Raw genomic sequence first — 72,089 nt, 5'->3', positions numbered from 1 at the left:
AGCGATTAAACATCAAAAACCATAATTTAGCTTTTCAATGCGACCATTTAACGTAAATGAAAATATCAATATTTTTCCAACCGAGCACTGAGGTACCTAATTACCGTGAAAAATTACTAATTTCTACCAAAAAAAAAAAGTTCGAAAATTGATACCTTTTTCTCTCTCTGGTGGGTAACTACCGACTATACATATATTAATCCGCGTGTAGTATACGCAACAGTAGCTATACAAGTGAACCCTTTGGAGAAAAAAAAAACAACAACAACCAAGCCTACCCATATTAAGTGAACATATGTCACATAATTTACTGATTCAACCAAACCAGGTGTTTTTTTCTTTCGAACTGTATAATTTTCCTTTATTAACCATTTGGGTTTCTGCCTAATATTACGCGCATATGCGTACGTCATCTTCAAGATTTCTCCTCTTCTGTCCTTCTTGCTCTCGCATAAACGCGTGTATTTTTTTTTTCTCCAAACGTGCTCTTATGTACTTATTATCGGGACGCTGTTGTTGACTTATCAACTTTCTTGACAGTGTTTTTAAATCGTTTTCACACTTGGGAGTCATGTAACCCTAGATTCGGAGCGAGATATTAGGATCAAGTTCAGGTACAGAGGACGGTGTGGGGTGCTAATAGAAAGCACAATGATGATGATGAGTACAGCGATTACCAATTAGCATTAATTTCTGAATGCGACCGAGGACGAAGTGAGGAAGAGGAAGGAATATTGAATGTTGGATTTTTATGCCTTGATAAAATAATACGACCCATCAAAATGTGTTGAAATTTCGCGAAAATTTCAAATATTTCGATTAGAATTTTTTTGGAGAATTTTAAGTCAAACACAGCATTACGATTTTTGAAATTTTTTTTTGATGCATTTTTAAAGAATTTTGAGTCCATAACTGGGCCATGATTTCGGGGAGTTTTGAAAAAATGTCTCGTTGACCCATCAAAATAGGTTAAAATTTCGCAAAAATTTTCTAATGTTTTAATTGCAAGGTTTTTGAAACATTTTTTGAGAATTTTGAGCTCTCAACACGCGACATCATTATTTTGGAAATTTTTGAAGGAACTACATGTAATCTATCAAAATGAGTTGAAATACTAATTTCAGATAATCGAAAACTTCCATCACAACTTCTTTTGTATATTTTTGAAGAATTTTGAACCCGTAATTGAGAGTCATGATATTCGAGATTTTTGAAAAAATTAGTACTTGATCTATCAAAATGTTGTCAGAACATCAAAAACGTTCATCAGAACTGTTCAAAGGAAATTTGAATAGAAATTAATTTATGGTTTTCTTCTGTTTAAATCCATTTTGACAGGTCGCATGACACTTTTTCAAAAATTGCAAAAATCGTGACCCGATTTTGAGCTCAAAATTCTCTCCATAAATGCTCGAAAAACATTTTCATTGAAATATTATCTGAAAAATTATGACTTTACGAGTTGAACATTTTTCAGACGAAATACGATTGGAAATTTTCGCGAAATTTTAACCCACTTTGATAGGTTGCAAGACGTTTTTTTTTTCGAAGTTTTGAAAATCATGACTCTGTTTTAAGCTCAAAAATTCTTCCAAACGCACAAACAGCATTTTTATCGTAATACATATGTATTAGAAACTCTCGTCACTCGCAGGTAGAAGAAGGGGAGAATTTTGACAGGATATCGAACAAATTAACGGAAAAAATTCGTAAATATTAATCGTTTTTCATTTATTCAATAACAAAGAAAAACGTAAATAAAAATTTTACAAAAAAAAAAAATTCATTGAACTCGGAATTAGCAAACGTACGTATCTAAGACGCAACGTATAAGTCGAAGTATGAAATCAATATGATCGCGTCGAGATATGAAACTAAGGTTTAAAGAACAAAAATCCCTTAAAAATACAGAACCGCAATTTTTCTTTCAATTTAAAATTGCTGAGTTTTAGATTGACGCAGCCAGAAGTAAATCGAACTTTATTCGCGATAAATTTTGAAAAAAAAATCTTAACAAATTTTCCATAATGAAATTTTTTCAAATTTTTTCTCACCTGAAGTGTAATTTTTTCTCAAAATAGGTGTTTTCAGCTTTTTATTCACGAAAAAAAATTTAAAAAGGTGAATGAAATCAGAAACTGGAAACCAAAAAACAAAAACCACAATGAAAACTAAAAATTATGAAATCAAAGCGAGAACGAAAACTGATAACAAAAAAAAAAAAAAAATGAAAAACCAAAACAAACCAAAAAAAGCATTTCAAAAACAAAAATGTTTGTTTCTTTTTTTCTTTTCTTTAAAAAATAATAATAATAATAATCAAACTCAGTGAATACTAAGTATGTACATACTATCAACCCTTGCAGTCAGAATTGTGCCTTAAATTTTCAAGTTTGGTAATATTTTTGAATAACCTTTTCTAATGTGTACCCAGTTGCATCCAATTCTGAAGTTTGTCATTCGTGCCAAATATCATAATGGGTACCGTCAATAACCGGAACTCTAGGCCGGAACTCATCGCGCTGAACATTACCATTCTCCTGTCAATTATGATTACCATTTCCATTACTACCATTACGACCATTTTACGATTAAAATGCAAAAACGCAAATTCATTTATTGCGGTTCGCAGCCAGCTAGGTACGAATAAAAAAAAAGGTCATGTAAAAATGTTATAACTATAATATTATAAGTGTTTTTTTTTATTACAAAACGAATGATTCTTGCTCATAAGTGAATGACTTGTTCTATCAAAAATAATAGAATTCATATTGCCTATCATTTTGCCTTAACGTTATGAATTTTATGGGCAGTATCAAAATTACATATTTTGAGCAATTCTTACAAGGTGTTTTCAAAATTTATAGATTTTATTCAGTTTTTTCCTTAATTGTAAACACAGTTAAAAAGATCCTGTCTTCGTCAAGGTTCAAAGTATAAGTTAGCAAAACGTTTTCAAACCTCAACAAAGAGCCAATCTATTACCTTCACGAGGTTCAACTGTGTTTACAATCGAAGAAAAAACTAAATAAAATGTATAAATTTTAAAAACTCCTTGTAAGAATTACTCAAAATATGAAATTTTGAAAATCATTGATAAGAATGCCCAACAAATTGATAACATTCAGGCTAAGTACTCGTACATCACACATTACTATAGAACACGTTTATTATTAACGTACCTACAAGCAAATTCTATCTTTTAATTCATTTCATTTTTACAAACTACAGATTTTTTTTAAGTATGAGCATTGGGTATTCACTTGTTTCATAATACATAGGATGTATTTTGTACTTCTTCCATTTGTATGAAGAGGTTCTCGACGCAATGTTCTGTTTTAAAACTGTTTCTATTTCAAATAAAAAATAATTTACTTATTACATGATATTAGTTTTATAATAGAAAAATATTAAAAAACCTCATTTTTCTGACACCTGATATATACCTACTGAAGTAAAATTATTGATCTAAATTTATTATTTCAAACATTAACAATTATGCATTTATAAACCGGCGTTTTGAACAAAATTTTGATAAGATTAAGCCGAAATTTTTTCTTAAACATAATAATTTTAATTAAACGAATGTACTCGAAAATAAATAAATTAACCAACACCAAACATACATCCCTCCCCTCCATGAAGGAGTTTGCATTTCAATCGATTACGGTAAGTTATTAGTATAACGAATCTGGAGAATAACTATGTACTAAAAACCCTAGAGAAATCTACGAAATCGTGACGTACATTGATCCTGAAATTAATGGAGAATAAACCGCTCGGATGTTCAAGTATATATAAAAAAACGTCACCGCTACTATTTAGAATTCGCGGATTTTGATCAAAAATAATTGAGAACCCGATTTTTCTTAATTGTGAAATACTTAGTAAATTACAAGCGATTTCCGGAATGTTTAGAACGTTTTCTAATACGAACAGATTTCCAAATTGATTTCGAAGACATAAACTACCGATTCCTTTTTTGTCTAAAAATCCCTGTTTTATTTTTTGATTTACCAACGGTTTTTCGTAACCTTCTTTATGGTTTCCTTCCTAGTAAAATTATGAGATGAGCGATTGCATGTACCTAGAAGTTGCTAATATGGTAACGTTTCCATAAAATCCAAAACACGAAATGAAAACTTTTATAAGTCATGTAATTATAGAGATACAATATCAATTAAATAATCTTAAATTTCGTTTAAAAATAAATTCATATATTTTAATACTGTCCTACTAATAGATAAACTGTTTCAATTCGGATCATCACCTTCATTTTTCTTTTTGGACAGAATATCATCTTGGAGGAAATCCTCACTTCCAGAAAATAGGTCGTCTTTAACAGATTCGGCGTCACCGAATCCATCTCCGCTCATCATTTTAATAAAATTGATTTTTATTCATTTATTAACAAGTAATGACTTATGGACTTTTCACCACGAATGCGCTTTTCCCCCTATTTTTTCGATTTTTTTTTGGTCAGATGCGCTTTTTAATAGAAGCATTAATTCTTACCCTGCACTTGCGCTTTTCGGTTGTTTAAAATTCCGAATGTGTTCCCAAAATTGAAAGAATTGAAAGATACAAACTGATGAACGAACGAACGAATTATTTTTATTACGTATACCTAACATACCTAAACAATCGAAACAAGTTGAATATTTTTTTTCATGCGATTCAACATCGCTATTTTTTCTACGTATTGCAATCGCGTTATTACATCTTCCTGGTATTCGGCCCAAATTTTCTCCATTTTTTCCCATTTTTCTGCGTCTTTCATCTTCACCTGTTCTACGTTTCCTTGGCATATTTTTGCGATTTTCAGCTCTGATTCGACCTGCATATCTTTCAGGCTTTCAATGTGGCTCTTGTTTTTTCCTCATTCCTGAACGTTCATTCGTTCATGCGTTTTTTTTTTTTTTTTTATATATATACTCTCGTAGGTACTGTCTACATACACGGTAATGGTAATCCTCCGTCTAAACTCACCAAGGGAAAATAGAAATCAAAAAAAAATTGAAAAAATTTTCTGCAGGAGGTCTCAATCGATCTGCATACTTTCCGCGCAGTAATCCAATATCAACGCCATAAAAGAACGACTTTGCACAAACATACTCGTACTAGCAAAATTTCCAAACTTTGAGAACCCCTGAAATTGGTTTTTAAGAAGCGCAAGTGGTATTTAAAAAAGCAGGCTTGGAAAAGCGCATCTGGTCAAAAAAAAATTGAAGGAAAAGCGCAAGTGGAAATCACCGAATGCGTTTTAGCAAATGAGCTCAGATCGATGAACTCAAAAGAGTTCATTGATTCGAGATTTCAAAACAAAATTTCAAAGTAGTCTGTAAATATTCTCAAAGAAATTTTCGAAATCAGAAATATTCGCGGTTAATAAAAGGGTCATTCCACGTCAATTGGACCAAGAAGTGATAGGAGGGTTCGGCGATTTTTTTGAAATTTTTCCTGTGGAAAGACCTACCGAAGGGATGACCAATGGCGCAAATCGCAGCCCTCTTGCCCATTTTTGAAGGCAGCCAGGGGGTGTCAAAGTTTTCAGCGAACCTAAAATATCATTCATTTCAGCAGTGGATTTTTTTCGTGCAAAAAATTAGCTCAAAAAATTTCGAAACGTAGTTTTTACATCGTTTCGACTCAAAAATTCTGAATAAAATATATTGTGGACAACTTTTCATGCTGAACAACACATTGAAAAATTAGGATGGTAACATGTTGCAAAGTTGATTTTTAAAAATTAAAAATTTGTTTTAAAAAAATGCAATTTTTTGATTTAAAACATGAAAAAAAGTTTTGATAGGTGAAGTTGACCCATTTGACTCCTATTTTAACGTATCTGTTGAAAAAGTTGAAAAAACCCTTTCACTCGATGAAATAAACTCCTCACAAAAAAATCAAAATTCGAAAAAATTCAATTTCCAATTTCAAGCATCAAAAAAAGTTTAAATGTATTCAGTTGTCTTATTTTGACCTCTTTTTGACGTATTTCATGAAAAAGTTGATGAAAAATTACACTCATAACAAAAAAAATAAAAATTCGTTCATTTTTTGAATTTTTTCGAATTTCGATTTTTTCGTGAAGAGTTCATTTCATCGAGTGAAAGGGGTTTTTCAACTTTTTCAACAAATACGTTAAAATAGGGGTCAAATGGGTCAACTTCACCTATCAAAACTTTTTTTCATGTTTTAAATCAAAAAATCGCATTTTTTGGCAAATTTTAAATTTTTTAAAATCAACTTTGCAACATGTTACCATCCCAATTTTTGAATGTATTGTTCAGCATGAAAAGTTGTCTATAATATATTTTTTTCAGAATTTTTGAGAGTCGGAACGATGTAAAAACTACGTTTCGAAACTTTTTGAGCTAATTTTTTGCTCGAAAAAAGTGGCAACTCTGATTTTTATGATATCACCAAAAAGCCTTTCAAAACCTCTAACTATAGGGAAAAGTTTCATTTTGGTAGGTATTGCGGTTATCAAGTAATCCACTGCTGAAATGAATGATATTTTAGGTTCACTGAAAACTTTGACACCCCCTGGCTGCCTTTAAAAATGGGCTAGAGGGCTGCGATTTGAGCCATTGGTCACCCCTTCGGTAGGTCTTCACAAAAGTTTCAAAAAAATCGCGAACCCCCTTACCACTTCTTGGTCCAATTGACGTGGAATGACCCATAAGTGAAATCTATTTCAGAACTCCGTAACGTTGCGGTTACGGTTATAACGCTATAGCGGTGTTCAACTGAAGATTGACCCTTTGATACACTCACTTCTTTTCAATTCTTGTATTTTGAAAGGGCACTGTTTAATATACACATTTCCAGCATTAAATAATGATACCCAATCTTTTATACGACGAATGGCGAAGGCTTCTGTCTTGCATTTCGTATCCGACCTTGTCGAGTCTGATAAATTTGTACCGGATAACCCAAAAGTCAGATAATCGGGGAGCCTACTGTACAACGTCCTCCAAAATCGCATTCATCTCAAAAAAAAAAAAACATCCACGAAACATTTCTTCCCTTCTCTATCCTCTGCTTTCGCACTTATAATTGATTATACATAACGAATCTGGCCCTGCGAGGCCTGATCCAAACCCCTAAATAATGTCCACAAATCGAACACCACTCGACTAGGTAATCGATTAAAGCGAAAGAGAAAAAAAAAGACCACATCGTGATGCCACTTCCATTCTATGTCTACGTACTTCTACACATGCCCCTGGTTTTTTTCCAGCCACTCGCGTACTTCATCATCATCATCGTCCAGTACCACCGATACAATACGACGCTGTTTTTTATCACGTGCCGCCCGCCTCGAAACATTTAACAAAAATACGAAAATTAACTTATGTCCGGTAACAGTGACCAAATGCTGGTGTATTGATAGATATGCTGGTCTGTACGTTCCATTCATCGCTACAATGGAAATAATTTCGACGTGTTGTTTGCATTAAAGTCTGAAAAACTTACGTGCGCCGGTCGCTCTTCTTTTATTAAATTATCTGACAGCACGTGTCTATAATACGTGGTCATTCTGTACACGGTAACGGTGTTCTGCATATTGTCAAATTTACGTGATCGACGATAAAAAGATAAAAAAAATACCATTTTTATAATTTCTTTTCAAAAGTGGACAGGAGAAAAAAAAACCTAGGGTCATTTATTTTTGTACGCTCGATCGATTGATTTTTTTTCTGTGTACGTTGAAGGCGAAATAACGTTTTGGGTTTTTTAATCAACATTTATGTGTTCCTATCCCCAGCCCCGGTGCAAAGCTTCTTGCATAGAGAAGTAAACTTTAATAGCTGTATACGCAATCACCACCGCAAAGGTCTTTAATTCTTTAGCAATATATGTGTATGTATTTTGGCTCAGCTCAAACGCCCAACTACCTTTAATTTCGACCAATGGTATTTACAAAAAAGGAACATAATCGTTCGAGTGTTTGCTTATCAGGCGAAAGCGACTTCCAGTGTAATCAAAAGGTTAAAAGTTACGATTGCCTTTTGGCAGATGGAATTTTCATTACAACCTTTGGGCTCGCTAAACATGTAACTTTAAAGCTTTCTAACTTGGTTAGTAAATGTTACGATCGGTGCAAAAACAACTAAACGGTTAGCTACACCGAGCAGTTGGCTTGCGGAAAGTCGTAAAACCAAGACAGTGATTCGACAACTGTTTGTTTCTCAGACACGACCTTTCGATTGTTAAATTTCGAAAGAAAAAGGGATCTCTATATGTTTTTAGTGGGGCTGATTTCGAATTTAAATTTATTTTTTGGTATCGCACGAGTTCTCCAAGTCTCACAACAAGCCTCTAATTAAAAAAAAAATATACAGTTTATTGAATTTTTGGAGGTTTTGATGTTCAATTTTGATTCACCTTTTTGACACGAGTCTCGTGAGACCCACGATAAGCCCCAAAATTGAAAATAATTGGAAAATTCGTATGACCTATGGGTTGTTAGGTTTTTTTAAATGCTGATTTCGAATCAATTTTTAAAAAAATAATAATCACTTAAATTTTACCATACTCTCTAATTTTGTTTTCAATTTCATCAGGGACCTGAGATACAAGATACTCTGCAATTTGCATCCCTGGAATTCGAAAAATTCTCCAAAACATCCGATTCGATTTACTTTTTCAACCGAAACAAATTCTCGTAATTAACACACCCCACTCCCTTTACTCCTCGAGCTTCTCGAAAATTCCCCTCACAATCACCAGCTGCGATCCTGCGGCCAGTTCAAAACCACACATACACATATACGAGTATGAAGTGGAGTACCGTCAAGTGACACGAAATCTGCCCAGTATGGTCAACTACTCGAGCGATAATTCTAATTACACGGTAAATTAAACTTTTTAATTCAACTTACCCACACGGTTAGCACTGAAGATCACGTCTTTCCGGGCAGTGTTTGAGTAGCACTGGGAAAGCTTCTCTCGCAGATAGCATGCTGTACTTTTCGCGAAAGAATTTCGGTCTCTGTTATTGACATTTAGTGAGTGCTCGACGTTTCACTGGGCTGTTTTATTTGCGATGCGGTATCTAAATTTACTACATTTAATAGGCTACGTCTGGTGATAATTCTTTTACGAGCTATACCGTGTCTTTTGATTGCGCAAGTGTAAATTTTATTCTCGTTTCCGGCTTTTGCCAAATTTATACGTTGGTACGGAATTGTTTTTTTTTTGGCGAAGATTAGGACTTTTTAACCTGAATACAACATCTTCTGAATGGAATGTGACAAAACCAAATCCTGCACAGAAAAACAAAACATAACTTAAAATAATCTGTTGACTATAATATTATTAGGTTTTATAAGCTAACGTAGTATAGAGTGGTAGCGACCATTTTTGTCTAACCCGTACTACGAATTTGGAATTTGACTAATCTACTGAATTTAGATGCCATAAATTTTGAAAATTAAAAATTAAGAAACTATAAATTTTGAAGACAAAAAATTTTCTGCGGGCTGATTTTAAATCATTTTGGAGTCTCCAGCGACTTTTTGTGAAATTCTTGGAGCCTCCAGCAGTTTTTTGAAACTTGAAATTACCTCAAAATGACGGTTATCTTACAATTTAGTTGAATTACCAGCGAGTTTGTTAACCTGGCCCTAGTGGTAATTTTTAGTAAATTTGAAGCAATTTTCAGTAGGTCATGGATTACTACTCGCAGAAGTCGTTGATACTCTCTAAATTCGAAACAGTGAAAATTTCACTGCTTAGCAGTCACGACATTTTGGCTTCTTAAAAGCGATTTTTACTGACCAATTCAGTAGATTTTTCACTGTTTTGCAGTAAAAAACTACTGCTTTTAAGAAGCCAAAATGTCGTGACTGCTAAGCAGTGAAATTTCACTGTTTCAAATTTAGAGAGTATCTATAGTATAAAGCTACAAGCAAAAAAAATTCAGCAGGCTCTCATTCAGCCCCAATTACACCTAGGAAGCTAATTTTTTTTAATAGAAAGCTCTCGACGAATACTTGATGCGAAAACTATAGCGAGGTCTAAATTTAGATTTTTAGGGCCCCAAATTTAGGGAAAGAGGCCCTAAAATCAATTTAAAAATTTTTTGGAAATATGTTTTCTTCCAAATTGCATTTTGAACCGAATTCCAAAATTTGAACCGATTTGATCCCATACAGGGGGAGCTATGGCCCAAAAACCAATTTTTGGACCCCCTCCTCTAAATTTATGAAAACTGGACCGATTTTGCTCATTTTTGTTTTAAAATCTTCCTTATGACGTGTAGATATGTTATAAAACATCTTGAATTCAATTCAGTAGATTTTTCACTGTTTCGCAGTAAAAAACTACTGCTTTTAAAAAACCAAAATGTCTTGACTGCTAAGCAGTGAAATTTCACTATTTCAAATTTAGAGAGTAGTGTTTGTGACAGACACTGTTTAAAACCGGTGTTTGTGACAGACACTGTTAAAACCAGTGTTTGTGACAGACACTGTTTAAAACCAGTGTTTGAAACAGACACTGTTCAACAAGATTTTAAAAAAAAAATGAGCAAAATCGGTCCATTTTTCGAAAATTTAGAGGAGGGGGCCCAAAAGTTGGTTTTTGGAGCATATCTCCCTCTCTATGGGACCAAATTGGTTTAAATTTTGGAATTCAGTTCAAAATACAATTTGAAAGTAAACGTATTTCCAAAATTTTTTTATGTTGATTTTAGCCCTTTTTTCCCAAATTTGGGGCCCTTAAATTCAAAATGTGGGCTTCGCTATATTTTTCGCATCAAGTATTCGTCGAGGGCTTTCTATTGAAAAAAAAAATGAGCTTCCTAGGTATAATTGGGGCTAAATGAGAGCCTGGTGAACTTTTTTTGCTTGTAGCTGGTAATTCCAAATTATTTCAGTATTCAAATAAGTTTTTAAACAAACAAAATTATGTAACATCATTGAATAAGTATTGCTATAATAGGTATTTACATATTCGAATAATAAAGAAAATCGATAAACAAACTACGGATACTTGAAGTATAACTTTTTCGTGTTAATTTTGTTGTACCGGATTTTGGAAATTATTCTGAAAAAAAAATACTTTCATTGAAAACTATTTTTTTCATTATCAGGAATCGAAGTATGTTATACTAACCTCTAGTGCGAGCGCTTTTTCATTGATAAACATCATGATCGAGTGTAACATTTGGGAATAGGCGTCTCCTACCCCAGGCATATTCAAGTAACCATTTTACTTTGAGCATAAGTTCGATTAAATTGTTGAGTTGCCCATAAAAGGGGTTCCCTCTCGGTACCTGGTTCTCCCTGAACAGTATGTGGTTATCTATCTCCTGCGGAGTAGGGTTCCTAACCCTAGGAGCTGGATCGTAAGGAGCTGGTCTTGCGTTCTGCGTAGCAATAAAAAATTATATCAGTAAAAATTCAATTTTTCTTTAACCAATTACGTGTAAATTTACTTACTCCTCTTCTTCTTCGCATTTCTGAACGTAAATAAAAAATAACTTAATATCGTAGAAGATAATTCATTTTTTTTCAAAAGTAAATAATTTATTTCAAACCGTAACCTTTAAAATTTAGGTGATGATTCAATTAATTAACTACCATGCTGTTGCCACCAATTCAGATCATTCATTTGCTGCAGATTTTGTTTTATCGTTTAAGATATGAACAAATGTCGCAGTAAATGAATGATTTAACTCCAAGAGGATCTTGGAAAATAAGGAAAATCGTTGAAGTCTTCAAAAGTGCAGATATAATCTAATAAGATCTGCTAAGGTCGAATTTGAAAATAATGTTAAAGTTGTTAGACCAAGTGAAATACGCAAATTGTCGGCCATTTGGCCATCTTTGTTTTGGTTTTACATATATTCGCGTTTGTATTTGTTGTTATCTTCTTCAGTTGATAAATATAAAACTTGTAACAAACATTTCAATAATAGTAACCCAAACTCGTTACTTATTACTTATTAAAGGTGATCGCAATGTTTTGAACATAATCATCTTCAAACTTTTCAATGAATTCATCAAGGTTTGTTTCTACTTCATCAAAATCGTCAATTAAATTACTTATTATAATTTTTGTAATAGTCTTCAGTAAGGCCTAATTTTACCTTGAGTTCAGATTCGTCAATATTATTTTCGTTTAAATTAGTGACATAATTCAACATCCGAGTTAACGAGCCACGAAGTCTATAGCTTTACAAGATGTTGGTACTTTTAGGTACCTTTTCTTCCGTCATAATTACAAAATTCAAAAAAATGAGTAACTTATTAATAAGTAACATTGAAATGTTCGTTGCAAGTTTCATTTATCAACTGAAGAAGATAACAACAAATACAAACGCGAATATAAAACCAAAACAAAGATCGCCAAATGGCCAACAAATTGCGTATTTCGCGACAGGGTGGTGGGGGGGGGAGTAAATAAAGCTGTGTCCAGTAACTGGAAAAATGAGCATAACCTTATCTTCTTCGATATTGTCGTCATAATTTTTTTTTAAAACCATTTATTTTTGTTCCTAACCTAAAAAGGTTATTTACAAGTTTTCTGATTTAAAAAAATTATCTATTACGATTGATAATTGGTTCTAATAAAGCATTTTTGCAAGTGTTTTAAAGAACTTCTTGAAACAAATAATAAATTAATCGTTAAGATGAACTTTTTGCGATAAAAATCATGAGATTATTTTACGCGGAGATAAATGCATTAACCATAGGAAGAGAAATAATAAATATTAAACGACAAGTACATAATGGTGGCGCTTTGGCTGCCATTGTATTGATTTTTTCTTCGAAAGAAATCGTGGTTACTTCTTTGAGACATTCCGTCCATTTTATTATTTCCTTTGCGAGTTCTTTCTCGTTTCGACACGGTTCAAAATTTTTTCTACAATGTTCATACGCGTTTATTTGTACCGCGCGATTCCAGTAAAAATCGTAAAATTCATCTAATAGTTTTTTGTAGGTAAGTATCGATGTTGCGAAGACCTCTCAAGAATTTATTCTGCCCACCGCATCCATCAGCTACAAGTCGAACTTTTTTATGCCTCGAGAGGTCTGCTGTTTTCAAAAATTGCGAAAAACCGTATTTTTGACCTTGGGAATGGATAGTACATACAAACAAAGAAATCTTGGCACTATAAATTTTTGCCCAAATTTAAAATTGAAGGGGTTAGAAATATTTAAAAAAAAAAAAATGAGAAAAACGTGTTTGACCTTGAGAATGTGTATTGAGTAGTACTTTGGAAAATCTACAAAATTTGTCATTATGAATTTTTGCCTAACTTTAAAATTGAAGGGGGCCAGAAATATATTTTTTTAATACCTAGGTATTTAAAAAAAAAACACAAATATTTCTGGCCCCTTCAATTTTGAAGATGAGCAAAAATTCATAATGACAAAATTTGTACATTTTCCATAGTACTACCCATTCTTGAGATCAAACGCACGTGTTACGTTTACGAACTAACGTATTCATCAAAGACGAACAACAAATCGTGAAACTAAATTACAGCTAAAAAAACGAAATTTTATTTTATAAAAAATTTTTAAATCTTACTCGAATTATCGTCGTACTCGATTAATTAAAATCGCGGTGAAATTTCATGAAGAAATACATCGAAAAAACATTTAAAATAAAAATAGATTTTTATTTTTACATAGTTTTGCGTAAACGCAAACAATTTTGACATTCTTTTGTACCAAATCTTGTACATGGTGAACCGAAATGTCTATATGTCTGGTACGTTGACTCTCAGATGTATTCCCTATCACGATTGCAGACGAACTATCAGAGAATATCGGTATAGTGTCAATTTTAATTTTAATTTCAGACAAAAAGTTCCTCCAAGATAAACCTTGCTTTGCCGAGTACGATAACGCGATATATTCGGATTCTGCGGAGGAAGTGCTCACGCAATTTTGCTTCTTAACGGACCAATCAATTAAATTACCAAAATGGTAAATCATCACACCACTGGTGGATTTTTTATCTATCAAGTCTCCTGCGAAGTCAGCATCTACGAAGATCCTAAAGTTGTATCGATCTTTTTTATTATACAAATTTGTTACGATTACGAATTAACGTATTCATCAAAGACGAACAACAAATCGTGAAACTGAATTACAGCTAAAAAAACGAAATTTTATTTTATAAAAAATTGCATAAAAAAAATATTATAACTGGAAAGTAGACATTTAACCGTAAATAAAAATAACAATAACGTTGTAATCGCTTCGAGCGTATTCGGAGTAATAATAAGAAAAATCAAAAACGAGAAACGGAACAATTTAAACGATAGCCGAATATTTATGAAAATCATTTTTCTTAACAGCACGTTTTTCTCAATTTTAAAAAAAATATTTTTTGCCTCTTCAATTTTAAAGTTGAGCGAAAATTTATGATTACAAAATTTGTTAATTTTCCAAAGTACTGTCCATTCCCGAGGTCAAAAATACGTTTTAGCTATTTTTTTCAAAGCTTAGTTGCCCCTTAAATTTTAAAGATAGACAACTTGTCCATGCAATGTTTTTTTCAAGTCATTCCCGGTTACATCCAAAGACACCCTGTAAATATCACCAGCCAAAATTCCAGGTGCTACACCCTGTAAATATCACCAGCCAAAATTCCAGGTGCTAAACTGCATTTTTCAATTTTTGGTAAAGGGTACCCCCGGATAAGATAGACAAAATGCCCTTAACCTCAGATTTCGATGAAACTCACAGGGTATATTTAGTACCCCCAAAAAATAATTTTGGGCCCGTAACCCGCTCCTCACCCCACCCCCCTCAGACAGGGGGGCCAAAAAACGCGTTTTTCAGGGGAAAAATTCTGCATCAGCGAGTAATTTAGATAAATTTATTCTGTAAACGAATATAGTTAGAGGATACATGGGGGTACCTCCCTGAATTTTTTCAGAATTTTTCATCGCATTGGGGGAGAAGGAGGGACAAAAGAAAACTTTAAATCGACATTACTCCGGAACGAAAAAACATACCAAAACGATTTTTTCGTCAAATATGTATTTTTAGGTTTACTTTCTATAGAAATCATCACCCGGCCATTTGGAGTGGTGGGTCAAGCTCAAAAGTTCAAAAAACTCTCAAAAAACCACGTTTTTTACGTTTTTCTCCAAAAATATGGACAAGTGGCCGAAATTGAAGGGAACCAAGTTGTTCAGCGTGAAATTTTACCTCAGAATCTGTAATTGAAAATTCATTTATACCGCGCGATCGTACAGTAAAACTACACGCGCACAAGTATTTTTGCTTATTATGTACGTACATATGTATCAAGATAGCTGAAAGGGTATTTCTGAGTAAAATAGGTGAAATGCCCCTGTCCTCAGATTTCTGAAACTTTGATGAAACATCGTTGGGTACCTTTCAAAAAAATGTTGGAGTCAAAAAAAATTCCCCCACCCCACTTCCTTTGCTCACAATAGCGAAAAAACGTTTCTTTGGGGGAGGGGGAGGGATCATGCTTCAACGAGTTTTTAAAAAAAAAAAGATGTTTTAAATTCACTCAAAATATATAGAGGAGACAGTATGATGAAAGTACATACATATTTGAGATTCTGCGTCGATCTATGCTATTACCGTCTAAATCCAAGTGCACTTTTAGAGTTCTAGTGAGCGATTGAAAATTTGCAAGTCGGTTTTTTTTTTGGGGGGGGGGTATTAATAGTTGGTTTTGAAAATATTTTCTTCGCAAATGTTTCGCTATAATAAAGAAAAAACATTGAAAGATATATTTCTGAAACTGAGGAAATCTTTTGGGACGCAGTGACGCCAATATTTTAGGTTTCAAAAAAATCGAGAAAAATTGCAAAAAATTCCTAAATTGTGGGTAATTTTTCGAAATTGGCAATAACAAATTAAAAACAATAGCATAGAATGGACGCAGAATCTCAAATAATTTCATTTGGGACTGGGTCGTCATTTTTCTCAAAACAAATTGGGTACAGGGGCTTCAGTGAAAAAACACGTTTTTTTTTAAAATACCCCCAACTTTGAGGGCCCATGTTTTCCTTTTAGGGGCACTTCTAGAGCTAGAATTTTTCTGTGCAACTTTCAACTCAAAATGACGGTTTTTGCTGTAATTGATAAAAATTCACAGTATTTTCCCCTTTGTTTCGCGATCCACCCATCTACTAGGTAGGTATACCTACTTATTGTGTTTTCAATGTACTTGGTAGGTAACTCACATAAAAATTTAATGGTCGACACCAAAAAGAAACCTTTCTGATAGTTTTGAGTTGGATACTATGTACTTGAAAAATACTTGTAAGTTGTAATTCAAGAAAATCTTGATTAAGAACTTGCATGGCGTTAATTGCGCTATAATGAAGCATTTTTCACAAAAAATCTAATTTTTGGGCAACCCCTTTCCACAATGTGACCGTTAGGAGGATCCAAATTTGTGAGAGGGGGTGCCTATGGCCCCAAAATTGGAGTTTCAAGAAGTTGGTTGGTTTTCTATTGTTTTTGGAGGCCAGAAGGCAAAATTACAGATCGTTTTTTTTTGTGGTGCCGTGGCCCAAAAAACACAATTTTGAGTATTTTTTGAGTTTTTGAAGATGGCCCACGTGGAGGGAAAATTTGAAAAAAAATACGAATTATAGTACTCATGCTGATATGTTCCTGAAAAAAAATTCATGTGCTTGAATTACTTAGGTTTGAAGATACGGCAGCTTCAAATTTTCTTTTGTCAATATCTTCTCCCTGGGAAGCCAACAATTTTTGAAAAAATTTACGTTGCTAGAATCATATCTTCTTCAAGTACATACTTTGAGTGAATACAGATTTTTTTCAAAACTCGTTGAAGCATGATCCCTCCCCCTCCCCCAAAGAAACGTTTTTTCGCTATTGTGAGCAAAGGAAGTGGGGTGGGGGAATTTTTTTTGACTCCAACATTTTTTTGAAAGGTACCCAACGATGTTTCATCAAAGTTTCAGAAATCTGAGGACAGGGGCATTTCACCTATTTTACTCAGAAATACCCTTTCAGCTATCTTGATACATATGTACGTACATAATAAGCAAAAATACTTGTGCGCGTGTAGTTTTACTGTACGATCGCGCGGTATAAATGAATTTTCAATTACAGATTCTGAGGTAAAATTTCACGCTGAACAACTTGGTTCCCTTCAATTTCGGCCACTTGTCCATATTTTTGGAGAAAAACGTAAAAAACGTGGTTTTTTGAGAGTTTTTTGAACTTTTGAGCTTGACCCACCACTCCAAATGGCCGGGTGATGATTTCTATAGAAAGTAGACCTAAAAATACATATTTGACGAAAAAATCGTTTTGGTATGTTTTTTCGTTCCGGAGTAATGTCGATTTAAAGTTTTCTTTTGTCCCTCCTTCTCCCCCAATGCGATGAAAAATTCTGAAAAAATTCAGGGAGGTACCCCCATGTATCCTCTAACTATATTCGTTTACAGAATAAATTTATCTAAATTATTCGCTGATGCAGAATTTTTCCCCTGAAAAACGCGTTTTTTGGCCCCCCTGTCTGAGGGGGGTGGGGTGAGGAGCGGGTTACGGGCCCAAAATTATTTTTTGGGGGTACTAAATATACCCTGTGAGTTTCATCGAAATCTGAGGTTAAGGGCATTTTGCCTATCTTATCCGGGGGTACGCTTTTTAAAAATAAATAAGTAAGTTATAAGCCAAGATGAAAAGAAATCAAAACTTACCAAATTAGGTGGTTTCAAGTGAATTTGGAACTTTGGGTGACTTTTTAAAAATTCCTGGAGCCCTCAGCTTGGATTTTTGAAACTTGAAATTTCCACAAAATTTTACCAAATGATGTTGGAAGGTCGAATTCAATCTGTACTCTAATTTCAACACGATATTAAGTCCACCGCAGGCGGTTTTCGATTGCTATGAAGTCTCAGGTAACTTTTTGGAAATTCCAGTTTTCCAGAAAAAAAAACCGTAAAATATTGTTACTTATTGGTGACTCATTTGACCGATTCGGTGGCAGATTCAAGCATTAGTGGTAGGTGTTTTGTATACTTATTTTTTAATAATACAGATACCTACCTATGTACTCGCAGTTGAAGATGTTCATCAGTCGTCACCATGATAAATTAGGTAATGAATTACGAATTACACAACGCAATATTTTCTTTGCTCCAGCCGGTCAAGTAGGTGAATTTTTCAGTTTTTCTCAACTCAAAACTAGAATTTCTAATAAGTCTTCTATGATTCAAGTTGACTTGAAACCATCTGCAGTCGACTTAATAGCGTGTTGAAATTAGATTGCATTGCTGTGTCAATTTCGGCTTTCCAACTTCATATTTTGCTAAAGTTGCCGAAATCTACAGGAGGCTCCAGAACTGCTTGCAATAGATTTGGCAAGTCGAAAATGGGACATATCTTAAATATCACCTTTCTTGGTCTGTTTGGTGAAATTTTGATTTTTTAAATGATTTTTACCCCAAAGATTTTCAAAAATTCACCAAAAATTGAAGAATGCTCTTTTAGGCGTACAATTTTTTCTGATGATATATTATTTTTTTCATGCTTTTTTAATTTTTCGTTTCTGTTTTTTTTGGCTCGTCAGATTGCGATGAGTCATCTTTTTCGCAGCATCTTTCTTATGTGATGATTTGGTTTGATCGTTTGTATCTTCAGATGACGACGTTCCTGTGTCAAAGTCACTATTTTTTTTTTACTTTTTATTGTTTTTTGGGACATCTTTCTTGTCTGAGGATTCGTTTCTTGCATTTTTAGATGATGACATTCCTGTCTCAGTTGAAGTGTACGTCGACTTGTTTTTAAAATAGGTAAATAAAAAAAATTATTTATAAAATAATTAAATTTATTTTTAATTTTACAAATTAATTTTTTCCTTAAAATATATAAATATAAAAAAAAATTGAATAAGTCCATTTTAAAAATTAAAAAAAAATTATAATGATACTGGTATTTCTTCCTTCTTCAGAATAATGTAGGTAGACTACTTGTAATATGAAATTGAACGAATTCGATGTCTTGTAATTTGTCCAATTCTTCAAGCTGATTTTTTATCTCAGATAAACTTTGAGTATCTGGTAATAGTGGTTATACATGAAAAATACTCGTACATACTTATACTTAATACATAGGTATAAAATGAGATGATAAAATGTTGACCACTTTTTCAATGCGGCAGTAGCATCTGTGTTTTTATCAATTGTCGAATTTGATATCACAATAATTCATGTGCTTTTAAATATTGATCAACTTTGGAATCTTGTGTAATGAATTGATTGTATCATCAAGTTGAATTTCGAAGTGATTTTTCCGAGTTTTAACGTTGATTGAAAAATGTTGTAATATTTTAAAAAAGTTTGAATTTCATGCCTTTTTTCAAAGAATTTGGACTCCTAAAAATATCGATATTTGACTCGAAACGTCAAACTTGAGCTTCAAATTGTGATTGTTGTTGAAATACGACTACAAACCAGGTCTCATCAGATAAGAACTTGGCAGTTTGAATTTTTTCATCTTGTACCACTTTTTGGGCTACTTTTGAAAATTTAAAATCCTGCATTCTATTCTTTTTCGCTTGAGGAGCTGAAACTTTTTGAACTTTCTCATAATCATGTATTTTTTGTATAGGTACCTACTTCAAGTTCCCAAAACTTAGAATTTTCTCAGTCTTGTTACTTCCTCTCATCATGTGAATTCAATTCGATTTACTTTATACCTCGTCGTATCGTTCGCAATTCGATGTGCCTAATGCGTATACTGTTTGTGGCATTACCCGAATGACGTCGTCAACGTTGTACTATATGACGAAAAAAAGTCGTAGGTGACAAATGCATCGTACACGTATACGTACGACGTAGGTATCCCAATTTATAAGGTTATCATTAATCTCGAACTTTACCATTAGAGAAAGATACAAGAAGAAGGTTAAAATGAAAAGCGACTTAGCCAGCTGCAAAACGTCTCAATTGTAACTTTTATCGTAAACTATCTGTCAAGCCAATTGTCCACGCCTTTTCGCGAGTATTTATACTTTACTCGTATAATAATAAGAGATGTTGCATTGCGACATACGTCATATAATAGCTTCTTACGACTTTACCGGTTAACGTTGTTTATTTTTAATCTTTATATGAAAATGTGTATAAGGCTAATGAATAGCGTATGGCTTAATCGTTTCAACTACTCTCGACTCTCTCGCGAAGCCACACCATGCTATGCCATGCCATGGCACAGCAGCGAAGAATATTCACTTGATGTGCTGACGTTTCTTTAAACGTACCTAGAAGACTCACACAATAGAAAAAAAATATCGCTGAAAAGGTTTCATAATTGCTCTTTGTCAATGTGCAAAGCAATCATTTTGATAAATGGTACTTATTGCGCGGTATAGTGGTGGTTTTTTTTCTTTTTCGATCCGCGGTGATTGGCGAGTAAATGCGAGAGAAATTTCATGTGGAATTGATGTTATAAATGGACGAGAGTATTACCAAATAGTGCGAAGATGGGAGTTTTTTTACTGCTAAATTGTTTTAATGACGGATACTTAACGTACGTTTGTTGTACTGGTATAGAAGAAAAGGATTGTTTGTTTGGAGGGGTTTTTGCCTCGTTGTGAGCTGTAGAAAGGGTATACTGGAGAGTTTTTATCGTTGAAATAAGCAGGGCTGTAAAAGCTGTGAAAACGAAGCCAAAAACGAAATCAAACGATATTTTTTGGCGAAAAAACGAAATTGAAACAGAAAACGAAACCGATAAAATTGAAAACTGAAAACGAAACCAAAAATAAAACCGTAGCATTTCGTTTCAGTTTTTTTGGCTACTTTTATCATTTCAACCAATTTTGACAATTTTTCCAACCCTTCAACTGTGAATTGATTATTATTTTTTTTTGTGTGAAATATGAATAAAATCATCTCTGAAATGTGAAAATGAATTTCTGTTTTTGTTTTCATCAAGTATCATTTCCAATTTTGTGATTGTGAATTTTGATTAAAAGGCAAACTTGACGACGACGCCAAAATTGTCAAAAGGCCAAAAAAAATGTAAAAAATTGAAATTTTTAATTTTTAAATTATTTTTTGACAACGAAAAACAAAACGAAATCGAAACCAATATTTTTGTTATCGAAAAATGAATTCAAAAACGAAAACCAATACCGATTTAAAATTCAGAAAACCGAAACCAAAACAAAAACGATACTCGTATATTTGAGAGAATTTTAAGATTACTTCCTCACCTCCCTTCGAGGCCTAATTTTTGATTCGGGAGCAAAATCAGGAACTAGAAAAATGCATTCATGTGACTCGGAAAATTTTTTCATACCTATCAATTTTGAGAATTTTGGTAAACTTCATTTCCTCACCATGTACTGTGTTTGCATCTTTTCCTATAAATCAGAAATCCATACTTTTTAAAAAATAATATTTTATTCAATGCGAAGTATCGATTTTATACCAATACAAATTTACAAACCTATAAAGTAACTTAGATTCAGCTTCAATATATGCAAGTAATTTTTGCAGGATATAATACTCAACTTGCAAAAAATCCTTCGGTTTATACAGCTTAACATCTGTTAACGATTCCCGCACGGACTTTCCGCCGCCAACGTACAATTTCAAATTATATGGCTGCAGTCTCGCGATGACATCGGATAGGGAGACGTTTACTGATCCCATTTTGATCGTTCTTGAGCTGAGAATCTCGTCAGACAGCAAATCGGCTGTAAAGAAAAAAATTATCATTAGAATTTAGTTTGCGTGAAATAGAAATTTAAGCGAAAAATACTCACTTAACAGCGTGTCTTTATTCAATTGATTGGCCGGAAAGTCCGAATCGTTACCCTTGACTCGATCGGCAGATTCCTCATCCTCCTCCGACGAACTCGGCGAGACAGGCCTACTCGCTTTCTTTCTCTTTTTAGGACGATTCGGTCGCGCGCATTTCGTCGCCGCAATCGCCGCCTGCATCGCCGCATTATCTTCTTCCTTCCTCACTTGAGCGTATATCGCATCGATCGCGGCCGCGTCAAGATTAATCGAAATATATAAATAAACGTTGTTGTCGGTTACAGGTGGCAGCGCCAGTATTCTCTTATATTTGGAGTTTAATCGATCATTCTCAATAAACATGTCTATGAGGGCGATTTCGGGGCCGAATTTAACCTCTGCTTCGGAGTTCTTCTTGTACATAGCAATAATGTATGGTAACACTCCACGGTACGGCAGAATTTGATTCGAGTGGACATTAACCGACTTACTATAAAATAAAACAAAAAATCATTAATATTGGAAACTTACTATTTACGCTGCTGCTGAATACTTAGGAAATCATCTTACATTGGGTCAGCCGGTTTCGATCGTACGTTTATCCTATACAGATCTTTACCGAGGATTTGGACGATTTTTCCGGGGAACGCCCTTGATCTCTGACTATTTGGTAATTTTCAACTTATGCAGCATGAAGAAAATCAGATCATACGCGATCTAAAAAAAAGAATAAAATTGATGAAAAAAATAATATCTACCTACATAGTCACATTCTTACATAAATTCAAATTTACAAACCTGTGAAGTAACTTGAAGTCAGCTTCAGTATATGCAAGTAATTTGCAGGATATACCCAACTTGCACTTTTTCAAACTTCTTTAAAATTTTTCAACTTATTTGGTTTATAATTCGCTGCATATCAATCACACGATCTAGAAACGGAATAAAATAGCTTTAAAAAAATGAAATTTATGTATGTACATAGTCACATATTACAATTACACAATCAAATTTACAAACCTGTAAAGTAACTCGGAGTCAGCTTCAGTATAATATAATCTCAGTATAAATGCAGTTGAGAAGAATTCAAAACTTTCAAACGTGGGAGTCAGCATTTCAAAAAATTCAAATTTTGAAATTATGCATTCACCGCAAATTTTGCTCATGTCGTTTTTATAAATTTCTCAAATCGTTCTCAATTGCAAGGAAAATTTTGTAATTCGATGAATTTTCCCAATTTTGCTCAAGTACCAATTTTTTTATAATTTGGATTTTTTGCCAAATTCTGGGGAGACTTTCGTTTTGAGTTGAAGAATACTCAAAAAAATGTTTATAGCTTCGGAGATGCCTCTGGAGAGAATATTCGGGTCCAAAGGGGGTGTATTTTCAAAAACATCGTGGTTTTTCTGTTCAAATCCTTACCCAACCTGTCTTGGCAGAAATGGTCCTTTTTTTAAAGGTTCTTCAGAGTAGTTGAAAGTTTTCAAATCGCTTATTTTCGAGTAAATTCATGTTTTGAAAATTTTTTCTTCCCAAATACATAAATGATAATTTCGCATTAATTATGCCAAAAAATTGAAAAATATCATTTCTAAAGGTGAGGACTGAGGAAGTATTTTGGAACGAATTTGTGCCAATTTTTTATTCAGTATTGCCAATTTCAAAAAAAATTGTTGATTTTTCTACTATTTTTTAGAGTGCTTAAAATTGGCAATAATGACCAAAAAACTGGCAACACTGCGTTTTAAAATATTTCTCCAGTTTCGAAAATTATATCTTTCGATATTTTGATGTATTTAATGCCAATTATTCGAGAACAAAAAATCAAAACACAAATCTGACAAATCCATTCGAAAAGAAGAGATTTGCAAATTTTTAACCGCTCAGTAGCACTCTAAAAATGGTGTAGGATTCTGTTTGATGGTGTGGTGATGACCCAGGTCAACGCAGGATCTCAGATATGTTCTTTTGGAACCGGTCTATTTTTCCCAAACTGGTTGGGTAGGAGCTGAAGCGAAAAAACCAAGATTTTTTTCGAAAATGCCTTCTCTTTTAGGACTCAAATCTTCCCTTTAGAGGCACCTCTGGACCTAAAATCTTTTCTGAATATTTTTCAACTCGAAGTGAAGCTCTCCACACTGAATTTAGCCATATTCTTCGACATTTTTTTGTCGTAACTTACTTTTGCTCAGAGAAGGTTTTTTTTTTGGAAATATGATTAAGTAATCCACTCTGATTGGAGAAGTTTCCCAACCGGCACACAAATTTTCAACTGGGCGAAATGGAATTGAAAAAGGACTCCAAAATATACCTTCAGCCAAAATTTCAGGAGCTGAAATTCATTTTTCGAATTTTGGTGAATTTTTAAAAATTCAAATTGGGGACAGAATTTTAAAAAAAACAAAATTTCAGCAAATTGATCTAGAAAGCTGAAATTTGGTTTAAACTTTTTTTTCGACCTCCCAAGTCGATTGGTGACGGTTTCAAACCGTTCTGGAGCCTCAAGTAGATTTTCGGTTTCTCCAATTTTCGAAAAAACGCTGAAAGTAGGGTAAAAATGGAATTCAGCACCTATTAACTCGAATGTACCATCTTTGCGACCCATTCGGTCTATTTGGGCACGTATTATCAAAATCTGTTCGCGTCGGTTCAAATCTAAAATTTTCAGCAGATGGTGGGATAGGATTCAGGCATATTTTTCTAATTCTTTCAATTTTTTTTTCATCTGTTTCAAAAATCCCTCTGCCTGTTGAGATCTCTCCGTTGTAAGGGTTCTTAAATCCTGTACAGAATTATCTTCACTCTTATGAGTAACACTTACTACAAAAGCTCTCCAAGACATACGCCATAAACGGATCACAAATCACCCACGCGAAAGTACACTAAAAGAAAAACATTCGATAGAAAGACGTTTCGAGAAAAGAAAAAGAGGGTTAATTCGTGTAATCAAAGACTCACCCTTATCATCACAAATCCGTCTATAATCATAAACGCATCGTACACGCTGCAACATAAACATTATATTGTAAGATGAGAACTCTCTCGCAAACACGTATGATAGCATTTATTCGATCTCATCTACACGTCCGAGTCATAGTCATCGTTGAATATTTTATGGGTAAAATTCCAAGGTTAATATTTGGCCGAGTGTGACGAGGAAAAGTGCTTCTGGCGCGGATTCCCTTAGAGATGGTTTTAATTTTTACGCTGGCCTCGGCCCGAGGGAGGCACACACGAGCCGTGGACCATTGTCAGACCTATATGCGAGCATTAGATGGATAATCAGACGGTCGGGTCGTTTGAAATATTTACGAGCGCGTACAACTCCACACCACTGGTTTATGGACAGTATCGAATCCACTATAGATAAATCGTAATTTAGTATCATTGTTTTGTGTAAATGTGGTATAATTCCGTTACGCCTGCTTCGTTTAATCGCAATCGAGAAGGCTATCATTATATAAGAACCCGACGACGATGCAACCCCTCATCGTGTCCGTGTCGTTACAATACTCTACACACATTCGCATCTCTACAATAATACCGGATATTGAAAATATTTCTCATTGTTCCTCGTTTTTAGCAATAACACCAGAAAAATCATACTCCCAAGTACACCACAGCGCACAGCCTATGTTTTGATTTCATTATCGTCAACGACCTCTCCACAGTCCACCTCGTCGTGCCTGCGATACTTTTTATTATTTATAGCCATCTCGAAACAAAATCAAAGATTTCTTCCTTCATCGCAGTCGTCTCTACGCTCTTTTTTTCCTTTTTAATCTACGCTAAAAGGCGCCCGATTATTTTTTCGCGCTTAAATACATCCACCAGCTACCAGATCAACTTACAAGTTACACCTAATGGTGATCTGACGCATTCGAGCGCAAATCCAATACAATTTATTGTGTAAAAGAAAAACTCGATTTAGTCGACAAAAAGCTGAAAAAAAGCCCATACTTAATGCGATCTAGTTAAAATTTCCTACGCAGCTTCGGTTTCCGTTGTTAACATAATTGAAACACGATTCTTGTAATCGTTTATTTTTTTTTCTTTTTCACATTTTCCTCGTTTTTTTTCTCTCGTTCTTTTTTTTTTCTTGCCACGTTTATTCGTGGCAAATCCTCTATACGTATTCGTTATTTCGGACGAGAAATGAGGGATGAAATTTTGCGCTTTTCACGACAAAAGATATTCGAAACTTTTTAAATCCTATCAAATATCCGAGCAATGATGTTTCACTATAAAGTGCAAATAATAGTGGATGTGAAAAAAAAAACACAGCCCTTGAATTATAATTTTGAAGCTGAAGGTACCTATTGTTGGCGTTTATTTTTCGAACTGTGGTGATTACTACTGCTGGAGATTTGAAGGTTTTCGTGAATTTTTAATATTTCAAGTAGAAATAAAGAAATCTTTGCGACGAGTCTAATCCGATTGAGCTGTTGGGTTCATTGAAAAAAATATGCTGTATTTTTTTGGTAAAACCCAAAATTATTACCCTCACACAATACATACACAAATGGACTTTGTAGTTGCTTCAATGTCTAGCTGATGAAAAAAAAGAAGCGCTGCTTATTAGTAGTAGCAAGTGGGGCACTTTGGGACCCAAATCAAAAGCACCAAAGTGACCCAGCCTCCGAATTATTTATTTTTTAAATAACAAAAAAACATGTTTTCTTCTATTTTTTATTTGAAAAGAAAAGAACTGTTAGTTTGAGAACGTATAACGATTAAAATTAATAAAAATTGGAAGTAAAAAAAAATAATAAAAATGAACACGTATTTAAAAAAAGACAGCTGTGTTTCGAAGTATTTGCATAATTTTTTTTTCAATTCCAATTGTTTTTAAAATAAAAATGAAAAAAACAAATGCAAATACATATTTCTAAATATCACATTTTTTTTTTTAAATCTTGAAACCTCAAGTATAGAAAATGACTAGCATTTTAACATATCACACGCTCGCTCGCTCATTCACTCACATACTTACAACTGCAAGTAGTAGTATACGGGGATAAAAATTAAAACATTGATCATAGGTAAGTAAATAAGTATATAAAAACTTGAAAATTAAAACTGAAATATCGTGTTCGTTATCGACGACCCTAGGTGATCGGATGGATACTGAAAACAATCGCGATATTATCTATTAAAGGTACTCGATATTACGATATGAACGATCAGTATGAACCAATATTAAAAATTAAAATACTGTACAAATATATGTAATAGTTATTATGCAAAAACATCATTTATCAATAACATGTTTTCCATGTATGTTTTGTTAGTGTGAACAGTCTAAAATTAATGAAACTTTGATAAACTTACCTAATGTTTTTCACCCATGGTTTAAAACGCTTTAAATCTTTTCCTGCATTTGGAAATATGAAAAATTTACAATCATTGCGATCTTTTCTATGGTTGCACTCTGGTACGAAGCAAGATGGCATTTCAAAATTCAATGTTATCCAAAAATGACCACACACACACATTCAACAAATTCTACTAAAATTCAAAAACTTTGTGAAAATCCAAAAATTGCGCTTAAAACGAGTATTTTTGGGTGTAAGTAATGTTTAAAGAATTCACGGGTCGCTTGTTTTTTGGTAAATTTGTGTTTCAAAATTTAAAAAAAAAATCAAATTGTGAAAAGTATTGCAGATTACAAGTATTATAACAAATACATATAAAAACGTTGTACAATACTTGAATATATTAAATTATTACCTAATTAGTAAAATTATATAAAAATTAATTAATAAAGATAAAATGTTATTAACAAACAATAAATTTAAATTTATTAATAAATAAATAAAATATAAAATTTTAATTATCTCTATCTTATTCCAAAAAAAGTAATTAAAAAACCTTAATTAAAATCGGAAAGTGCGAGTTCGATAGGTTCTCTCGTTAGACTCCAATTCTGATTTCAAAATATTTTAAAAATACTTATTTAAAAAACATATTTGTGAAAATGATTTGATTATACCTACTCCGCAAAATGTTCACCAATTTAGATAGGTCGTATTCATTACACCTATGTAGTATTCCAGGAATTTCAAAAATCGTGATCTAAGTTTCAACCAAATTAAAAAAAAAAAAAAAGTAGAATTTCAGTTGAATTCAACAAAAATTGATGATAAATCCACCAAGTTTGAACACAATATTCTTCTACAAAACGTGTGTGCCTAGTTCTATTTAATGAACCAGCAGCTACATAGGCTACAGGCTCCTAGTTCTAATTAATACGAAATATTACTCACCTTCTAAAGTGAAGTTGAACCGAGGTCTTTACAGCTTTGGAAATTGGAACCTGTATCAGAAATTTTAAAAATCATGAGCCAAGTTTCAATATTCAATTTTTTCGAAAAAAATTTCACCATATTTCAACACGCACATTTAAAACAATACACTCAAATTTGCTAACATATACACTTGTACAGTACTTACTTACCTACACGATGAAATTCAATTAAAACAATTAAAACTATAGAATTAAAATGCCGGAGAAACAGAAACGTACGCTTCAAATAAACACTATCTATACAAGATATTTTGATTAATAGACTCATACCCTGAGCATTTTTAGCTAAAAATTCGTATTATTTTTACATCATTTTTCTAAAATTCAAAGTACAAAAAAAGAAAACTTCGAAGAGTTCAACCTTTTCAGCATATTTGGCCTGAAATTCATTGATAAGAACTGATTGTTTACATTTCGAATGCTCGGGAAATATCGTTCGAATATGGTCTATCACCATTAAGGCTCTATAGAGCCCTATCACCATCTTCCAAATAAACCGTTTAAAATAATTGTTTTTGCATGGATACTGAAAAGTTACCTCTGTGTTGCCATTCCATGAACAATCTGTATGAAAACGATTTATGCGGAAAATCGGTATTCTTAAAATACCCTATTCTTCTCAAGTTTATAAGCTTGTTAATTTTTAAAATTGTAAAAAATAAAAAAATGTAAAAAATTTTGAAAAGCGGGCACTTTGGCCAGCTCTAATCTTGGGGTCCCAAAGTGCCCATCTACTACTAGTGTTTCAAATTTTAAAATTTACATCAAAAATTTAAAAAAAGTTTTGAAAACATTTTTTTGTGTCAATTATTTATAGGCATTATAGTTATCGACTTACAGGGAAAAAACAATTTTTGAATTTTTTTTCACCTTTTCGAGGTTTTTGCATGATTTGCAAAAATGATAAGATTTTGGACCTATTCAAAAGTTGTGTAAAATGACTTGAAATTGTGAAAAAAATTCAAAATCGGTTTTCTTACTCGTCTAAGTGGATGTAATACTTGATCAATCATCACGGGAAAATTTTTTTCGAAAATATAATAGGTATAATAATATTTTATATTTTTTTACCTTTAATGTATTAGGTATGTAAATTTTAACAATTTTAAACCTCGGTAGACAAGTAAGAACGTTCCATCTGCCCAATTTGCCCAAATGGAAAATTGAGGATCCCATGGGATTCTTTATTTTTCAAAATTGACCAAAAATGGAATTAGGTATAAAAATCAAATGGCCCATTACGTAGGTATTATCATTTGGAGAACTTCATTTCTAGTCTCATTTAAAATTGAAATTATAATTCCGGTGTAATTCGAAACGAGATAGAGATAATCGAGTGGGCATCCGACTGTCAGCTGGGGTTATATGTTTCGTAATCCCTTTTATTGTTTTTTCGAAAGATCCCAAGTGAAGTAGAAGTTTAGGGGTCAATTTTGACGTACGTGAGGAAAATATTTTTTTTTTTTGCAGGACAAAATTTTTCAAAAAACGTAAAATTTTGAAAGATACACTTTTTTTTGTAAGTTATCTAAAATTATATTAATGTAAAAATCGTATGTCGTCAAATAAAAATGTTCATATTATTGCTTTCGGTCTCGTCTATAGATTCTCGTATTGGTAGGTAATTAGGTATCGTCGTATTCTCGTCTCAAATTTGATTTTTTGAATTCTGATTTTGGTTGTAATTTTGATTCTCGCTGAAATTAGTCTTCGTATTTCTCTTCGTTCTAGTCAAGTGTCTTTTAAGGAAAAGTCGTGCCTAATAAGATCTAAAATGAAATTGCAATTCTTGTCTCGTAAATACATATAATTTAGAAACTTACTCAGAATGTCAAATTCTGAACCATTATTTAAATTTCAGGTGGTCGTAATAACAGAGGAAATTAGATAGTTCTGGAAGAACCAAATCCGCTAAAATTCGAAATAAATGTATTACTTAGATTACTCGTCGGTCGTTTCGATATTTAATAAAAATATGTATTTTCTATTAATATTAATAATATTTGTTTAAAATAAACTGTATTTTCTCTCGTGTTGAATTCACTGTTAATTTATCGATATATTGTGTGTAAAAGATATTCGATTATCGAAATCGAAATTGAATTATAAACTCGTATATGAATTTTTGTTAGGTCTTGTAGGGAAATTTCCCTTTGACGACATACGATTTTTACATTAATATAATTTTAGATAACTTACAGGTTCTCTCAAGAGATTATCTTCATCCATTTCTAAATCTTGATTCTGCAAATTTACAGATTCTGTATCGGAGCTATCTTCGGACATTTTTGACGAGAAATAAAATATATATATTAACCGCAAGACGACTACGAGAAAAATGGCGAGAAATTGTGGCGAGAAAATTGTCTTTAATTTATTTGAATCGAGAATTTTCATCACCAACTATTTCTCTAACCAAATTTGCAATTTATTGGTTGCGGAGAAATTTCAAGAGAAATAAATTTTGAATTCTAAATAACGTTATTTTTCGTTTTTGTATTTTTGACGAATTTTCGAAAAAATATAAGAAACATGAAATAGCTATTTTGAAGGCAACTTATAAAATTTCATGAAATACCTATACATTTTTTGAGCGAAGTGAATCTACATATGTGAATAATTCTTTCAATTCAGCAACCCAACGCATCAAGAACTACGTAAGTACTCTCTAAATTTGAAACAGTGAAATTTCACTGCTTAGCAGTCACGACATTTGGCTTCTTAAAAGCAGTGGTTTTTTCTGCAAAACAGTAAAAAATTTACTGAATTGATCAGTAAAATTGATTTTTACCGACCAATTCAGTAGATTTTTCACTGTTTTGCAGTAAAAAACTACTACTCTTAAGAAGCCAAAATGTCGTGACTGCTAAGCAGTGAAATTTCACTGTTTCAAATTTAGAGAATTGTAACTCTTTCGCGGATCCAACATCATTTCTATACATCTCTATCGTCTCGTTTTGGAAGCATTTACGATCATCAACCATCTCTTTTAAGTATCCTTGTTCACTTTACTCAGAAAATTTATACTTCATGAAAAATTTCAAAGATTGTTCTCGAGAACAGCTATTTTTAAATTTTTAAAAATTCGTCAAAAAATCCAAAAATCAAGTTCGATACCTAAAATTTGGGTTTCGAGGTTATAGAACATGTTCTTCCGATCCAGCTGGGTTTTATTCAAATCGGAAAGTGCGAGTTCAAAAGGTTCCCTAGTAAGCATTACTTTTTCAGTGCTTTTGAAATTTATTCGATTTTTTGTAATGCTACGTCTTATTTTCTTCTTCGAATTCCAAATTGAAATTATTACAAATTTTAAAAAATTTTGCACTTCACCTACCTATTTTTATTTTATCCAAAATAAAATTTTTTCAGAATTCAAAAACATGCAGTTTTGTTGATTTTCAAAAATGTTGGCTTTTTAATCAATATTTTTCTTCATTTCATATTCCAAAGTGAGATTTTTTCAAAATCAAAAACCCTTGCGACATCTTACCTCGCTTCTTTTCAATTTTTTTCGTAATGTGATATGAAGATTTCTTTACGTGAGATTTTGAAATTTTCGATGAGTTGAAGGAGAGTAAGTAGGTATGTTCATCTAAAATCTTATAATTAATTTGGAGAGCTGAATTTTTGGACATTTAGTTAGGCTTATGAAATCGTTCCTTCTCCAAATTCATCTCTTGTTAAAATTGGATGCCCAGTACTGCGTTTGCGCACATCCCAAAAAACTCTACAGTCTTGACGTAATTTTGGGCGCTTGTTTGTTGCAGTTGTTAATGGGTCGTCGTTGACAGCAGTAGCAGTTACGGTGTTCCTGGTTCCAGTAGCCGGTGGCCAATGCAGGTAAATAAAATTTTGCATATTATATTCTATATTCATGATCGTTTTAAAAACTCAACAAACGTTGAAATTAATTTACCTTTTCGTGCGTAAATGCTCAAATAATACGGTTTAGATAGAGTAATTCTATTACATAGGACGTTAGTCTTACTACTCGTATTCGTAGTATAGTAAATTATAGCCAGCAGCGTGTTAAGAAATCTTCACAACAAATAGAAAACCTCTGCGGATTATACATATACGTACGAGTATATCGACTTGGCTGCTAGCGAAATAGCTCATCTAATATGTATCCTATACGTGTATCGGAGAATTATTTGGTGAAGATTTGTTTAAAATATCGTATTTTTCACCTATTCAATTACACGTTGTGTTAAAAAGTATTAGCAGCGGGTTATCCTCCGTACACGTAATACCTAGTTATAGGTATATAGGCTAGTACATATAATACGAGGCGCTAATAATTATAGTTTTAATTTCACTTTAACACTCGACACTGAGAGTGCGAGCTACATTCGAGAATAATAATTTCTCGCGCGGATTATAACGGGGTCCAGGTAATTGGATACGCATCCAGAGGGGGCGAGGGGGAGGAGTTACTCGATTCCAGAATTTTAACAAATACATACCTCGTTCGTATACACGGTGTGAAAATCATAGGGTGAATTGTTGAACGCTTCCAAAGGCTATCACGGCTTCGCTCGCGGTGATTTATAGTCGTAAAGCATAAATTAGCCCTATTTACTTATACACCTATAGGTAGAGTGAGATAAGTGGTAAAACGTACGTATAATATAGAGATGCTATATGTATATAGGTACACTATTGTAATCTAATAAAGCTAACAAGAAGCTGATTAAATGATGCGAGCTGCGGTCAATCGATACCATAGGCCTTAGGAAATTTACGCTTATTTTTTCACGCGTCTTGGTTGCTGCTTTCAATATACAGCACGATTTCCAAACACGGTAGAACCTTATACCGTGTAATTACGCGTGTGCATCTCGCCTGTATGTACATATTAAATACCTATATCTAGCTAGTCTCATAAACATTATGGAGGGGGGAAGGGGAGAGGAACCTGTTGCCTAAAGTAATTCTTACGTGTGTCAAAAGGTGAAATAAGTTTTTATTAATTTTCAAATAAGTATAAGCAGCCAAACGAGGGGGCAAATAAGCCAAGTTACAAAATTTGTTTTTCTTATGTAACGCTATGTTTTCTTTTTCACCTTTTTGTCCCTCGCCTCTTCGTTCATCGCGACGCCACTGCGAGGGTAGAATAATTCATTATTTAATATAAAAATGAAAAGCGCACAAAGCGATTTCACCCCATATTCGTCACGTTATTAAATTATTCTTTTGATGATCGCATTATCATACGGTTCTCATAAATTACCAACGACGATACCTACTCGCACTCGAACAAATGATAGAACGAAGAGGTAAAAAAGAAAACAGCGCCGTTGTGTTTATTTTGTAAGACGTTCGTGTACAAGGCGTCTTTAGCGTTATGTGGCGCTTCGCATACGTGAAAAAAAAGCACCGAAGGGCGAGGAAAAAGGCGAACCGAGCAGGAAATAAAATTAAACTTTGATGTCGACGTATATAAATTTTATACCGAATGAAAATATGCTAAGTTATAGCGTTTGTTAAATTATTATAAAAAAAAAAGCTGTACGCCATGTAAATTATTACCCACCTATACGTTAAATAAATAATTTTTACATATTTTAATATGTTTGATACTTTATGCGTGAATTTACGTTGAGGGAGAAATAGGCAGAAGGGTGGATCGTTTTGCATTTTTTTTCCTAATTCGAAAATTGGCACGTGATGGAGCATAAAGTGATGGCCAAATAGGATCGAATGAATGTAATAAAAACTTGAGTTTTGTGGTCCCTTTTTTCCTAGCGAAAAGTATCAATCACGAAAACTACGTCATCTAACTGTTGCATTAATCATGTTAGGTAGGGGAGACCGGGGCTTGTTGGCCAACTTTTTTTCAAGATTTTTTTTGGGCCACTTATTGTTAAATTTTGATCAACCTGATGGATACTTTGATGTTTTAGCTACATTTTGGCGCAGCAAAATTCAAATTTGAAACACGTTTGCATGGAAAAAAAATCAATTTACAAAAGTGCATTTTTTTCTCAACATGCCCCGGTACTGTGATAAGTTGAGATTTACATCAGGGTACATTGACATAATACAAAATTGCATACAAAAACGAATATATTTCAGAATCAAACAATTTTCTACTCGCAATTATGGCACACAAAGGCCGGATCACCATCTGTGCACTCTTTGTGAGCCCATCCAAGACATTCGTGCACTGCAGCCAAACCTACTTCGACCTGCTGAACGATTCATCTCATATAATGCATGGTACCACATCCTCTTTTTTATTTTTCGGTGCCTTTTTTGCCTTTGGTTTTGTTTCTCGTTGCTCTTTTTTTCCGGATTTAAAATTTTTGAGTTTTTCAGCCAGCTTTGCTTTAAACTGCTTTGGCGGAGGTTTTTCTTCCGAGTCGGAATCCCATTCGTTTTTCTTGGAAGTTCTCTTCTTTGAAGCCAATTTGAACAGCCTTTTTTTGGCTTTCGCTTCCTTGGCCGCAATTTTCGCTTCTTTTTCCGCTTTTTTAGCTTTTAACTTATCAAGCTCTGGAGTATCAGTGAGAATTGTGGTGGTCATCGAGCGTCTAGAAGCGGTAGGGTTATTTTTGAATTCTTTTTTTGGAAACGGAAAAAAAAACACGTATTAATAAAAAATTAGACGAAAATCAGTGAAAATTCAAGATAAAATCACGATAATGGTCATCAACGTATTTTAAAAAACTAAAAAAAAAATAGAAATTCAACGATCGAAATCAAAAACTTAATTATTACTCGATCTAATTCTAAATCTACGGTAAATGAACACCGAAAAAAAAACACATAGGTATTAATAAAAAATAAGACGAAAACCGGTGAAAATTCAGGAAAAAATAACGATAATTATGGTTATCTACATGTTTTAAAAAACTAAAAAAAAAATATAGAAATTCAAGGATCAAAAATCAAAAACTTATTACACATCTAATTCTAAATACGAACACCGGAAATAAAACATGTAGAAAATGAAACGTTTTCACAGTTCACACCACTGGCGGAGGTGGTGGCGGCGGAAAAACTACATTAAGTATCGCCTTGGCAGAGCTGAATAAGTTCGCTAAATAAGGTCTGTAACAATTCAATAAAACAGCGTTCGTCTGAACAAAACAAAAAAAACATATGAAATAATAAATATTTATGATTGTATTGTCGAAAATGTAAGTGTTCGAGGTTGTATTGATTATTCAAAAAATAACACATAACACATCCAAAACAATTAACAAAATAGGTTACTTGAGATTTAATATAAATTTATTATTCAAAGTTTTTTTTGGAGGTATTTTTTATTTTTAAAATCATCGATGACAGACTCCACATTAACATTTTTGAGCAACTCTTGTTCCAAGTATGGCAGCATCAAATTATCAAGCCTTTCTTGTGACATCATAACATGTGATTTTGATTTTAATGAGTTTACAAAAACATGGCTTACATGAGCACACAAGAAAGGCTTGATAATTTGATGCTGCCATACTTGGAACAAGAGTTGCTCAAAAATGTTAATGTGGAGTCTGTCATCGATGATTTTAAAAATAAAAAATACCTCCAAAAAAAACTTTCTTCTATGTACTCGTATTTGATCCAGTTGTCCACTACCTATGTGTCTCAAACTACATACATGATACGAGTATCTTTCTGGTTCGAAAGTTTGGCGGATGAGTTTTCATCCCTTTTGAGTGAGGTTAATTACAGTACAACCTTCAATTTTTGAGGAATTTATTGTCAGGTGAAATAATAAGTTACCTATATCATTTGTTTCTTGAGAAAAACAATTGTCAATTCTTTCAAGTAAAATATGAGTATAGTACCTAGTATTTTGTGTAGCGCTTTAGTATTTCTTATAACTTATTGATAATCAAGGGGGAAACTAGAAAATGTAGTTCATTCTTTGTTCTGCTTTGTTCTTTCTCATCAGGTAACTGGTACCTAAGCAGCCAATCAAAACTTTCTCTACATATTCTACACAGTATAGTCAGAAAGTGCCAGGAAAAATTCAAGAGCTCTAAAAGTATAAGAGATGTTGGCAATTTTTTTCTTCAAATTTTCAATATAATCTCCATTTAATAAATAGGCTACATGCTTTAGAACAAGTGAGTAAATCATTAAACGCCTTCTGGAATGCTGATTGTGGTATGCGCTTGAGCTGCCTAGTCACCAGGTCTTGGATTGCCGGAATCTATTGAAATTTTTCACTGTTCATGGTTAATTTGAGATTTGGAAATGAAAAGTTGTCTGCAAAGGCCAAATCCTGCTTGTTCTCCTCTGGTCACACATCTGAATTAGAATCTTGGATAGGTACACTCTGAGGTAGAGATGGCGGTGTGGAGATAAAGGTTTCTTCAGGTCTCACATCTTGAACAAATTTTCAGATACATTCGGACTATGTGAATGCATAATATGTATACCTATACTGAACCTCTTGAATCAAACAGAAACAATGCAAAAAGAATATTAGTAGGATTGAATGTAAACACTGCATAAGCCAATGCCTCTGCTCACATAATATTCTTTAGGTATTCACTAAAGTTGATAAAAAAAAACAATTAAAACAGGACACAGTCATATTGTGAATATAACAAAATACTTCAGGTACAAAACAAAATTACACACAAATGCACTAACAATATTACATAATTTTTCTAGAAGCAAATATAACAATAGATTTATTGCTGCAAGCAACAATCATTTAATGTTTACTGATTCACATAGTACTACCTAATACCTAACAGGTGGTACACAGAAAAAAATTGAAAAAGTAAAAGAGAAAAACTATTAAATATCAAAAATTATTCAGAATCTATAGTTAGCCATAATGTTATTAATCCCTTGCACAGGGCTGTTCACCGACAAACATAAATTGTATTGGTACCCATTATTGGTATTTTAGCATTCAGTACCCAAGATGGTATTGGTATTTTGGTATTTTATGAAATTTTTTTCGGTATCTGGTATTGGTATTGGTATTGTACCAATATACCTAATACCAAGTTAAAAAGTGTGTTTTTAGGCCAAAATTTCAATTAAGGATACCGGTTCGAACATTTTCTACCATTTATACCATTATACCACACTAATTCCATTTGAAAATAAACCACGATTCTGGAATTAGCCTACTCACTACTGTAACTGAACAGTGAACACACCAAGAGGCATTTGACGAAATAGAAAATCATCTCAACGTAAATTCATATATGTACCTATAAATTAACAACCAACAGCAAAGCAACATCAATATAATACACAAGTTCAACAACATTGAAAACAACCATACAAGTCTCCTCGAAGGTATGGAGCCTTGTAAATGCATCATTTCTATTTCCCCCAGAATTTAATTAAAAATAAAAACGACATGAGTAAAAAAAATTACATCAGAGTAAGTAAGAAAAAAAAATACATAAAATCGAGGAGAAAAAGAACTAAAGATTCAGAAGGGATGCGTTACTTCTTACTAATATTATATTATAAATCGTACTACTTTTCAGAGACCCTCAGAGAGGATCAAGTATAAATTTTAAATTTGAGAACAATCTTTCTACGTTAACTTCTGTAGGCGATGCCCCCAAAATTATGGCAGCGACAGTTCTTAACAGGGTAAATTTCGCTTTCACGTTCTCACAGTTCCAGTAAGTGATTACATCGATATGGTGATTGCAGTTCTGTTTTGATGAAAAATTCTTCAATTTCCGCATCGATTGCAGAAAAAACACATAGTTTTTTTCTGAGCCGAGTCTTGAGAAAAAAAAATAAATTCAAAATTAATATTTAAAACAATGATAGGTATGTATTTACAAAATGTTCAAAGCATTTACTAAGTCATACTACAACTGAAACAATGAAGATCCAATCTGTGATTACAATGATTTCATGACAAAATACACAATCATTTTTGTGATCAATTGTTCACATCAATCCGAAGTTATCAAAGATTTTGTTGCACATCCCTATGAATGCATCCAATTTCATAAATCAAAACACTGATAATGGTAGTTGATTTTCGTGGCGAACAAATTGCAATAACTTTAGGATTTCAACCATGCAAATAACTATAAATTGTTTTACTCGAAGTGTTTAACGAATTTATTCATATTTGACCAGCTTTTTTTTTCCAATTCGAATATAAAAGCACAATCTATAGATGTTTTTTTTCATGTATTCACGAATGAAACGAATCAACAACGAGCTGATCTATTATTCGAGGATCAAACCAGATATTATCTAAAACAAATGATGACGATGAGATTTGACGAAATCTCAAGTGTAAATTAATGAACTGAGAATTTATTTCACCTCATTAATTTACAATTTTCATAATTTTGCAGTTAATTGATTCAAATCAGGTTAAAAGAACTTTATTCATAATATGTACTAATATTACCAATAAAAAAAATTTGAAAATGCCAAAAAAAAAATTTTAATGACTCAATTAAATACTTACACATTTTGTTACAACAAATGTGGATCAGAACGAATATAACAAACGAAAATTAAAATTGAATTTTATTTTAAAATTCAAAAATTTGAAAATCGGAACTTTCGACTACATTTTTAACGAGTTTAGTGAACTCAATAAGTAAATATTTCTAAACGTTATCGACGAAAAATCATAACAGAATGAGCGCGTCGATAAAACTACAAAAAGGATAAGGATTCAAAACAATATTAAGCTTTGTAACCACCAATTTTTATATCTATTTAAAACTGGCACAGCCAGTAAATTCTTTGTAGAGAAAACATTGCGATAAATTTTGCCAAAATCTTAACACATTTATCAGTACATTTTGATATGTCATTTTCCCAATTATTTCCAGAAGGTTGATGGGATTGATTGCCGGATGCCTGATATTTCTTTCATCATTGTTATTGGAGTTCTCATATATTACAATTCCTCATCAGAATCTTTCGTGAGATCTATATGATTGGAGGAGGAATATACCTGAAAAAACATGTCACAGTTAATGTGAGGTTTAACTAAGTAGATATACTTACTTAATTATTAAAATAATAACACTACCTACTACCTACCTAGTACTTAATCATTACACAATCTAATAAATCACTTTATCACACAATTTCCTCATCTATAACAATTCATTTTTCAATAAAATTCATAGTTTATGAGGATTTGTATCCCAGAGTCTTGTTTGTCATTCATCCTGAAAAAATATGGGGTTAAAATTTCGCAAGAACTACCAATATTTTAATAAAGTAGACTACCTACTGATAATAAAATTTTTGATAACATTCTTACCAGAAGAATTGTTTTTCTTTTGAGTGATCTTATCGTTCTGGTTTTTGAGCCATTGTTCTGAACTGCTTTGATGATACTTCTTCATTGTTATCAATTGCATGGAATAACGGAGAATCCTGAAACATGATAAGTTGCAATAGATAAAATGATGATCAATTTCTATTTAAAGTGTCAATCAGCCAATCGCTTTATAGCAACCTCAGAACAATCAATTTTGTTGGACTGAGAATCGCTGTTGTGCTTCACTAATGCATTACTCAGGAGTACTGTTTGCTGTAGGTTTTTTCTTATTTTGGGCAACACTGCAAATGACACCCAAAAAACATAATTTTAATTTAGTAAAAAAAAAAAACACCTAAATTACAATAAAAATTGCAAGTTCAGCGATTACTATTGGAAGTTGATAAAATAACACTGAGCTGCTCATTGTCTTCCTTCAATTTCTCGTTTTCTTTTTTTAGATCGTGTCATTTTTTCTTATACTCTCTAAATTTGAAACAGTCAATTTCACTGCTTAGCAGTCACGACATTTTGCCTTTTTAAAGCAGTAATTTTTCACTGTTTTGCAGTAAAAAAAACTACTGCTTTAAAAAGGCAAAATGTCGTGACTGCTAAGCAGTGAAATTTGACTGCTTTAAATTTAGAGAGTAGCTTATTATCATGTCAAAATGGCGTCTCGATCATCATCATCATAACATGATTCATCTCTATCAGATTCATTGTTCTGAAACACACTAACAGTTATAGCACATTGTAAAGCCATTTTTTTTAAAAAAGTTCATTCAATGAAACTCACTTTTGAAAACTTCGAAACTGCAATGAAAAAACAGATAAAATAATTAAGTAATCTTCAAGGTTATTAGATAGATATATTTGGTCCGTCCCCGCCAGTAATCACTTAAAATGTTTTCAGTGATATTCCCATGAACTCAGTGATTTTTTAGCTTGTTACTCGTACATTACCAAATATTCTACTTAATGTGTCGTTTTTTTCTTTAAAAGCATCTCTCTATAAATTTGAAACTGTCAAATTTCACTGCTTAGTAGTCACGACATTTTCCTTTTTTAAAAGCAATAGTTTTTTACTCCAAAACAGTGAAAAATCTGCTGAATTGGTCAGTCAAAATGATTTTTTACTGACCAATTCAGTAGATTTTCCACTCTTTTGCAGTCAGAAACTACTGCTTCTAAGAAGGCAACATGTCGTGACTGCTAAGCAGTGAAATTTCACTGTTTCAAATATAGATAGTACAATAATTTCCATATCCAAGTTTTTTCAATTGGGTAATTATTGCATTAATAAAATGGAAATTATAGGTGGTGCGTTAATCCGAGTTGCGAGTATCACGTTTCAGTTTTAGCACCCTGTCTTAAAATAAGGCACCTACGATGATACGTACCCTGCTTCGAGGGACACTGCAATATGAAAATATATAATATAGGAGCCGTTAGTCGTGTGCAACTTGGCGCAAATCATACTTTATGGGATTTTCCTAGGCGATTCTCGAATTGATATCATTTAGCGTGCTAGATCGATTTGATTTAATTACTGGATCAGTTTCTATACAGTATCTTAAGTCCTGGCTAGAGAGCAATAGTGGAAGAATTACGACGTCCTGAGGATATCCTACAGTATGGCGCGTCCAAGTACATCGAGTAGATATTAATACTCACCATCGAACGAGTATTAGTTATACTCCTATGGTATATTTTTCGTAACGGGTCGTTATATAATTTATAGCTTATTGTTTCCCCGGTGGCATCTCGATACTCAATTATTTTTCGAATCAACTTCCTATCTTTTATTGCAGAACGATGACCGTTGCCGGACTGTATGCTATACTCTTGATACGGTTTAATAATAATAATACTCATATACGCGTTTACTCGATCCGCAGCTTGGCTGCTGGCCTAAAAGTACATAAATACATGGTTTTCTCAACGAGGAAATACTACCACTTGGATGACGACTTTTCACACGTTTCACCCTCGTGTATTCTATTTTGATTTACGTTGACGCAATTCGCGTATAGGATATAGATTTGAACGAGCAGGAGGGCAGTGGTGAAGATGGAAGTGTGTGTAGGCTTCGGTGTACAACTAATGGCATTTAGAACTGGGATGGCGTAGGGAAATATGTGCACAAATGTCAGCGTGTTTTGAAAATTACGAAAATCAAGTCGAGTGTGTTATTGCAGCAGCGTTGAATTGAAAGTGCAATATTGTGGCTTAACCTTAAAGTATTTTTCTATGAGGTAATAATATCGCTACCGATCGAAAAGTTGTTGAATTTGATTTGATATGCTTTTTGCAGTCTACTCCTGTTTTGATTAAAAGATTGAGCTAAACACAGTAATTCAGCGTACACGTGCTAATACGATCATAAAACGAGTGTGTATCTGCCGGAAGCACTGTTTTTAATTCTTGTAAATGATCAAATTTTTTTCTTTTTTATCGGATGTCTGGATGTAAATAAAAGTGAAAATTCTTCGTGATGAAAATCGTTTAAGGTTTTTGCTGAACGTCTTTTTCGTTGAGTTTCTGTTGAATCCTTCCATTCGCTGGAGTGGTTCAACTCGAATTGAATTTCACCATTAATTTTAAACAATTATTGTGATTCCGGAAGACCGAAACCTTCTGAGTCTTCAGAAGAGTCCATATTTAACTATTGTCTCACAAGGAGATTCTTAGGACGATTTCATTTCAAATTGAACAAAAATTGGGGCGATGGGGCATCAATTTTTTAAAATTGGTATTTTGTATGATTGTAGAGGTCATCAACCGATGACAAAACGACCGAAACGGACATCTTCGCGATTTTCCTGTGCCTGAAATAAAAGAGTTAATACTCTAGCCCTACCCAACCTACTTTGGGGAAAATTACCCAGTCCTAAAAGATGATATTTGAGATTCTGCGGCGACCTGATTGATTTCCATGAAAACCCATCGCTTTTTTGTGGTTTTTCTGGCTGGTTAAGAATTTGCTGATCACTTATTTTTGAGTAAATTCGTGTTTTTAAAGTTTTTTCTCTGAAATATTTCGCATTGGCCAAGCCAAAACATGAAAAGATATAATTTCTGAAACTGAGGAAGTATTTTGGAATGCAAGATGTCAAGTTTTTGACCATCATTGCAAATTTCCAAAAATCGAGGAAAATAGCCAAAAATGTATTTATTATATCAGTTTTTTGAAATTGGCATCGCTGCGTTCCAAAATATTAACCCAGTTTCAGAAATTATAAGTTATCTTTCAATAGTTTTACATAATTAATGCGAAATATTTGAGAGGAAAAAACTTTGAAAACATGAATTTGCTCAAAAACGAGCGATTTGCAAAAGAAGTAACTTTTTGGTGACATTCGTAAAGTTTCGAAGAATGCTTAGAGCTGAAAGAAGTTCAAAAAGTTTCAGATTATGATTTAAACAATTAAAATTCTCCAGTAGGTGGGTCGTGGGTACCCAATGTATGTATGTACTATGTAATACCTATTCTATAGCACCCATACTCTACCTAGAAAAAGCTTGCCAAAAAATGCTTTTTGACCATGTTTGTGGAAGTTTTGGAGGAAGCTTTCAGCTTATAAGCAGTACCAACGACCAACGTGCCTCGAACCAGTGTTCCATAATTTGAAATAGTATGCTTCGGATTTTTTGGGCCTTGTTGCAAATTTTTGTAAGCGTTTTCAGAAAGGTTGCTCACGTATTCCTTGAAAATTTGAACATCGCTGGTCAGAAGTATAATTTGAGGCTTCTCCCATTTTTCCTCGTTAAGGCATTTGTTGGATAAACTACTGATCTCGAACCCACATGAGGTAGATAGGTAGGTGACGAATTTTTCGTTGGTAATATTGAATAGGTGAATGCATCAGAATGGGTACATGATGGTGCAAAAAAACGAAGTATATATGAACCCTCTAACTCCCCTTCTTTTAATTTTCAAAAATTGACTTATGAAATCTATCATTTGCTAAATGAATTTTCATTAGGTATTTCATTTAATCAAATACTTTTTACTTTCTGTGATTTCTGAAAATTTATTGAAAACTTTATGAAATTATACATTATAAATCATCATTATTTTCGACTGAAAACCTTAGATTTAACTTTTGATAAATAAATTATACTAACTTCTTAAAAGATTTACTACATACTTAGGTACCTATACTTAGTTTATTTAAATTAAACATTATCTCGTAAGTCATCATTATTTTCGGGCAGATCATCTTCCCCAAATAAATTGTGTAATGGACTACTGTATTGTTGTAAATATTAAAACAATGCAAACAATATGAAAAACAACTAGAAATTTCTTGATTTAGAGGCAATGCAAGCTTTGAAATTATTCTGAAATTTTGGAATTTGGAATTATCAATTAAAATTGTTAGACATCAATGATTCTTGATATTATGAATAAAAACTTCAAAAAAAAGGAACTAGAAGTGGGCAACTCAGTTTTCTTGAATCTGATAAATGAATTTTAAAAAAACGAAGAAAACGCAAAAACTCTTTATTTTGATAGGAAACTTGTATGAAGAAACTCTTATTTCAATATAAATAAAAGAACGAAAAAAAACTTCCTAATTACTTATCTATTTTTATCAAGTTATTAAAAAAAACTATTTTGATGATTTTGAAGAATAACAACAAAAAAGCTCTATCTATGTACCTATAACTTACAACAATGCATATTAAACAAACACCTTTGAAATTTTTCTGGTGTAGGAACTTATACAGGACTTGTGTTTTGTACACGTTTTTCTGGTTCTCTACTTGTGGGTAGGTGCTTTGATTGTTAAAGGTTTTTTTAAAAAATAATTTTTCGTCTCATTTTTCAACATATTTTATTACAAATCAAGCGAGATCTTCGGGACCTGGCAACAGGGTTTCCCATTTTTGTATAAAGAATTTTTTTTTTAATTTTCATAATAATCAAACAGAAAAAAAATAAAGGGTATTGAAACCAAGTCATAAATTTAAAAAAAAAACTAGCAACTCATTATTATAAAAAAAACAATAAATAGTATTCAAACCAAGTCAAAATATTATAAATAAAAAAATGCAAAAATAGGAACTCAAAATTATTAAAAAAAACAATAAGTGGTATTCAAACCAAGTCAAAATGTTGTAAACTTTTTAAAAAAGTAGGAGCTTGCTCAATATTATAAAAAAAATAAAGGGTATTGAAACCAAGTCAAAATGTTATAAATTTGAAAAAAAAACTAGCAACTTGAAATTATTTTTAAAAAAACAATAAATGGTATTCAAACCAGAAAAGTCCATATTACTTTTTGCCTCCTTTGGACGGTATTCCTCAAATTTGATTTTCTTCAGCATACATTAACACATGATGAGATGAGTGCCCATTCTCAATATAGCCTATACGAGAAACTTCTTCATTTAATAACTTACGCCTGAAACTCAAACCTAAAACTTTTGAGAAGAAAAATCTGTCAAAAAAATCTACCTTGAAGGAGAGTAGTGATTTTTCCTTCGAGTATCCTCGCTCCTGGTCATTTTATTACCAGATGGACTTCGGCTCGTGTCTCGTCGTTGGTTATTTACTTCAGTTTATTTAACGCTATGGGCAACACCGAAATATGCAGCCATCGTAATAACAATAGATATACCAGCAGCGTGAAAAACTTGAAATATTAACTTGTTGCCGAAAACCCAACAGGAATATTTCCGATGGAAATTTGCTATAAATAGTCTATTCGTAGACTAGGATAGCAATAAACAGAGAGTATTTTACACTGTAAATATTTCAAAACACGATGAAAAGGATTGTTTGCTTTTATTAATGCAAATGCCGTTGTTGTTTGAATAACTATGAAGTTTCGCAGATGGCGAATAAACCGACGGTAAAACCTATGTAAATTCAATATTTGATCGCTGCAGGATAGAAAATTAATATCCTGGTAATTAGTACCGGAAACAGAGAGAGAGCTTGTATTCTAATTAATGAGTGCATTTTACCATCATCGTATATGGATTTTCTACTATTCGTATAACCCAAAGATTCCTCTGTGGTAACAATACACAATGCTCCTTCATCGAATCCACTCAGGTATTTTATTTTATAATTAAAGGAGAATAATGCGATGTTTTTCCAACTTAGTAAATGTGCATATTTCCACTACAAATGCTGCAAAGAAGGAAAGTTCCTTTACGTTGGCAGAATGTTCGTCATTGTGTAAAAGATAGTGGGGAAAAAGCGTCAATGACGTGTGCTTTTTTTACCACTATATTATAAAGCGTGTGTTGAGGATAAAAATACACACAAAAAAAGAAAAAAAAACTCACCAAGCATACGCAGTATAAACGTTTGTAAGCAATTTTCTTTTATCCAGTAACAACGTGCTAACGTCATGAAGCAGTTAGCAGTTTGATTGATTGATCGATTGATGAAGCGTTCGGTGCTCTATCAAAAGTCTGAATCATTCGGCCAAAATCACAATATTATGGACGCAAGGCAACCCTATTATGTCCTTCACAGATATACCGTGAAAAAAAACAACGAGATCTTTTTTTTTTTTTGTTGAATACCCTTCAAAAGTGTGTATAACGAACTGGTAAAAAACCTCTTTATTTTTTACTAGTCGGAAAAGCTGCTTATTTCATTGTCCGATTATTGGTGCTGAAAGATGATGGAATCTATGTATGGTAGGTACAGTATACGTATCTTTGAACAGACAATATGGTGTACTCGGTTTACTCTCAAGGGTGGAAAAAAAATCCGAGGGATTTAGAGTCCGAGTACACATAGCGTTTCCTATGGCACGATTTAATTCTGCATCGTTGAAAATTGATCTTGCCCTTCGCGCCTTCATCCAACGAGATATACTAAGATCCTGATAAACTCTCCCTAACGATGCAAAGACACACACACGCGTAAAAAGTAACGCGATATTGTGTTTCGGTTTTAAACAAAATGCGTCGAATTATACGCTCCGATGACCGATCGAAATTATTGTGTCTTTTCAATTATTATATTATTTTCGAGGGTAAACGTATAATTTTATAAAAAAATCTTTTATGTTTTCGGGGTGATTATTTTTTCATTTTTCACCCCAATTGTATCGATTTGCCCGATGGTATTAATACGAGAAGTGTTTTTTTGCTTCTTTTTTTTTTTACTGTTTTCTGTTCTCTTAAACCGCCAAAACGAGGGAAATCTGCTAAATATCTACTCGATGGTTGTGATATTTTTCGCACGTAGTTTATTATTCGTCGTGATGTTTTGGCAGTTGAAAAAAGAATATAGGGCGTAGCAGATGAGCGTTTAATTGAGGGCCGAATGTTTTGTAATGAAAATTATGCTAACGAGGGAGCCACCCGAAGTGATACAGTTCGATTTGAATGAATCTATCTATAGTTCGCAATGAAGAGCCACAAACCCTCGTAACCAAAATTTTTGGGTCGTTCTACTCGTACGAACCCCCCGTAAGTTTTGAATTGAAAAAAAAGTCAGTAGATTTTGACCAAATTCAACAAAAAACTTTCATTTCAAGTTGAATGTTACTCAAAAAATTTTTAGCTTCGAAGATGTACTTGGAGGAGGAATATAAGCTCTCAAAGAGGGGGGATTTTAGAAAACTTTGTGGTTTTTTTCGTCCCTGTCGGGCTATCCCTACCCAACTGGTGTTGGGAAAAATGACCCAGTCTCGAAACCAAGTATTTGAGATTCGGTGTCCATCTATGCTATCGCCATCGAAATCCAAAACGACGATTATGGTTCTACCCAGCGGTTGAAAATTTATAAATTGCAATTATTTTTGGGTAAATTCGTACTTCGAAAATTTTTTCTTCGCAAATATTTCACATGAGTTGATGCCACAACACCAGATGATAGGTATCATTTTTGAAACTGAGAAAATATGGTGCCTATTTTTAGGTCATGATTGCCAAATTCAAAAAATCGAACAATTTTCATAAGTTTTTGGCAGTTTCTCTCGATTGTTTGAAATTGGCTATACCGCGTTCCTAAATATTTCTCCAGTTTCCGAAATGAAATCTTTCAATATTTTGGTACAATAAATGCGAAATTGTTTACCAGAAACAATTTTCAAAATACGAGTTTTCCCACAAATAAGCGACTTGCAAATTTTTAATCGCTCTGTAGAACCCTAAAAGTGGTTTTGGATTTCAACGACAATAGAATAGACAGACGCAGCCATTTTTCCCAAAACAAGTTGTGGAGGGACTAGACCGAAAAAGCTAGAATTGCTTCGAAAACATACCCTCTTTGAAAGCCAATTTCTGCCCTCCAGGAGCACCTCTGGAGCAAAAAAAATGTCTGAGTAACTTTCAACTCGAAATAAAGGTCTGCTGAATTTGGTCAAAATCCGTTGACTTTTATTGGTGAGGGGGGGGGGGCGATTCACCATAACCTAGTTATACAATGGTGCTGAATTTCATTTTGAGCCCATTTTTACTTTACTTTTTGAATTTGGATCAAGACCTTAACACTTTGCCATATCATATGAAATAGTGTCTCCGATTAGACTTACTTAAGTTGGCAACTGAAGTTTTGACGTCGGAGCATTGAAGAAAGATTACGAATGACTTTGGCATAAACATTGTGTACCTAAATCACAAAAATGAACAAAGCTAGGCATATCTTTTCAATTTTATTTTTCAATAGCGCTATAAGCTGATCAATACCTAATCTCCGTTTTCACCTCAAAACATCCTCTTCTATTAATACAGGTTCTCCAACACTTGGTTCATGACAAACAGTATTCCTTTGTATAGAATTGTCCTTTTTACGTGAATTGGATAAGTAATCTTTATACTAAATAGACCAAAACGAGTGTAAAACCTTTTTACATTTACATGAATTCCAAATGTTGGATAATTCGGATCTCATAATAACAACACCCAATTCGTTATCGACTGAAATATGACTTCGATTACAAATGAAATGAGCTGTAGTAATGACATCTTTGAGATCACCTGACACATATGTTAACGGCCTTGAGTTTGATACATTTTCAATTTCTTTTGAAGTTGTTTTCAAATTTTCAAAATTAATCATACCAGACACTGGTTTTTTGATACATTTCTTCACTGACAAAATCAAATGTTCGTAAACACCTCCCATCCAGGGAGCATTTTCAGGAATAAACTTCCATTCGATATTGTTTTTGAGCAGGAAGGAAACAAATTCGTTGTTCTTTCTTAATTTTCTCTCCAAACGTGATCAATGAAGGATTTACATTTTTTAAATTGTGCAGAGTTATCAGAAGTGACCTTTTGGGCATGTTTCTCTCCGCAATAAAATAACGAAAAACGATTAAGAAATCTGTAACTTTCATACTTTTGACAAGTTCCAAATGAATAGCTCGGATAGTTAAACAGGTGAAAATAACGACGAAGAATTTCTTTACGTTTCCATAACATTTCGTATACATAGGACCAAAGTAATCGACACCAACATAAGTGAAAGGAATAACTTTTGAGACTCGTTCGGTAGGAAAAGGAGGAAAATCAGGAATGATAAACGGACCACCATTGACTCGCAGGAATAGAACACTTTGTTCAGGCTCAACATTTTTCTCAGACACAGATCCTGCATCCATTTCGACAGTCAAAGCTACATATCACTTTTGGTTGTGTTTGAGAGATAGGGTGCTTCCCTCATTTCAGCAGGTGTTTCTTGGGGTTTTTTAGGAAAATTTATCAGAAAAATAATTTTGGAATGTTGACGTCGTCATCTAGTCACAGGCCTCAAAAATTTTTTGTAATCATAGCATAAAGTGGTTTGTACCACGTCCGGAACCGGACTTCGCCATTCTGAGTAAAAATGAACTGTTTTAGATTTTTTCAAAAGTGACCTTTTAACCTATCAAAATGGGGTAAAATTGCGCGAAAAATTCAAATCTTTCAATAATACCGTTTTTTGAACATTTTTGAAGAATTTTAAATTTCTGATTACTGGTAAATGAAAAAGTGTTGTGCAATCTATCAAAATAGGTTGAAATTTCATTAGAAATTCAAATACGTAGGTACATTATGACGAAAATGTTTTTTGAGCGTTTTTAAAAATAGTTTGCCCAAAGAATATATAATTTGAGAAATTTTTGAAAAAAGTCATGCAATTTTTCAAAAATGGTTTAAAATTTTATGAGCCACGAAAATGTTTTTTGAGCATTTTTGGAAAATTTTGAGCATAAAATTGTGACATGATCAGAAATTTTTTTCCTCGTAAGTTGAACACAAGGCATTGCACATACACTTTTTTCCATTCTCGTCGACCGAGACCTTCAAAAATCCCAAAAATCATAACATGATTTGTGCTTGAAATTCTTCAATACTGCTCAAAAGACAATTTAGTCGAAACATTTGGCTTTTTTGTTAAATTTTAGCCCATTTTGGTAGGTCGAATGCGAATTTTTATAAGATCTCCAAAATCGTGTTACAATTATTTTGGGCTCAAAGTTCTTGAAAAATGCTTAAGAACAGTCTTGTTGAAATATTTGAATGTCTCGCGAAATTTTAACTCATTTTGATTGGTTGCTAGGTCACTTCAGAATATTTAGTTCTACAGCAGTTCATTTTTACTTGCGACTACTTTTAAATTCGACTGGCGACAATGCTCTCTGTTTAACAAAATTTTGGGCCCCAGTCATTTTGAAAATTAGGTCTTTGAGACCCCATCTTTATATTGTGCGACTGCGAAAATCCAAAATGTGACTTTTTTGACATTACAGATTAGATACTAGATAGGTATAAAGTACAGTCACACTGAGGCAGACCCATTGCCTGCTGGGCCCTAGGTTACCAATTCGAAATGTGTGAAAAGCTAAAAACCGAGAAACGAACTTCAGCAACTTGAAGAGCTGGTGGTGTATTTTGATGTCCTCTTTTGATTACGTACCTTATAGTTTAGTCTTGAAAATTTTGGGATAGGCACCTCTCTTGCAAATGCCGAAAATCTTCCTTTTCAAACAATGTACACATGGAATATTGAATTTTCACTTTATGAAATTTTTCTATGCCTCCTCTCTACACTTTCATTCTCTTTCTCCACGTTTTTGCTACGATAACACAACGAAATAGGAAATCCAAAATTACATTCTTCGGTAAACATTCGTCTCCCTCCCTTCCTCACACACTTTGAAAAAAAATCTTACCAACGATAGAGAAAAAATATACCTTAAATTTCACAAACCACTTGAAACAGCACTCGAAAAAAGCACAATCATGTACGAAATTTCAGTCAGTCAAACTCAAGAGTAGGTACGCAGACGAACGTTGAGACCGACGTTGAAAAAGCAGAATGAGAATAAAAATCAAATAAAAATCTAATTTGAAAACTCCCGACAACGTAAATGTTTACGGTTCAAATAGTACGTAGTGTATTTTTAAAACAAGTGTTTTGCTTATACAAAACAGTATACCATACCATTAACTTGAGGATAATCACATCGCTGAAAATATAAATTACTATTCACGGCGGATGCGGAAAAACAGTTTTCCCGCAGTTCCATTCATCAAAAGGAAATTCTTCCCAACAAAGCATTTCATATTAATATCAAAAATGATTTCGCTCTTGATGCACGTTCATTGTTACGGAATAATTTCACAAGTACGATGAAAACTCCCGATAATATCCATTTTGCACGAACGAAGAACTACTGTTGGCAAACCCTTTGGAAAAACATTTTTCCCGGTTATCGAGGTTTTTTTTTACTACTTCTTGAGTCGTCTTTTTTTGTGCATGTGCTTCTTCTGTATAGCTACGTCTCTCTACATACTGCTTTTTAGGTTCGGTTGCCGGTGTACTCGGTATACGTATACGCGGTAGCATCAGATACGATTATAAAACGAAAAAGCAAATGACTTTGAATACGTTTTTTCCTCACTTTCTCTCGCCGTCATCATCATCGTTCGTCGTCGGCATGTTTTGGTATTTTCACAGCCGCTATACAATATAAATGTTTATTTTGAAACGCATTTATAATTCATATTTTTATCAAAAACACAATTCCCTCGAGACACTTGAAAAATAATATTTGTTACACGGTGTTCGCATTTTTGTGTTGATTTTGCCTCTTGAATATAGTATGATTTTTCGGCGAGCATCGTAGCTGCTTCTTTTGTTAAGGTATTCTCGACATCTTCCATTAAGCCGGTTAAAATTTTCTTCGACGTGATTCCTCCAGACGAGATGAAGCCTCACCTTCCTCCTCAGCTACTGTCTTCTTCGTATCTGCGTTTTTCTGACTTCTGAGTACTTCGCTTGTGTATGTGTAAGCCTTAAATAAAGTAGGTAGGTACTTCGTCATTCTTGTTTTTTGTGCGATTTTTCCTCAAGCTAAATTCACAGCTACGGATTGAGGCTCAGTTTTGAAAATGGACAGTGAAAATTGTGCATTTTGTCAAGAAGATACGTTTAAAAAAATTTCCATAAATAACCCTTCTCAGTTTATTAACATCATCCCAAGGTTGAAAAAATTGGTTGGAAATTTCCAAGGATAAACATTTTCCATTGAATTTGTTATTTCGCCCTTTTTGGATAGCTTAAGACCGAAGTATGGTAGCGATCTTAAAGTTTTATCTCGGGTAAAATTCTCATTTTTTCTCATTTTTTGGCCCAAATTTGATTTTTTTTTAAATTCACCCAAAATAGAAAAAATATGTAAAGGGTGGGACCAGCTTCATCAGTTGTTTCCACAGTCACTTTTTTTTGCTCAATATCACTGGTTTCCTCACTTTTTTGACCGCTATGTCAATAAAGCTTTGTAAAAAATGAATTGGAAAATTGTGCGGTGCTGGGTTCACAGGCAAGAAAGAGATACCCTTTAAAGAGACTGAGTTTTCTTTATATATTTTTGGAGAACCTCTGCAGAACTATAAATTTTATCAAATTGAGATAGAAAACTGAATCGATTGATGGTGGTTTCGAACGGGTCGCGAGCCTCTGGCGGATTTTTTAGATATTCTAATACTTAATGAAAAAATTGTTATGAAAATGATCAAAATGAAATTCAACCTCTATGAACTCGAACGCTATAACTTGGTGAAATATGGTCCGAAAATTTTGAAAAAATTTCAGGGGCTTCCTCTCCCTTATGAATTGATATAAAAAACCGCATTTTTACCCACACTTGGCGAAAAACTGGAAAAGAAACGTTGAAAAACAGATTTTCCATTCTTATCTGGAATATCGTATGTACATAGGAATGTATTTCCATTTTTGAAATTTTTTAACGAGGCTTTCCAAGTTAAAGTAAACAGTTTGGGTGATAGTTTCAAGTTGCTCTTTTACCGACTTTGCCGTGAAACGGAAAAGTGAGGTATTGTATTTGTCATGATGGTTGAGGATTTGGATGGGGGTGAGTTTTCTTGACGAATTGAAGTGTGCTGATCACGATAAGACCTATGGCGCCAAACGAGATAAGTTTATATATATATTTATATATTTATTTATATATAGGTATATCAATTTATGTATAAATTTGTGTCACGCTGAACTCAAAAGCTCCGAACTTTAAGTCGAAACTGATGATGGCAAAATATTGCTTTGATACTGAACTAGAGAAATTTTTAATTTGGTCGAAATCGATTCAGCCGTTTACGAGATATGAACGTTTAAGTGTGTTTCAACGTTATGGATAAGCTGAAATTTGTGTAAACCCTTATATCTCGCAAACGGCTCACCCCCAACAAACAGACGGGGTGGTTAGGGTGTGTGGGTTGCAGATTGGTGCGCCGGAGGTCGGGTGTTCGAATCCCGCGCGAGTCAAGAGGCGAAATTTTTTTGTCGATTTTTTTGTTATTTTTTGTTAATTTTATTCGTCCAAAATTTTTTTGCCACAAAAAATCAAAATTTTTCAAAAATTTCTAGTGTAATTTTTGTTTCAACAAAAAACATTAAGTTTTTGGTAAATAGCCAGTAACTTTTGATAATTTTTTTTTTTTGGTGAATTAATATTAATTTTTATTAAATAAAATGATTAGTTATTTTTGGTGAATTGCTCGTAATTAAAGTTGGTCGAAAATTTTGGTAAATTGCTTGGGTAATTTTTGTTTTGGTAAATTAATGGCGTAATTTTTGATAAGTTTGTATTCCAATTGGTAAATTTTCGTAAATTGCTGGGGTAATTTTCAGTTTTTCAATAAAGCTGGTTGAAAATTTTGGTAAATTACTGGGGTAATTCTTGGTAAATTGGTAAATTTTAGTAAATTGCTGTGGTAATTTTTAGTATTGTTGAATTAGTGGGGTAATTTATTTTGTTGAATCTGTGTCAACCTTTGGAAGTAAATTATTTGGGTAATAAAAAATTGGTAAATTAGTGGGGTAATGTCTGGTAAATTAATGAGGTAAATGTTGGTAAATTGCTGGGGTAATTTTTGGAAAATTGGAAAATTGTTAAATTAATGGGTAATGTCTGGTAAATTACTGAGGTAAATGTTGGTAAATTGCTGGGGTTATTTTTGGTAAATTGGTAAATTTTGGTAAATTTGGGTAAATTGGTAAATTTCGGTAAAATTGGTAAATTAGTGGGTGATGTCTGGTAAATTACTGAGGTTAATGTTGGTAAATTGCTGGGGTAATTTTTGGTAAGTTCGTGAATTTTGGTAAATTGGTAAATTTTGGTAAATTGTTAAATCTTTGGTAAATTTTGTTAAATTGGTAAATTTTGTTAAATTGGTAAATTTGGGTAAATTGGTAAATTTGGGTAAATCGGTAAATTTTGGTAAATTGGTAAATTTTGGTAAATTGGTAAATTTTGGTAAATTGGTAAATTGGTAAATTTCGGTAAATCCGTAAATTTCTGTAAATTTGTTTATTTTCCTGTATAACAGAGCAAAGTCGGTTAATCTTGCCTACTGCGCAAGATGTTTTTTCTGTTATTTTGGTTCCGATGAATTTTCTGATCAATTTTTCAGATCATTGATCATTTCCAAAAAATTACGAACGATCGAACATTTAATTAAAAGAACAACTGTAATCTGGATGAAATTGTGTAGCTAAATAATAACCATTTTTGAGTGATTTTTATTCATTTTAAAACGTTGATATTCCAGCAAATGGGTAATAATTTGCACTGTAAAAGGTTGTGTATAGGTACTAAATTTTATTTCCTGCTACTTTAGGTACAACTCTTCGAAGTTTCTTGAGAAAAATGAAAATGCGCTGGAGACTTCATAATGAATAAGTAGATAGGTACTCGTATAAATTGATTTTCTTCTGATTTCAGTATAAAAGGCAAGTAAGGAAGTACCCAATTAAGACAACTAAGTATATCCCCTGATTTTGGATCATAATGCAGTGCCTGAACTTTTCATCCAGGAAAAATAGGCTAGATACTTATCTGTAGTATACAGATTAATTGAAAAACGATAACGTTCTAAATGTTTCCATCGTTCACAATTTGATTTAGGTACCTATTTATCAATTATTCAAGTACATACTACACATATTTCATTTTAGATAGCGAAGAAATGAAATTTTGTCGAGATAGATAGGGATCAAAGTCGTTGTGATCCGGATCATTTTGAGTGATCTGTATTCGTGATCCGGATAATTTTCAGCAGTAGGAATCGTGATCCGTGATCCCGATCATTATATCACAACGATTCGTGATCTATGATCCGATTCAAAATTTTCCGCAGATCATTTTTTCACGAATCATTTTTTTTACCAGTAATATGTACGAGTACTGTATTGCTACATGTTTTTGCTTTGAAAATCCGATTTTATTAAAAATTAATGAAGTTGAACTCAATTTGTTGGATATTGACGTAAGTACTATCGACTTAATGTCATTGGTTTTTCGCTAGTATGCTTAGTTTTTGATTTTTTGACAATAAAAAACTAAGTAAAACTTTTTGAAATTATTTTTTGAAAAATTTGCAAACTGTGTTTCATAAAAGTAGATCTGGAGGCGAAAGGAAGCGTCCTACGAAAAAATTACACATGACTAAAATTGTAGAGAATTAAATTTTCAATCGACATAATAATGTCATTAGTTTTTGAAATGTGAAAATTTCATTTTTCAATTTCTGCAAATTTTCAAGCTGAGGCTGACTTTTTCCCACCCCTGTATACTTAATGTGTTATTGCCATTTTTTGAAAATAAAATGGAGACTATTTCGTTTTTTCACGTTTTTGTTCAATCTTTAGTTGAAAAAACCAATTTAGTACCTCATAGTACAATTTTCTTGAAATGATCCGAAAAATGATCCGTGAAATTTGATCCAGATCATTTTTTTCTGGAGTGATTCGTGATTCGTGATCCGGATCACAATTTCCCAGGAGATCTTTGATCCGTGATTCGGATCAATCGGATCAAATTTCCGTGATCCGCAACAACCCTGGTAGGGATAAACGTTTTAATGTCAAATATGATCGTTTATAACGATTGCATCTCATTTCTACTAAAAAATCTGATCGTAATGAGATAACTGATAGGGATAAGTAACTTGATTAATTGATTTTCAGCACAAACAGACTGCTATCACTTTAGTAATTCTCAGTAATGAAGTATTTGAGACTTGAATACGTGGTTGATGTGATGTACTTAGTAATGGATTTTTCATTTTTCATTTAGTTTTCAGTTATTCTTCGATTCTTATTTTATTATTCGAGTAAAAGGTTGGTATTCATTTTTTTACACTTTAAGGATTCCATATTTACGTCATAAATCACCTAATATCTAAAATTCTAGATTTTTACATTAGGTACGAGATCATTACAATCATTCTGAAACAATCCGTTGGACAGGTGGCCCTTGAGTCGATGTCTAACCTTCAGTTTGGTAAATAATGAATCTACATTTTCTGATTCAAGTACCCAAATATTTTCAAAATACCTATCAAATTTTATACTTACATGGAATTTGGCTATACTATTTCAAAATCAAACGCGGGTTGATACATTTTTTTTTTAATTATTATTTTTTTGGAATGTAATTTTTCTTGGAGCGTTTTTTTAAATGTATGTATTTTTGCCAATAGGATTACCTACTCATGATACCAAATGTAATATTCACTGCACCATTGCATTTTTGATTCCCTCTTCTTCTAAATAAATACACTCAAAGACATGATAGGTAACATATTAAAATTTAATTTAAAAGAGATTCCAGTTTTATGATATGAATTTTTTCACATTTTCAACATCCCATAAAATATCTGATAAAAAGGTCCTGATAAATTTTTCGTTGAACTAGTTTTATTTTTTATTTATTATACTTATACGGTATATCTTGGTATTTCGACATTTTATTTGATAGATATGCAAAATATTTTCACTAAGCTGTGTGTTGTGTTAATGTAATAAAAATGTGGATGCAACTTATGTTTTTAGGTATAACCAAAATGAACACCACTGCCTCAGTGACCATTGTGCTAGTATTCATGCTCTTTAAAATCCAATATGGGTCATTTCAATCTCTTGGATGTATGCAAAAAACACACGGAGATTTTGAACACATGGCGAAGAGAAAATACTTTGTTGACAAATCGGATCTATTGAAAGAAATTTTAGACGATTCTACACTAGGAAAAACTTGGATTATTACTTGTCCTAAGCGATTTGGAAAAACCACCAATATGAATATGATGAGAAAATTCGCTGAAATAGAAGTGAATGCAGATGGTTTGCCAATTGCAGTAGATTTAGAAAATGTTACCAACACACCGAATTATGAATTTTTCAACCAGAAGTATCATTTTGGCGGATTTAACATTGCTGATGACAGAGATTTCATGCGCAAACATTTTGGGAGATATCCTGTTATTTATATGGATTTCAGAGCAACGAGTCACATTCAAAATCATACAGATGTAATTGAAATTTGCCGACTAAGAATTCACCAGGCTTTCCTTCAACATGCGTACTTGGTGAATAGTAAAAATCTGGACTACGCTTACAAAAAAATCATTGAAGCATGGACACTACTATCACAAGTGAGTCAACTTAGTCAAGACCTAGTTGTAACCGGTCTTAAACGATTAATAGAGTTTTTATACATCCACTTTAAACAAAAAGTTATCGTATTGATTGACGAATATGATGCGATGATGCAACGCTATTTATTAGGAAGAAATATTATGAATGAAGATCTCAAGACAATTTTCAGTCCTTTTGTAGATATGCTTAGTAATGCTCTAAAAAAACAAGGTAAACTGAGAGTTGCTGTGCTCACTGGGGTGATGTCTTTTTCGAGCGCCGGAATGTCTGAGAATTTTCCTGTAGAAAAACATCGCTTCGCCAGAGACAACGAGAAAAATGTCTGGAAATATTATGGTTTCACTTCAGAAGAGCTGGATCGTTTATTCAGCATATCACCATTTAAACTCAACTCCACCGTAAGAGATCAAGTCCAAAAGTATTATGATGCCTATTTAGTCAATAATGTGCAGATTTATACCCCAGTTTCAATATTCGAGTTTTTTACAAAGGAAGAAATCAAACCGTTTTGGAATATGCAAACTTGCGGTATAATAAGTCAATTTTGGAAAACATTGAGGATAATAGACGTACGATTGAAAATATTCGATCTTATTGAAAACCAAAATATAACAATTGAAAATCTGGAGTATGTAAACTTTGCACACATTGAACTTTTAAAAGAGGTTTTGGAAACAAACAGTTTGAAAGCTGATTTTACAGGGCAAGCCAGAAAAATATTTTTTAATTTGTTACTAGACCTTGGATACTTCAAGATAACTTGGCAGAATCGTACCTTTTTGAATGTGACCATACCAAACTTGGAAATCCGTGATGATATAATAGGATTATTGAAGAATTATAAAATACAGGCCAACAGCGACGAAGAGCTCATACTCCAATCCAAATTCTTCCAACACTTGCAATCCTTAACAGCCGATAATCACGCATATCATCTTCAAGAGATGACTGGTGCATTAAATAAACTTTCTAGGCTCGTCATGCCTTTTTATCCAAACTTCAATTCCAAGAAGACAAATCTGAATGATATGCTAAGATCAGCATTTCTGTTCCAGGGCATTCGTTATTATCCAGAAGTTTCTGTAAAAGGACATTGTGGTTATGTGGACCTGCTGGTCACAAATTTAACCAATGTTTACATAATTATCAAGACAACATATAATGGCAAGCTTTCTGAAGCATTAAATCAAACAAATCAATATGTATCGGTCTTAGATGATCCAGATTATAAACGAACCCAAAGCTGTGTTTTACGGATGGGTATTAATATATCTGATGACTATAAAATTACAGTGTCAGCAGTTCTTAATGTCACTAATGGCACATCTTATGGTCCACATCATTTCCCAGTGTAACCACAAAAATGACTTCCGCTCCAAAAATTCACCCATTAAACTAGCAGGTCCCATATGCCCTCAAAGAAGAACAGAAGTCGCAAACTAAATTAATAATTTTGGTAACTTTTATTTTATTTATTTTTTTTTTCAGTGGAGGGAACGTATGTTTCCGAATTATATTTATTTATTTATTTATTTATTCAACGCTGCTTCTGCCAATGTTTTTTATAAAGAATATGATTTTTCATATAATAGTAAATATAATTTTTCAGATGTATAGGTATTTTTAAACTATACTAAGAGGGTGGCTCATCAATAAGTATAAGGAAAAAGTCACCTGGAGGGGAACAAATGAAGCTATTAAGCTCGAGAGGGTTTCATCTGTTTAATACATACAAATGTTGGCAACACTAACTTATGATCAGTTGTTTCAAAATTATGGCTCGTCAGTTGCATTTTAGTGAACCTGAACCTGGACCTGTGTAACCCCCACTCGCAAAAAGCACATATTTAGGAAACCTTTTTATATCTCTTCATTTTTCCCCTTAAAATTCTTTCCTCTGAAATATGTTTTTAGGGGTCTAATAAGATGGAAAGCACTCTAGGCTATGTGGAGGACAGGGCTGCAATCATACCTACTTATATCCGCATTTACGATATGTTATATTGAATTATATTTTCACCGTTTCTTATGGCATTTTTCTCAGTCAAACCAATTAATTCAGAATTCGGAAAAATGACGCCATCGCCGAATTTGAACTTTCTACCTCAATTTGGCCAAATTTTGATCATCTACTCGTGGAAAATGAGACTAATTTTCATTTTCAAATTTGAAAAAAAAAACATGTTTCCAACTGTCTTGTTTTTTCTCATCTGCTAGTTTCAGTTTTCCTGGTATCGTCATTTTTCAAGCAGTTAATTCGGGAAAAAAAGCCACGAACTGTTAAGACGTTAATATCGCCACGGTTTCGTTTGAATAACTCGAAACAAAAAAACAAAAAAAAACTTAGGGTTGCTTCGACGAATAAAAAGTAAAAAAAAGAGTTGATAATATGTTAAAAACACTAGATCGCCCTGCAACCAAATTCTGGCTCGAAAAAGAGCATCCCTTTTCTTAAACTTGGCGAATGACTGCGGAAAAAAGAGGAAATTAGAATCGGTAAGTTTCAACTTGGATTAAATACGTTACGGCCGGGTTAACTCGCCGAATTAATAAGAAACAAATAACTCGTGAAAGAAATGCGAACAGTGCGAGAAAGAGAGAAAGATGAAGAAAAAAAGTTAACTTCTAATGAAGATACCAGTTCGTTTTTTAATCTTTATTTTAATTAAGCTTAAGTTGTCAAGTACACTTCTGTTTGGTAACTTGGTAATTCTTTATAAACGTTCGTAATCCTTTCGTTAAAGATTCTTTCTCCCTTACGCGTAAATATAGGTTTTTCAACCCTTTCGCAAGAAATTTCCCTTCTCGGGTCTCCTCGTCCTCACACACAGTTCATTCTGTTAAAAAAATAAACGCCCTAGGTTTTATTATTTTTATCAGTCGAATTAACATATTTCGATACACGGCGAGTTAACTTGTTAGTGTGTGAGAGGAATACACGAACGATTTAAAAATATATAAATTAGGCGAATCGAGTGCAAGCGAGGAAAAAAAAAGCTAACCATACCGTACCATATATGCCCGCCCTCGCATGGCCAAAGTAAATAAAATGTTTTCAAATTAGGGTAAAAAATCCACCTGTTAAACGACCAAATATCACATATGTCTTGGTTGCACCCTTCAGGCCACGCAACGCAATAATCCCAACACTTGGTCGTATAATTTTCGACCCTTTTTATTGAAAATATATACAAACCGATGTACCTACCGAAGGTAAAGTACAGAGAGGGAGACATCCAAGGTTCTCTTTAGCGAATCTATTTTTCAAAAAGCAAGAAAGTGAAGTACAATATGAGTTCTTTAGAAAATAAATTCATAGGTTACAGGTGTTCCTATAAGGGTAGTTAGAGCTATAGCAAAGGTGCCACTATATTTATCAACCGAGAAGAGCCTTTTAATTCTCGATCATTTTGCACTCGGTGATACCTTCTCTCTCGACTCGGGCAGCGAAATAAAAAAATTAACTATGAAAACACAAATCACAAATAATAATATATTCAAATTGAGACAGAACCGAGATATATGCCCTTTAGATCCGGGCTATTTATCTTGATAATAACCTTTAAACGACTGGTGCATTTTCAAGGGGGCGCTTCGTCGATTATACAAATACGTAGGTAGCCTATAAAGACTTACACAGCTCTAACGAAACCCGGAACAGTCGTATATATTTTTTTCTTTTCAACAAAACTCGATCCTGCACAATAAGTTGGATTATTTTCTATATATTACCGAACTGTACTGCGTGATATTGTAACAGTGGACCAAATATCGGCTTATTTTCATTGTTATTTATATTGCTACTATTATATAGTTGGGTTACGTAGCATTATACTACGTATAGAAATTAGGGTTACAAATGCAACACACAGATACACCTGCTTTTTAAAGTTCTGTGTATAACTCAACTCTTCTTCCAAAACTAACCCTCCCTTTCGCGCTTCACAAAAACCTCTTCGATACGTTTATAAAAGTATACAGAATTAAGACTTTTTATCGTCTGAATTACATATTCGAGTTACCTGATACCTTTTTTTTTTCAACCTAGGTACCTGGTGGTAAAAAAAGTCGTGTAATAAAAGAATTACTTACCTTTTGTTGAATAAAAAACTCTCTTAGGTACAAGTAGTGGTAACTGTATTGGATTCGTATACCTAATCATTATGTATATAATGCAGTGTAATTGTACCTATATGGTTAAAAATGTATTAACAATTGACAATGTACATAACATATTATTGTCATCTCATCATTACAATGCATTCGAACGATATTCTAATAGTAGATAATCCTCCTGTATCGAGTTGACAAATTCAGTTGGGATTTGTAGGTATGTATGTAGATGTACTTGTATAGGCCTACAGATTTGTAATTACAACATGAGGGTATTTTAATACTTCACCCTTTGGTCAGTTTGTAGGGCAACAAGTTTTGAAAAAAAATAAATATTTGAATGCATAATAATATCATGTACTCGTAAGTACACAATGTGACTGATACAACGGCGTTCAACTATTTTTAAGCTATCGGAAACTTTTCCTGCCAATTGTCATCACTCACCCCTCAAGTTGCTCATTTTCATGAGACAGTATTCTCATACTTTTATATTATAAACTTACCAAATAAGAGATAAATTAAACATGTGCTCAAAAATGTACTGCCAATAAGCCAAATTTCAGAGCCCTTACACAACTTGTTTTGGAAAAATGGCACAGTCTCAAATGAAAGTATTCAAGATTCGGCGTCGATCTATGCCATGGTTGTCAAAATCCAAGACCACTTTTGGGGTTCTATACTGAATTGTTGAAAATGTGCATATCGCTTATTTTTAGGTAAATTTGTGTCTTTTGAAAATTTTCCTACGCAAATATTTCGCATTTATTGTGCCAAAATATTGAAATAAGTAATTCCTGTAACTGGGAAAATATTTCAGAACACATTGGTGCTAATTTTCTAATCATTATTGCTAATTTCAAAAAATCAAGAAAAATAGCCAAAAACGTGAAAGTTTTTTGATTTTCTAAATTTAGCAATAATGACCATGAAATTTCCACCACTGCGTTCCAAAATATTTTCTCAGTTTCAGAAATGATATCTATCTTCAGGTGTTTTGGCTTAATTCATGTGAAATATTTGTTTGAAAAAATTTTAAAAATACAAATTTACCTAAAAATAAGCGATTTGTAAATTTCCCACTGCTCAGTAGAACCATAAAAGTGGTGTTGGATTTTGATGGCAATAGCATAGATTGACACAGGATCTCAATTGAGACTAGGTCATTTTTCCCTAAACCTGGGAAGCACTGTGAATCCACTGCTCCTTAAATGTAATAATCTGCACTCATGTGGGCTGAAAGAGCAAAGCAAGCTTGAAATGATTATTGGGTTGGAGGAATTTTTCAAGTGAATTTGAAATAACAAAAACTAAGTTTAGAAAATTGAATAATTACCAGAGTTTACTATAAACAAAGGTTACCTGTATGAAAAAATACTTGGTGTTGTCAAGATGGATTTTTAAAATAATTTTTAATAAAAAATATGTACATACATTATTTCTACCAAAATTATCTTCAAAATTTACATTAAAAAAGTGACTACCTACCTAATATGTATAATATCTAAAATAAAATGAAAAAGTGTTCGTTTTACATCAGTCTTGTTCACATTTTATTGACAAGTGGTGTTACTACAAAATCATAAATACCAGCACTCAACTCGTCTTCTGGAAAGACACGTTTTTTTATATATCATTTTAGCTGAAATGACTGGAATAACATTGTCCAGTTTCCCAGTTTCACTGAAAATTAGACAGTACATACCCTTTTGTTTGTCATTTACAATTAACTTTTGTCCTAGGAATACCAAGATGAAAAAACGGATAGCATCAGTTTAATAATAACAAATGTGTCATCATTCAGCTGTACATGTACAATACCTACTACTCTGATGTTTTCCAAGGTTGCAATTATCATATGTGTGGATTTTCATGTTGTGAGAAACACAATGTGACATGCACATGCTACTATTCGGATATATATCCATCGGGGATCGCAGTCGCACGTGGTTCCATTTTGGTGTTGAAATCAATCAGATTTTTTACGATTCGTTTCCTATTGATGGCAGAGGAACCAAACGGCTGAAACCGAAACGATGGTCTGTCAATGGGTAGCTGGTTTTCCTTGTTTGAGTAATTGAACGAGTTTTCAGATGATGCGCCTGTACTGTATCCCGAACTTGAGCTTCCGGGCATGTACAATTTCCATGAATATTGAGAAATTGTATGGATAGGTATTATTTCTTGGAAACAGAACAGGATCACAATTCAGGTTCAAATAGTCTGATGACTGAATTAGTAACAGAATTACGAGTATGTCAAAATTTCTGAGAAAAGCCATCCTGGTGAGTGACAACGCTATCAACAATAAAAGTATTAAAAGGAATAGAATTATATGTGCCGAAACGTATGGTTATTGATAATATTCGAAATGTAGCATGAATAATTGACATGTGTTCTAGTTTTTTACAATAAAAGTAGGTAATAAAATCAACACCATCATCAAAGTTATCAAATTTAAATTCTTTAGGTAACTCTGGATTGAATCGGATTAACATCACAACTCGGATTACTTTCGTGCTAGAGCTAGACTACACTCCAGTGCAATTGGTGATACTTAGTAAGGATTTCAGCAGTTGAAACACTTTTGGAGGGAGATGGGTTAATAAAATTTCTGCCTGTTTAGCTGAATCAGGAACATTATGCATGCAGAAATGCATTTCAAGACGATTAATGTAGTCGTCCAATGATTCAACATCAGGATCAAATTTATCAGTGTTAATTTTACCAGGAGCAGGAGCGGAGCTTTAATTTGCTTGTCTAGAACGCTTTGGGGAAGTTGACTCTGCTTCTAGATGGCCTTGCTTTGTTTGTTGATGACAGCATGCACATAAAGTTGTAATATTTGAATCAACTTTTGCCATTTCAACAGCACAGGCGCTCAAATAAACGCAGACCAGACGAAAACAGTACTAAATTAATTTTAGGTTTGATTGAATTAATGGAAGTCTTTATTGATACACTTAATTCGTTTTAAAATTTATAACAAACAATAAAACACGACGATGCATAATAATAATATTCACAGCCTAAAACTCATACCTACAAATACAACTATTTAGTTACAAATTGTGCCTAGTGACACAACTGAGATGAAAATCAAGTGCTGCTGTCTACAGACACCCAGATGATAACGATGTAATACCTTTGTTATACTGCAGTTTGAGTTGAACTACATTATAAGGCATGTAAGTGTATAGTGATGTTCTCCAAAGCATTTAATACATTTTTTTAAAATTTATACTTACCTAACCTCACATAAAATTTAATACAAATAAAATAAAAGTTTAAAAATATTTTATAAGTTTTTTCAAAACTAAAATCAATATTTAGCCTATTTATCATAAATATATTTTTAATTAAAATCAATTTCATATTAATTAAGCATAAATATTATGCACTTAATCACAAAATGCGCTTACTTTTTCTGCCTTCTCCCTTTCTTCCTCCCACAGGTCTTGGAGCAGTTCCAATGACGTGAATGTTTTGCACTGTTCTTCGCTCTCCTTATATACGCATCTGATGGCCTCGATTACCTCTGTGAGGCCATCACAAAACAAATTGTGCTTTTTTCCGAGTATTTGGAATCAGTTCTTGTGTTGTGTAGAGTATTTCCATATTTTATCACCGAATTTCAAAAAATGGGCAGTTCAGTTGGTGGTACTTGTATTTTATTAGTACCTATTACAAGAAATTTCTAAGTATAAAATACCGGATGTTCTTTTGTTTCAATGTCTTTGCATTGGGTTTTCTCTAAGCTTTCTTGAGCCAGTGGAGTCCCACCTCCAAATGTTGCTCTTCATACAGGAACAGTATATGGTGCTCCTGCATGAAACAGTGCGGCTGACATCTGTGAACAATGTAATTTACTTCGCGGTGAAGGTAAAACTGGCCCTGGAAGTGGACTTGGGCTCTCCTCCCACCGGTTGGCAACATCTGCTCGAGCTTCTGGATATCCTGGCCATGTCACAATTACCTGCGCAAAGATTCATACTACTCCTTTTTTATGCAAGAATCTTAACAAATCTTTGATCCTTTCCTTTGTTTTCAGAGCTCCAGCCTGAGTAATAATTTCAAATCTTCAATACCTACTTCAATTCAAACTATTGAACACCTCTTTTAGTCTCACGAAAGAGGGATATTGAAAATTGACCAAAAACCTAAAATAAGAGAACAGAAACACATTCAAATTTTGAGTATCATGTTTCTTATACTTAATCGTGCTATCTTTAAATGCTATTTTCACAACAAATACTTACATGAAAAAATATTTGGCAACACTATCAACATTTCAAAAGGGAGGACCCTTTTTACAATTTTTAAAAAATGAGGAATCTATGTACTTAACTGGATTTATTACCTACTGTTTGAATTTGCTCCACTTTCAATTTCTTCTTATCAACAAATTTACATTCATTTTCATCCCAAATATAGAAATCTCCTAAAACTTTATTCTCAATAAAAACAACATGTTTTGAAAAAATAAATTCTCCAGTCTCAGGTTGAAATAGTTTATATCCTGTTGTGGTACAACCAATTAAAAAACCACGTTTACATCTTTCATCAAGTTTAGTTTTCCTTTTTGGATCACACACAAATACTAAACCACCAAACCTCCTCAAATACATATTTCAATTTTGGTTTTATTTTCGTCAACATTCCATATGGGTGGGGTTAAAAAATTTATACCACTGTGAGATAATCTATTATTATACACAAATAAAGCACAATATTAGGGGCATTTTAGCATCAATAGAAGTGCTCTAATTGGCCTATAAGTCTCCAAATACTGTGGTGTAATATCATTTTCTACAATTAATTTCTTAAGTTCAGCAGTTTTATATTCATTTGCATTATCTATTCTCAAAATATGTACAGTAAACTTATCTCCGATCAACATTTTCAAACTGAGAAAAATTTGTAGGTATAATACAAATTATCATAATTATAGTAAACGTGCTCCAGTATTGGCATTATGGTAGAAATTACTATAACTTTAGTAAATGAAATACTATAATAATTATAGTAATATTTACTATAATATTATAATATTTTTTTATCATAATTATAGTAGGTATTTCATTTACTATAGTTGTAGTAATTTCGGCTATAATGCCAAAACTAGAGCACATTTACTAAAAATTTATTGTAATTTATACTTTACATTTTTCTCAGTGCATATTATCTTTCAAAAATAAATGAAAGGCAATATCAACTTGAGTTTTATCTTTCAAAGTATATATGCATGAGCAAAACGTGAATAATCATCCATAAACATAACAATATAATTTCATCTAAAAATTTTATTCCTTTAAGCTCAGGCGAAATACGACTTAACTTTTACAAATATTCTTTTGAACAATGACCTAATCGAATATGCCAACAAACCTATATTCTAATATTCGGCCCTTATAGTCTGTCAACTATGTAGGATCCGCCTGGATGTTAGACAGAATTACTGCTAACTTCTGCCATACATTTCCGGAGATGACATTACTTTTTTTATCGAGTGAAAATTAATTTCAAACATCAATTTGGTAAGTAAGTGAACCACTTGAATTTTTTAAAGTTATGTCATTGCTGATTCAATCCATACTCGCGTGGCATCTATGCTTAAACCCACTGTAGATTGCCAATACAAATGTACCTACCTACCCACGTTACGCTTGAAAATGTAGAACGTATATTGGCGTATCAAGTTGGCAAATGCAAATTAAACAAACAATCTTATCCTTTAATTATACGTATACGCCAGGAAACCTTACGGCGGCGCCTTGTCGAGTAATTCGAGCTGAGAAATTTTCTATAATAAATTACCTCCTGCTCGGTCCTCCGAAGACTACGGGCAGAGTACGAGTAGGTACGTGGTTGGGTTTTGTGTTCGGTATATTTAGTGAGTGTACGTATATATCGACAATAATAATACCACGACGATGATAAAATTAAGCCGAACGTTAAATTCGAGAAAATAGTTGTTTATTCTGCGGCATAGTTGGTGTACAAGAGTGTAAAGGAGACCGATGCGGACTCGTTATCGTCAAACGCAGATCTCCGCCACGTTTGCCAAGGAATGTAACCCTTTTTACACGAAGTTGCGATTACCCCGTGATTAGCATACATATTAATCAAATGACAAATAAGGCGACGGTAAAGCCTCTAATTTGATAAGGACCCTCTAGCTGAGGTTAAGAAGTTAAGAAAACGCGCGGTCGTTTGTCGCCAGCACGCGTATTCTGCTAAGACTCCTCACTCAAAACATAGCGAATGTAATTAGTTTATCATTGTTTCGGCGCTTTTCATTAAATCGATTCTGGCTCGTTTGATTAATACGTGACGAGTAATGAACTTTGTAATGATGAATTGTGTACTGTATCAGTGATGGATGAAATTGCTGATTCGCTGGCTCGTTGTGATTTGTGATTCTTTCGAGATTGTTCTGCCAAAAGGCAATTACATTTTGGGTAAAGAAGCAGACGATGAGCAAGATATTTTGAAAGCTCGAGGATTAAAAAGGAATGAAATCATTTTGATGAAAAAATATGTATTTTTTTAGCTACATAATTGAGCAGAGAAGAAGTGGAATTTTTATTACAACGTTCATAGGTTTCAACTCAAATTGAGAAATAGTACTTCGAATGCTCTCTCACAAATCTAAAAGGAATAGATTCCACATACTTCTCCTGGTCTTCCCTTCGAAATCCTTCTTTCACCACCACCCACACACACACATAATTTCTTCAAAAGCATACTTACCTTACCTATATGCCAAAAAGCAAACACCTCAAACGCCTCAAACGCCTATCTCGTATTTAATTTTCAAAAGGCGAACGAATTGCGCGTCTTTAACTGCCCGTGAGGCAACATATTCCAGCCATTGGATTCGTTTCATTCGAAGCATGAATTAAATTAAAACTATACACGCGTGTATATAGGTACCTATTACTCGTACGCTAAAACCGTCGACACTATTTGATAACGTATTTTGCACCTGAACGAATTTCTAATTACTGCTTTTTCCACCCTCAACAAACACCAAACAAGAAGAAAGTTAATTGATTGAATTCTGCATCCCTTTCTCCGTTGTGAAAATAATCGTGTGTATTATAAAGCTGCAGCATGCTTGCGTGGGTAACGTACCTCAGCTTACCTCTTGCGTATGTCAAGTTTTAATCCCAGAACTGTCATCGGTGTATCGATGCTTTTACCGCAATTTCATCCAGACATTTTAATTAAGCGAAAACCCAACCATTGTATCGTTGTATTGGGTAGGTGGAGAGAGAGAGAGAGATACTCGTACATTAGAATTCATTGAATCAAGGCTTTTTCATATCGCTCGAATGATCCCTTCGAATTGTAACTTTTCGAAGAGAATATTGAGGTTTTGACATTTTTGTCATCTTTTTTGGGAATTTTTCTACATTGAAGAAATCTTGGTTAATCCAGACAATGGTTTTAAAATACTAACCATTGGAAGTTTTTTTTTTTGATGATTTTAAAACAAGGATCTCACAGTATTTTTTCGTCAAAATATGGGTATATTTTTAGATTTGTTTTTCATCAGGACTTTAGCCAGACTCCCAAAAATTGATTCATGTCCGATTTTCGATCCCAAATAATCGATCATGTTCGAAATGAAAAATTATTTCTAGCTTCAAAAATAAAATTCTGGTTCGGAAATCGCAAAATAGTCAATCGATTAATCGAATTCCAAAAAATCGATTCATTTCATTGGTCATGTTTTAAATTGTAATTTATTCGACACTTTTTTTTCTTCTCAAAATCAATTTCTTGGATTTTTGATTTCGATTATAAGATGTGTGATCGCAATCTTTCCAAATTCTTCTCTGTTTTTGTTTGAAAAAATTGATTAAAATTACCTGTTTTTTTTTCAAAAATTGATACTTTTGGTGATTTATGTACATTTTTGAGAACGTATCCTGCGACTCACCAAATAAGTGAGAATTTCGGGAAAAATTTAAATATTGTTGCAAAAATGTTTTTTTAAGAGATACCTATGTTGAAAAATTTTGAGCTCAAAATTGGATCAAAATTTTTGCCCTCCTGACATTTGAAATTTTCAAGAGGGATTACAAATATTGTACTTGATTAGGTTATTAATCTGGATTTCCTCTTTAAGAAACTTATTACTTCGATGCATAGCATCGCATTGTACATTTGCACTTTGAAAAATTGAGTCAATTTTGGATTAAAAATTATTTTGAAGTGTTCAGAATACGTTTTGATGGAAATACATATTCAAATTCCTCGTAAAATTTTAATCTATTTTGAGAGTGTTGTCACATTTTTTCAAAATTCCTGAAACTCGTGATTCAATTTTGCGCTGAGAATTTTTAAAAAATATTTACAAGAATTTTCAAAATTTTTAAAACGTATTTTCAACAATTTTCAAAAAATATTTTCTTGTCAAATTTTCACCGATTTTGATATGTCACAAGCTATCAGCATGTAAGAAAAATTTTTGAAACTGATTTCACTGTTCGAAAGGGCATTGCACTTAGAATATTTTAAGCATTTTGAAATTTTCAAAAGTTGAAAGTTGAACTTTCAAATTGCAAGTTCAAATTTCAAAATGGCGCTGTAAGTGGAAGCTACCATTTAAAATCTTATTTGAAAAAATTTCCATAGATGTACCTTTTGATGCTTTTTCGAAATATTCAAGTTTCGAGATTGGATTTCTTAATGGAGGGGGAGTACCCCCACCCCCAATTTTGGGCGAAAATTTCGAAAGAAAATCTGGGGCATGTGATATATCGAATTGTATGTTTTTGGTGACGCTGAACACGAATATGACGTCAGATTTTTGATTGGACCCCATCCACGGTCCCAACAATTTTTTTTGAACTTTCACCTATTGGGGGAGGTTTTGGGGGCCATGGGTGAAGTCAATTCAAAAAACTATGGCTATATTCGTGTTCAGCGATATCAAAAACATACTATTTCATGTGTCACACGAATGTAAGCAAAAGTCAACTTTTATCAAAAGTGTATTTTTCTCAAATAAAATCTCAAATTGAAAAAAAAAATCAAAAATCGCCTATCTCTGCAGGAATTGCTTGAAACTCGAATCAAAAATTGGCCTATTTGACAGATTTTAAATTCAAAATATTCTCACTAACTTGGGAGCTTTTCACATCAAAGAAAACCTCGCTGCATTTTTTCAAAAATGCATTCATATCAAAGCTATAGAATAGGAATGGAACGGTAGTTAGATCTGTTAATGGAACTGATATTCGCTTAAGAGGCCCCAAACTGTAAAATCGAATTAACCGTTCCACTATAAGAAATTGGAAAAGGCTTAAGTGAAAAGAGACAAAAAAAAACTGAAGGCATAATGAGAGCTTTGAAAGTGGCGGAAAAAAAGCAACGGCAAGAAGAAATTAACAATTAATCCTAATTTATTCGTTAAAACGTCTGATAAGTTTAACAAAGACTGAACCCAGTTTATGGATGTAGATAAGAAAATTACTTTAGGTTGTAAGTTATACTTTTTTCTTTGGTTCTTAATTTCGTAGTAATATCCTACTAATGAAATGAATTTCGTTTATAAAATTTAACTTAATTCCACGCCTTTTTGCCGTATAATTTGATTTTTTTTCTCTCGTATTAAAATGTCGAATAAAAAAAGGAATTGAGACGCTGCTACACAGATAGGGTATAAAAAAAGGCAAAAAAAAAAGAGTATATAGTAAGTATAAGAGTTCTTAGTGGCGTATAATACGACTCTATGGCTGGAAACGTCCTTAAGCAAGTTCGTTGATTAAATTTACGAATCTCGGTTCAACGCAATTAAACTCCCTTCTAATTTTTTTTCTTTTTAGAAAGCTACTGCTGTAGTGGTTAGTTTTTTTTCCCGAGGGAGGGAAGGAGGAGACGATGAAGATGATACGAGTATTAGGATATTTTTTCACGTTGGTTTACAATGTTTAGATATCTAATTAACCTGAGCACGTTGCTTTCAACTCGTGTAGTAGGTACATGGGATGTGGAGATGAAATGGAAATTAATTTTGTGCTTTGGTGTGAAGTGAGTATTACTATACGTATATGTACGTACAAATACAAAGGTTGTAAATCTGGTTTAGTGTATGTCTAGGATTTAATACGTGATCGAGCAGTTACAAATTTAATGGGTACCTTGTATACCTTTTCGGTAACAATACCAAGGTGTGTAGCAGGTGTTTGCGTATGGTGGATTTACCAAATAATAAGAGAGGATGGTACTGTACCGGGATGAATTATAAAGTAAGAAAAATCGCAAAGGGGAGTTTCAAGTACACGTGTGAGTCTGGTTACTTTCACCGTATTAGGATGAAAAAACGTCTCGTAAAGTGACATTTTAATTACTATGCCGACGAGTCTGAAAAATTAATCGTACCTGTTGTGGCGAAGGATCGGAAGGGGAGAAAAATTAAGCAAATTACCTTAATCCAACTATGAGTATAACACAGATAGGTGTATACTATTTTCCAAGTGACGTAATTTTCAAAAACTCTGCAGACACGTTAGTTAGGTACCTAATACTGGGAGATGAAGAAGGACGTCGCAAACGTTTAAAACTCTTAATTCGATGCGACGTGTACCTTTGTAAGAGACTAAAGTTTTTTAAGTGGGCACATGCCGTCAAAAACATTCCTCATTGAGAACCCTATTGTTCATTCGTTTTGTCTTTTCGTTTCGTTTTATATTTTCAACCCTTTACGTGTACCAATTAATCACCGACACTCTTATAAATTTTACGTTTT

General features: G+C 33.1%; 1 protein-coding gene and 1 long non-coding RNA gene across 3 annotated transcripts in view; both read left to right on the top strand.

Moving 5' to 3' along the window:
- The window catches only part of LOC135841164 (uncharacterized), a 264,305-nt gene extending 232,413 nt beyond the window's left edge, over positions 1–31,892 (top strand). For both annotated transcript variants that reach the window (XR_010557852.1, XR_010557851.1), the window contains one exon: positions 31,820–31,892. This is a non-coding gene — a long non-coding RNA (uncharacterized LOC135841164). The remainder of the gene's footprint in view (positions 1–31,819) is intronic.
- A 23,845-nt stretch (positions 31,893–55,737) lies between these two features.
- On the top strand, positions 55,738–59,860 carry LOC135841125 (uncharacterized). Its single transcript, XM_065357940.1, has 2 exons — positions 55,738–55,894; positions 56,609–59,860. Exon 2 carries the CDS (start codon positions 56,620–56,622, stop codon positions 58,567–58,569), a length of 1,950 nt encoding a protein of 649 aa, XP_065214012.1. The 5' UTR covers positions 55,738–55,894; positions 56,609–56,619; the 3' UTR covers positions 58,570–59,860.
- Positions 59,861–72,089: the final 12,229 nt, after the last annotated feature.

This window comes from Planococcus citri, chromosome 3 (genome assembly GCF_950023065.1).
Source record: "Planococcus citri chromosome 3, ihPlaCitr1.1, whole genome shotgun sequence".
NCBI lineage: Eukaryota > Metazoa > Arthropoda > Insecta > Hemiptera > Pseudococcidae > Planococcus > Planococcus citri.
This window is presented reverse-complemented; position numbering and strand designations above follow the sequence as displayed.

Bases quoted from the DNA above. Each gene is read 5' to 3' on its own strand.
- LOC135841125 (XM_065357940.1), top strand. From the start codon at position 56,620: ATGAACACCACTGCCTCAGTGACCATTGTGCTAGTATTCATGCTCTTT.